Source organism: Octopus sinensis, linkage group LG6 (assembly GCF_006345805.1).
Source record: "Octopus sinensis linkage group LG6, ASM634580v1, whole genome shotgun sequence".
NCBI lineage: Eukaryota > Metazoa > Mollusca > Cephalopoda > Octopoda > Octopodidae > Octopus > Octopus sinensis.
The window spans coordinates 113,633,656-113,705,744 of NC_043002.1; the positions used below are offsets into that span (position 1 = coordinate 113,633,656).

At 37.9% G+C, this 72,089-nt stretch overlaps 1 protein-coding gene across 1 annotated transcript; it reads right to left on the bottom strand.

The window, feature by feature from the left end:
- Positions 1-768: 768 nt before the first annotated feature.
- Positions 769-60,436, bottom strand: LOC115212991 (kelch-like protein 9). The gene is made up of 5 exons (XM_029781858.2): positions 59,960-60,436; positions 30,916-32,029; positions 16,920-17,097; positions 7,396-7,610; positions 769-3,048 (listed from the first exon to the last, which is right to left on the bottom strand). Exons 2-5 carry the CDS (start codon positions 32,023-32,025, stop codon positions 2,773-2,775), a joined length of 1,779 nt encoding a protein of 592 aa, XP_029637718.1. The 5' UTR covers positions 32,026-32,029; positions 59,960-60,436; the 3' UTR covers positions 769-2,772.
- Between the last annotated feature and the right edge of the window lie 11,653 nt (positions 60,437-72,089).

Genomic DNA, 72,089 nt, shown 5'->3' on the forward strand with positions numbered 1-72,089 from the left:
CACTCCTGCAGCTATGAAATCCTTCCTCATTCTTCTTACTCTCCCAACCTTGACCCATCTGTCTTCCACCTCTTTCCAACCATGAAGTCTTTTTTGAAAGGGAAGCACTTTTTTGATGATGATGAACTTATTTCTGGGGTAAAGTATTGGCTCCAGTCGCAACCTACCAACTTCCACAGAGGAGGTCTTCACAGATGCATAAAGTGATGGGAGAAGTGTGTCACCATTTGTGGGGGCCTTGTAGAGAAGGACTAATAATTATGCCATGCTTCATTTATCCCAGCCATTGGGAAGTGGGTCAGGGTAAATCTTAATGAACACCCCTTGTAATTTATTGCAAATTGTAGAAAACACTGAAGCCTTTTTGTTTTAATTATTATCAACTGAAAATCAGAGGTAAGGGGGTGTCTCTGCTTCCTTTTATCTCTGAATCTTCTTCATCAATAATCTTTTTCACAAAACTTTGAAAAATACTTGTGTGTGTGTGTGTTCAATATTTTTGCTTTTATTGAGGTTTTTTGGGGGGTTTTTTGTTGCCTTTTTTATTTTTTGTAAAACTATTTTCATGGATTAATAACACATAGCGAATTGTATCCAGATATTGCAGTACTGAAATACAATAATTATATAATTTCATAATTACTTTTTTTTTTTTTATGAAATTAGAAATGCAACGCGGAAAATATGCGTAGCGTCAATGAATGTACAAGAATTCGTTTTCAGAAATATATTAAAAAAAATTAAAATGGAAAGAATAAACACTGCGACACATGCTTAATTGGCGTTTTGGGTTTATTAAAAATGTCAACGCAAAGTAATATAGAAAGGGGAACAAATCGAAAGAATATGAATAAGCATTGAAGGGAGATAACTATTAACTCAAGGAACTTTTTTTTTCTTTAATATAAAGGCGAGAAAATAATTTAAAATATAAGGGAAAAAATCAGAAAAAAATCAATTATAAAGATATGAACGTTTTTACGGAAACACATCTAAAAAAACAAAAAAAAACGTAAACACATACGTACGTTGTGCAACTTACAAAAATATAAACTTAGGCTAAGAGAATATAATAACTGAATCATTGAATTCATCTTGGATTTTCATTTCCATAAATAGTTTAAACATTTTTTTGTAATTCATACTAATTCATTTTCTTATGTGTAGTTTTGAACCAAAATTGTATTGAAGATATAAATTATATTCTCTACACAATAGAAATGTATAGTATATGAATGCTACAAGAAAAATATCATTTCACTGTCAGTGTATGAAACTGTAAATATATATATATATATATATATATATATATAATATATATATATATATATATGTGAGTGTGCGTATGTCATCATAAATATGTAAAAAGAAAACTAGTAACAAGTTTCAATACAGTCAGTATGGCAGGGTTGTTGTATATACAAATATTAACTCAATGTGATAAAAAAGAAAAAAGAGACACTCGACTCGTGTTGTTTCTAAAACTGAGCTGGTAATAATAATTTCTCACACAATAAAGGTGTCTCCCACTAATTTTAATTGCAGATGCTTTGCAATAAATAGCTCTGAATATAGATATTCTGGAATGAGATGAGTTCTATTATGTGGTAATAGTTTTAGAGACATTTCATCGGAGGTAATAATAACAAAAATAGATTGAAGAGGAAAAAACGCAAGAAACAAAGATAGAAAGATACAATTAGCAGCAATATCAGTAGAAAGAGAAAAATACCAATAATTGTAAAACCTTCTTCAATTAAAGGTTCTATATCAAAACAAACGTGTATATACACAGTCAGTTATACATACATATACATACTCTACCTCCTGTGATCGTAACTTTTTGTGCAGTGGGAAATATTAGAAAGAGATATAAAAAAAAAATGAGAATGAATTTGATGGTAGATTCTGAGCAATGTTAAGGAATTAACTGCAGCCAGTGACAGTAGCAAAATTTTATTAAGGTCCCTTGCATACTGTGCACAGAAGTCATTCATAAATTCAGATATTTACACACATACACAAGCTTACAGACATGCATACCTTTTCTCTTTTCTCTCTGTTTCAGACATCCTAAATGGTTGAATATAACAAGTAAACTAATTCCTCATTTCACAAACTGTTAAATAATTGTTTACTACAATTATTGCCGTTGTCACATTTGTGACTTACAATTTAACTAGTAATTTAAAAAATGTCTTCTCACTTCCCTTTATTTCTGTTACATAAGTAGAGAGAAGGATTAACTATCAGCATCCATAGAGAATGTCTACAAAAATACAACCTTATGTGCTTACAGCCACCACAACTCAAGCAATCCCATCAGAAGCCTTAGTTTCTTTCTTTCAACAACCAACAATACTGAACAACCTTTGGATTATCTTTTTTCTTTTTCTTTTTAGAAGAAAAGAAGAGAATGAATACAGGATCATCTGATATATAAATCAGTCCAATGTGGTCATTTGATAATGACCAATCAAGTGTGTTCTATTACCATAGTCATCAAATAACTACCAACAAAGTGCAGCTATTTTGATAATTATGAACATTCACTGAACATACTATGATAACCAGATAACTCTCAAATTAATATTGTTATCAGATAACTAAAAACATTCAGTATGATATAGCTATCCTCAAATGATTATCAAAGTTTGACTAGCAGGGTGTGGCCAGTAGATAACTCTCAAGATTTGATAAGTCAGGTATGATCATAATAATCAAAGCTTGATCCATGTAAGGTGAACAACAGAGTAGTGAAACGTAACGTTCTCAACTGACAAAAAAACTGGGATCAAGGATGATTGAGCAGCATTGATGATAATGAGTGAAAAGATCAGAGATAAGTTGAACGTGTTTCCAAGATTGGTCTGCTGGGTCAAAAACTGAAACCATATCAACATACTGATTGTTAGTAAATTTGTAGCCACCTATACAATAGATTTTATTGTGTCGAATAATAGGATATATACAGGACATTGGTGTCTGTTGAGTTTCATTGGTCAAGCGTGTCCACTGGTCAGTTACAGGATCATATTTCTCACAATCCTAAAAAAGAAAAAAAGAAAAAGGATTTTAAAGAAGTGGGATGCCAGTTTAATTCATCAAATATATTCATAACTCAGATCAAGATCAAATAAAATTTATGTTCAATACAAATAACACTTGTTCACATGGATATTGTTGGCTTTCAACTTCAAATATTAATATCAAATATTTTGACCAGCAATTTACAGCTGTTTTAGTCATTGTGTTCTCTGGTTAACTCTGCAAGAACAGAATTATGGCACAGTCGATGGTAAAAACAATCTACAATTCTTGCAGCCCAAATAATACAATACCTTCCATCATGCAGTGGTAGAGCAAGTGGCATACAAAGCAGAGATCAACCATTTTACTATTTCCTCTGTATATAATCATAAGTTCTTATGGCAGTCGTGTATTCAGGATGGTTGCTAACCAAGACTTTCGATTTCAGTTGTCAATGATACTGTAGCATTTCGATTTCCAGACCGGGCGTTCTGAGTGTTTATTGAGCGAAAACACCTAAAGCTCCACGAGGCTCCGGCAGGGGATGGTGGTGATCCCTGCTGTACTCTTTCACCACAACTCTCTCTCACTCTTACTTCCTGTTTCTGTTGTACCTGTATTTCAAGGGGCCGGCCTTGTCACTCTCTGTGTCACGCTGAATATCCCCGAGAACTACGTTAAAGATACACGTGTCTGTGGAGTGCTCAGCCACTTACACGTTAATTTCACGAGCAGGCTGTTCCGTTGATTCGGATCAACCGGAACACTCATCGTCGTAACCGACGGAGTGCTTCCAGATATTGTAGCTACTTTGGCTTGTAGTGTTGTGTATTGGTCTATATCAAATGAAATAAATAATGATTTCAGATGTAAGATGGTGGTGTTGTGTTTTGCTGGGTTTCCTGTAAGTCTGTGTGGGTTGAAGGAGAATAGAGGATTAGATTTTTCGCCTCATGGGCCTTTATGAGCTGACATCTTTACAAGTGTATGCTATGACAGATGAAGTGAAAAGAGTATAATCTTAAATGATTTGATCCAATAATAACTTGTTTTAATATTAATAATAATAATAATAATAATAAAAACATTGTGTACAGTGCTCAGGTGCACTACAACTCATCTAAAGTGTATGTATAATCAGGTGTAGTTTCGGCGGATTTAGGAAAGCATGAGGGCCTTAAAGGATGCAGTGTCATGGCAGTCAACAACTGACGCAGGCAGTTTGTTCCATGCTTCAGCAACTCTGAGCGTGAAAAAATGTTTCCGAAAGTCATGGGAGCTGTGTTGTTTTCTGACTTTGTAGGCATGTCCACGTGTGTTAGACACATGAAGATCAAAAAGGTGTTCAGTGTTGTTGTTGGTGAGGTGGTTGATAACTTTGTGGGTGTTTACCAAGTCCATCGCCAGACGCCGGAGCTTCAGTGAATCCATGCCCAGAAGCTAATACAGATAAATCTCTGACAAAGTCATCATATAACCAATGCAGCAATGGAAAAAGAAATAGATTATATTGTAATAGTAAAGTAAGTGTTGTAATATTTCAGTTGATGAAGACAATAATCTGATACTTAATTCCAAGCTAAATTAACTGAAACAGATAAACAAAGGTACAATGTTAAAAGACAAGAGGCAAACTTACAATAGGATTTTAACTGATAACATTGTATAACATTTTTTTTTTTTTGTCTGTCTTTGGTCAGTAAGTTGTTATTTCCTAATTGCTTCTATCTAGAAATCAAAGGAAATTACTACTATTCCCTTCAAACTTTGCTTTTGTCACCTGGACATCCATCTTTCGAAACTGACCTATTTTGCATTACATTACAGAAAGGTTCAGTGCTGAGATGCTGAAAGCTCAATATCACAGATTTGCTTGTCAGTGAGCATGTCCCTTGATAGCTGACAATATATGCATCTCTGATCATGAGCAGGAGTGGTTAGGGAGCATCATAGCCATGTGCAGAGAGGGAATCTTTGGGGTTTGAACAAATGTAACAAAAACAATGTTTGAAGGCAATATTAGCCATTTTTCATACTTTCTAGGAGTAAGTAAATAGGAAATGACAGCTGCTACCCAAGGACAAAAATTATGTTGCACATTGTAATCTTTATGTGAACAGTCCAGTCAGACACAGCACCTCTCAACCCAGACTATTTGTTTTTGTCCATTTTACTAATCTTTATATATAAAAGTGAGGTTGTGTGCTATCTGTCTCCTATGATTTAGATTCCTAACTACTCCCACATTTTGCGGTGCAGTGTAACCAAAAGCGGGTATCTTATAGTCGTGATTCATATCGAGCCCTTCTGGGTATTAGCGCGCGTCTACGATGAGTCTACGATTAAAAAAAAAAATTACCATCATTTTTTTTCCATTTTAATGCATTTTTGGCATATATAAGGGAAGTTACTCTCTAAAAATTTATTATTAAATCTCAGAACGTAAAAAGCTACACTAACACCCCCCCCCTTTGTGGTTAGCCATATTGAGATGGCTATTATACTTTACATCTCTAAAAATGCTTATATAGTTATTTCCCTTACAAACCCGAGCAACGCCAGGCGATACTGCTAGTTTGGATATATATTGAATGAGTTTAAGATATCAGATATTTTTAATGACTCTTTTTCCTGGCTGTAAAACATGCGTCCCAGTTCTGAGTCATTTCTTCATCACCATTGTTTTTATACCCAATTTTTCAATGCTAACAAGGGTTAGTTGAGACTTAGTAGGGCAGCATGCCATGCCTGCATTACAAGTAAGTTATTTTTATTCCACTCATTCTCACATACTGAAATGGACAAAACCAGCAAACTACAGGTGATATGATTTACAGGAGAAATAAGCATACTGTATTCTCCAGCATACAGGTTGGATTTTTCAGACCAAAATTTACAGACGAAAAAATAGATAGATTGACTTATACATCAAGTCAACTTTGTAGGACCAAAAATTCCATATGAAACTCAGAAGGATTCGGAAAGATAGTGATAATGTCCAAATGTTTACACTTACTATGTCGACTTGTATGCAGAGGGGCAGTGTGAAGGTACATCAAAATAGACATACACAATTCTATTTATTACAAGAAACTAAATATTCTTAGATTCTTGTTCTTGTCTCAGGATGAAAACCTTCCTCAAGGCTGTACTACTTCTAAACTAATTTTACATAATTGTTTCTGTGAAAATCAAAATCAAAATCAAACCAAATCAAATCAGATATCAGAAAGCAGAACCAAAATTGAAGTCGATCAACATCAATGGAAATTGCAGCTGTGATACCAGTGCCGGTGACAAGTAAGCGAACCATCCGATCGTGTCCGTTGCCAGCGCCGCCCCGACTGGCCTCCGTGCCGGTGGCATGTAAAAAGCACCATCCGTTCATGGCTGTTGCCAGCCTCGCCTGGCCCCCGTGCTGGTGGCACGTAAAAAGCACCATCCGATCGTGGCCGTTGCCAGCCTCGCCTGGCCCCCGTGCCGGTGGCACGTAAAAAGCACCATCCGTCCGTGGCCAGCTGCGGGTGGCACGTCAAAAGCACCCACTACACTCTCGGAGTGGTTGGCGTTAGGAAGGGCATCCAGCCGTAGAAACACTGCCAGATCAGACTGGGCCTGATGCAGCCTTCTGGCTTCACAGACCCCAGTTGAACCGTCCAACCCATGCTAGCATGGAAAGCGGACTTTGAGATTCTGATGATGTGATTGTTTATTTTTAGAATGACCAATAGTATAGGTGTGAGGGTTTAGATCTGACCAATAAAACAGGTAGAATATTTTGGTTGGATATGGCTAGTTTAAATGCTAAATGGTTAAAAGCCAAACACTGATTATTGTGTGATTCCTATATAATAGAGGGGCCACACTTTCATACAATTTGAACTCAAGCCTTTGCTTTCACAGTCCTACGATTCTGATATTCTATGAATATTATTGGAGATGTACTCGCATAGCAAGTGACCTGATCTGAGATCGTGTGCTGGAACGAAAACAATTGCAGCATGGAAGGTGTTTGTAAGCCATTTAAGAAACACACAAAAGCCGTTCAATTCACTTCAACATTTAAGTTCAATTTGTCAAAATATTTTCGTCGCTAAAATCCGTGATCTGTTACGGATTTTTGTCAGTGAACAGGTCACGGATTTTAGCGACGAAAATATTTTGACAAATTAAACTTAAATGTGAATTGAACGGCTTTTGTGTGTTTCTTAAATGGCTTACAAAAACCTTCCACGCTGCAAATGAATATTATTATTTATTCAATAACTAAAATGCAATATTGTGTGTCTTTAAGTGTTTTATAAACATACATAAATACTCTTCAACAAGTAAACACATAAGACAATAAAAAAGATGTTGACTTACTTTGATGTCTTGTATTAAGCCTTGTTGCATAGTACACCCTCCAACAGCATAGATATATCCATTGACAGACGCCATGGCATGGCAGGAACGCCTTTGTATCATGGACTCCCTTCTTTTCCAATCTTTCACAAGTGGATCGTAGCTGACAACATCATTTAACAAATCTGTCCCATCATGCCCGCCGGATATGTACAACTGATTGTTTAAAACACAACCTGTAAATAAAAACGTAATTTTATCAACACAGGACTTGATTGAATATACATATAACATAAAAGTGATACAAAAGCAGTTTTATTCTTAATTTTTTTTATCGATTTTCATAATGTGGATTAAATAATTCTGCAGTATAACACTTTTTACAAGACGATACTGTGTCCACAAATCCATTCAACCAGGATTCGTCATTCTTTTGTGGAATAAATTCCGTTCCACACGATTTCTCTTTGAAACATAGGTTAGCAAGAGTAATTCAAGGGGGATAACTCCAAATTAACCTATCGAAATGACCAAAAATTTTTTTCTCTAATTTTTAACATTCAGTTTTATTTTTTTTCATTCTTAAAAAGTTTTTCTCTTAAATTCGCAACAATTTGAATGGGGAGAAAATTTAATTGCAATTAAAGATTTCTCAGCCTCGAATAATTGCACTGTTTCATTTAAATAAAATCGCCAGTTTCAATAGTTCTTAAGTTTTGAAGACATAACCTACACAAAAGTACGTAGCTAAAATAATTTGTAAATCTGAACATAAAAGCTGTCTGTATTTACATTGTAGCAAGTCTTAAAAGGCGGCAATCTGACGTAATGGTCGTCTGCCCGAATATGCATAACTGGTGGTAAACCCATTGGTTAAAAGTACTGCCCAGATACGAATTCTAAACTTTCGTCAAAGAAATCTTTCACGAAATACGGTTCTTAGAATTCGGATATGAGCAGTTATAAAAACTCTGATTGTAGAATGTTACTAAACTCCACGACCATCTCTCCTTGAGATATTGGCTATTTTTTATGTCTTGTCTATCCAACAAGACTTATTTGAATTGTTGTGAACTCTAGTAGTTAGTAAGAAAGATTAGCTAGTGTGACTTTTAAGTCGTAATTCTCTACGACAAAGTAACTTTACTTTCAATTGTACTATAAATGCTAAATGTACATAAACTAGTGTAGTAATTATTTTCTCTTTCTTCATATTCTTCAACTTGTTAAAGAAATTTATTTCTGCAATTGTGAAATTGTGTATTTTTTTTATAGCGGTTAAAAGAACACGAATTTATTTATCTTCAACATATATGCACGCATAAAATGTCCGTTAGCTTTTCAGAGAATATATTTCTCGCTATGACGTTTATGTAGCTGGAATCAGGATTTATGTATAATGATAACACTTATAAGTAAGTTATAAGTAACGTGTCTATCAATATATATTCCTACTTCAAAAGTGAAATATATTTATTATTTAATTCCAAATGGGTGGAAGCACTCCGTCGTTACGACGACGAGGGTTCCGGTTGATCCGAATCAACGGAACAGCCTGCTCGTGAAATTAACGTGTAAGTGGCTGAGCACTCCACAGACACGTGTACCCTTACCGTAGTTCTCGGGGATATTCAGCGTGACACAGAGAGTGACAAGGCCGGCCCTTTGAAATACAGGTACAACAGAAACAGGAAGTAAGAGTGAGAGAAAGTTGTGGTGAAAGAGTACAGCAGGGATCACCACCATCCCCTGCCGGAGCCTCGTGGAGCTTTTAGGTGTTTTCGCTCAATAAACACTCACAACGCCCGGTCTGGGAATCGAAACCGCGATCCTATGACCGCGAGTCCGCTGCCCTAACCACTGGGCCATTGCGCCTCCACTTAATTCCAAATAGGAAACATATAAAAGTAGTGTTACACAAATGGTAACAAAACGCGGCTATAAAAACATTTTCTCGTCATTCAGCTTTGATTTTTGCACACCTAACAGCAGAAGCATTCCGGCATTGACCATCGTATCTTTTATTCAGACGTGAGTGAATCTAGAGTTATTATATGGTATTCTTCCTAAAGTTATTTAAAGCCTGTAGGAATAGTTTGGCTGCTATTTTTAGCCCATCTAGTAACTGCGTTGGAGCTCGTTTGTATTAATGCAACTGAATGTAGTGACATTGCCGATTGTAACAGTTTATCACAAGATGATATTTCTACAACGTATACACAGACACTTGTACACGGTCAGTCAATTTGCTAGAAAAAACGGCCAACTCCCTCTCTCGAAAATCACAGCCTTTAAAAGAAAAAAGCAAGTCACATTAGATAATGTAAACTTTGGTACATAAAACGACAGGTTGGTCACAGCTGGACACCTCTAATCACAGGTCTGCTTGACCAGAACTGATTTAGTGCTAAACAACTACAATAGTTTGAATTCCTTTCATGAATAAACAACTTGGGAAGTATATAATTACACTTGAGTTATTTCCCTTCTTAGGGATCTTTTCTTCAACACACACACACACATTATTTCTTTTATTTTCTATTTGTTTATACTGTGGCCATGCAGGACAGCACCTTCTAGGCTTACAAGCAAACGAATCTACACCAGTACTTATGTTTTTAAAACACACACACATACACAGAAGGCTTCTTTCAGTTTCTGGCTACCAAATCCACTCAGAAGGATTTGGTCGCCACCAGGCTACAGTAGAAGACATTTGCCCAAGGTGCCACACAATGGTTCTGACACCTGAACAATATGGTTGGGAAGCAAACTTCTAATCACACAGCCACCTGTGCACATCATCATTTAGCTTCCGTTTCCCAGGCTGGATGGGCTGTGTATAAATACATATATATAATACTAGCAGTATCGCCCGGCGTTGCTCGGGTTTGTAAGGGAAATAACTATATAAACATTTTTAGAGATGTAAAGTATAATAGCCATCTCAATATGGCTAACCACAAAGGGGGAGGAGGTGTTACTGTAGCTTTTTACGTTCTGAGATTTAATAATAAATTTTTAAAGAGTTACTTCCCTTATATAATAGCAAAAAAATGCATTAAAATGGGAAAAAATTATGGTAAATTTTTTTTTAAATCGTAGACTCATCGTAGACGCGCGCTAATACCCAGAAGGGCTTGATATGAATCACGACTATAAGATACCTGCTTTTGGTTAAACTACACCGCAAAATGTGGGAGTAGTTAGGAATCTAAATCGTAGGAGACAGACACTACACAACCTTTTATATATATAGATATATGTTATATCTTCTTTTTTTGTTAGGAAGTTAAATGTGATGACTGGTCAGAGAGTGACCTATAAAGCACTTAGAAGTATAAGTGCTCAAATGACTGTTTGACTCTGATAAGTCGCCTCTACGGCTCAGTGCTTTGTGACCAGGCCATTACATGTAACTTCTGAAATAAAGTATATTAATGCTCTAATGCTTTAGAATGTGCATCTTTTTCAGATATATGAACTTTAACTGGATGGCATGTTGCGTTCTTGAGTAAAACACTTCATTTCACATTGTTCCAGCCCCACTTCAATCAGGGTGGAGGATGTTGGCCTGCTCGCCTAGCCAGCCGGGTGTCGTCATTTGAAGGCTAAAACAATGCAGTGGTGTGTAACACCTGATAGCCTGTTCAGTCACAATATCACATGATAATTAAATACATTGTATCTTCATTTGATACATGAAATTGCTTCCTTTGTTTCAGTTAGACTTAGGGAATATCTATGGTTCTAGCACTGGTCTGTTTCACTTCTTTTGATAGGAGCACAAAACGAAAGAGACTGTGAGAAGAATTTTTGCTGCTAAAGTGATACTGAATGCTAAGAAAATGGAGAAATGTGTCAACAAAGTGATTAAACCAAGAAATGGTAATTATAAGGTTTGTCTGCTTATTGCATGCATAAATCCAATAAAGTTATCATCAACTCAATTCCACAATTAAGACTTCAGTTAAACAGAGGTTACAGGTGAAAACATTTACTCAAGGTATTATGCAATATGATTGAACATAGTCTCTCATGATTGTAAATTGTTCTTCTTAGTGGAGGCACATGGTCAAGTGGTTAGAGCAGCAGACTCACGGTCGAGAGATCACAGGTTCGAATCTCAGACTGGGCGATGCGTGTGTTTATGAGCGAAATACCTAAGCTCCATGCGGCTCCAGCAGAAGGTAGTGGCGAACTTCTGCTGACTCTTTTGCCACAACTTTCTCTCACTCTTTCCTCCTGCATCTTGCAGCTCATCTGCGATGGACCGGCGTCCCATCCAAGTGGGGAACCTATACACCAAGGAAACCGGCCCTTATGAGCCAGGCATAGCTCAAGAAGCAACAAACTGAAAAAGTGTTCTTCTTAACTATTCAGCCATGTCTACACAAACACACACATATATACAATTATGTGCATGTGAATGTGTATTCATGGAAGTATATGAAATTGTGTGTATTTGTATGGATGCATATATTTGAGCAAGAGACGGTATTTCACATTGTTCCAATCCAGGGCCATTCTGTATCACATCGAATCTCCCTGAGAACTACATTGATGATACACACACCTGTGGAGTGCCCATCCACTTGCAAGTTAATTTCATGGCCAGGTTGTTTCATTGATCAAATCAACAGGAACACTCATCATCATAACAGATAGAGTGCCAGGCGACACACACACACACGTGTGTGTGTGTCGCCTGGCACTCTTTATGTGTGTGTGCATGCACATGGAATCATGGGTTTAGCAGTCAAAAAAGTTAATGTCTACCAAGTTCACTCACAAAACTGGTTGGTCCGATTCTATAGAAGAAAGTTGTCCAAGGTATCATGCAATGGATGAGGTGTGTGTGGGTGTTCATTCATAGGCCTAAAAGCTGGTTTTGGGAATTTGGTGGAAACCTTTAAGATTATATCAATTATGTATTTACTTATAAATGTATTTATCAGGCTTTTTTTGTATGTATGTGTGTGTGTGTGTGTATGTTATATATATAAGGAAATTTCATAGTAGTTTGTATGTGTGTAAAGTTGTTTGGTTAAAAGTGAAATAATTATAGGATACATTTATCATTACGTATAAATGTAAAATGTATGTGCACTTACAAGGTGTAATTCTAGAATGAATACTGGATGTAATTCTATTGTAGTATCATTATATGTGAACAGACATATCATAATGGGTAAGACTAAGTCTGTAAAAACAATCCTTATAAGGATACCCTATAGAATTTAATTCCGTTTTTTAAGAACTAATTCATAATTCCAAATGAATGGATATAAATAGGAAAAAGTATTAATATATAAGCATGATTGTAAGCTTCATATCTCGCTTACACAAGAATGGAAAGTGTGAGTGTATGTTTAGATAAATATATGTATGAATATAGCACAACCCATACCAGCATGGAAAATGGATGTTAAATGATGATGATGATGATATATGCTAAAGTGGAATAAATGTATATGTATGTATATAGGCGAGATGGCAGAAACGTTAGCGCACCGGGCGAAATGCTTAGCGGTATTTCGCCTGTCGTTACGTTGTGAGTTCAAATTCCACCGAGGTCGACTCTGCCTTTCATCCTTTCGGGGTCGATAAATAAAGTACCAATTTTGCACTGGGATCGATGTAATCGACTTAATCCCTTTGTCTGTCCTTGTTTGTCCCCTCTATGTTTAGCTCCTTGTGGGTAGTAAAGAAATATATATGTATGTATATATATGTGTGTACAAGTAAATTTGTTAGTTTAATAGCCCCTCTCAATGAAAAGCAAGAGGGCAAAGACTTTGGTGGTGATACTATATATCTAAAATTGAATCTGCAAGGTGGTAGTTCGCTGAGTTAAGAAAGAGAACATACGTCATTGGTTTTCTTTGAAGTGGAACAGAAACAGACACAAGAGATAAGTAATTGTTAATGGCTTATATTTAGATGCCTTTCTTTCCTAAAATTCCAGATATTGCTGGCCTTGTGGCAAAATTTGAAATCAATATATATTTTAAACACCCACTTCAACACATATTCATATTTAATATATATTCTAGTTAAATCTTTTAACATAATGTTTTATCTTTTTAATATAAAAATAAATTATCCGGGCCAACCAATGCCTTGTGAGTGGATTTGGTAGACGGAAACTGAAAGAAGCCTGTCGTATATATGTATATATATGTACGTGTATGTGTGTTTTTGTGTGTCTGTGTTTGTCCCCCTAGCATTGCTTGACAACCGATGCTGGTGTGTTTACGTCCCCGTCACTTAGCGGTTCGGCAAATGAGACCGATAGAATAAGTACTGGGCTTACAAAGAATAAGTCCCGGGGTCGATTTGCTCGACTAAAGGCGGTGCTCCAGCATGGCTGCAATCAAATGACTGAAACAAGTAAAGAGTAAACATAAATCTGTAGTTAAAGATCAATTGAATATGCAGTTCTTTATTCTTTTGTTTTCTTTAATTTCCTTTAATTTAGTTTTGTTGTTTTTCTCATTTCCTTGTTCCTCTTTGTTGGAGGACTACTAAAAATAATATTTCAGTCTGAGCATAAAAGGTAGAGAGGCTAAAGATAATAACAGCAGTACTTTGACTCTGGTCACCCGATGATGTGCAGGTATAGCTACTGTTGAATCATAATAACACAATATTGCATACAGTATACATAACATTCAACAAGTAACAGCTGATGATGATGTGTTGAAACAATTGTAGTGACATATAATAAAGCCTGTTCGATCCATCTTCTTGTGCTAAATTTTTCTTTCCAAACACATACACATACTCTTTTACTTGTTCCAGTCATTTGACTGCGGCCATGCTGGAGCACCGCCTTTAATCGAGCAACTCGACCCCGGGACTTATTCTTTGTAAGCCCAGTACTTATTCTATCGGTCTCTTTTGCCAAACCGCTAAGTGACGGGGACGTAAACACACCAGCATCGGTTGTCAACCAATGCTAGGGGGACAAACACAGACACACACACGCATATACATATATACGATGGGCTTCTTTCAGTTTCCGTCTACCAAATCCACTCACAAGGCTTTGGTTAGCCCGAGGCTATAGTAGAAGACACTTGCCCAAGGTGCCATGCAGTGGGACTGAACCTGGAACCATGTGGTTGGTAAACAAGCTACTTACCACACAGCCACTCCTGCGCCATGTGTGTGTGTTGTACAAGAACATATATAATTCCACCATCAGGACATCAAAGAGATGGAGCATTTCCATCAAGAGAAATTCCACAACATCAAATGGCAAGACTACACAACCAACAATGTTATCCTAGAAAAAGTCAATACAGAGTCGACTATGACAAAATACTGGAAAAAGAAATATTTCCTCAGCATTTATTCTTCGGTGAATTGCCCACTGGAAAAGCCCACATGGATGTCCCTTCTACCATTACAAAAGCCAGGCTTTCACACAGTTACTGCCTAACAAATTCATTCACAAAACATTGGTAAGTCAGGCTTCAGTAGGAGACACTTTCCCATGATGGTACACAGTGGAGCGGAACCCTGAACCATCTGTTACAAAGTGAGCTTCATGATCCCTGCAACCATGCTTCTCTCTCTCTCTCTTTGTGCACAAGTGTTCCTCCATGACTTGATCCAGTTGGAACTCCTTTCAACTGCTTCTTAAGAGCTCTGGTTTTCTTTCTCCCAGAAATTGAGAACTGCTTTATGATCGCATAAGACTTGGCTAGCTTATTTTTCTGCAATTGCAACATATTTTCAATATTATTAGTTTTCTTGTGTTCCAATAAATGGAATCAATCATTATTTATTCAAGTGTATTTCTACTTTAACTCATCGTAACTGATTTAACTGATATAAATTTCAAGTTGCACGTATTTTTAAATAGCTCAGTTTTTAAAACAATTAACAATTATGATAATTCATTTTTTATTAAAAAGATAAAACATTATGTTAAAAGATTTAACTAGAATATATATTAAATATGAATATGTGTTGAAGTGGGTGTTTAAAATATATATTGATTTCAAATTTTGGCACAAGGCCAGCAATTTCTGGGGAGGGGATATATATCAATTACATCGAGCCCAGTGTTCAACTTATAGTTATTTTATTGACCCCTGAAAGGATGAAAGGCAATGTCGACCTTGATGGGATTTGAACTCAGAATGTGAAGACAGGTGAAAAGCATTTTGCTTGGCATGCTAATGGTTCAGTTAGCTCACCACCTTAGCAGTTTAAAATATATAGTAATAGTTTGTTTCTTGGTATCTTTTAATAAACAATGAATAAATCTATAATCTTTGACAATCATGCAAGCAAAAGTGCAACAACTACTACATCAGCAACACAGCATAACCACTCCCTGTCCAAATTAAGGAGCATCTCACTACCAATGCTTCCGTCTCCAAACACCTGACCAGATGTGGCAACACCACCAAGGAGATAGACACCTCCACACTAGCCTCGGAGAGGAACACCAGCAATTTACTTATAAAAGAGGTTCTACTGATCCACTACCTCAACCTAAAGATTAACAGTCAATTGGAGTCGAGCATCATGGCAACTGTGACAGCATCACGGCAACTGTGACCAACACCATCCAACAGATAAGGAATGGCCTACAACAAAAGTAGGAGATTTGTTTACACCAACACTCAGACAGCCAGCAACACTTGAGGGGGTAACTACTATTACTACTACTACTAATATAACACTGTCGTGGAGGCGCAATGGCCCAGTAGTTAGGGCAGCAGACTCGCGGTCATAGGATCGCAGTTTCGATTCCCAGACCGGGCGTTGTGAGTATTTATTGAGTGAAAACACCTAAAGCTCCACGAGGCTCCGGCAGGGGATGGTGGTGATCCCTGCTGTACTCTTTCACCACAACTTTCTCTAACTCTTACTTCCTGTTTCTGTTGTACCTGTATTTCAAAGGGCCGGCCCTGTCACTCTCTGTGTCACGCTGAATATCCCCGAGAACTACGTTAAGAGTACACGGGTTTGTGGAGTGCTCAGCCACTTACACGTTAATTTCACGAGCAGGCTGTTCCGTTGATTTGGATCAACCGGAACCCTCGTCGTCGTAACTGACGGAGTGCTTCCAAAAAAAAATAACACCGTCACATCACAGATGGCATGGCAATGGCCTACAACAACAGTTGGAAGTTTGTTTACACCAACGTTCAGAGTGTCGATTGCATCTGCGTTTGGAGAGTGACTACTGCTGCTACATAACGCTAGGGGATTTGAATGGGTTAACAGAATCTGCAAAACTGGTCATTTCCCAGACTGTTTTTCTTCTGCACCTGAAATATAAAGGTTTTATAAAACTTTCCACATTGTCAGAAGCTTTCTATTTTCTCTCATCTTCAATATTACAATGCTTCACGCAAACTACAGTGCTCTTAAAAATACATTTGTTCTTTACATGAAGTAAATCACTGAATTAGTATTTAACAGCTTGGCAGGTAAGAAGAGAAGGATTTCTCCAAATTTTAATTTTGATTTCTTTGAACTAATATTCAACATAGATTGTTAAGCAAAATGGATTGACTTACCTGCATGTTCATGAACAAGATAAGGCAAATCTTTGTCCTTTTCCCAAACATCTTGATCACAATTGTAGACCTCAACGCTTGGCAGTACTCCTGTCCAGTTTATTCCACCCACAGCATACAGCTGATTGTTTAATACTCCCAAATAGAAAAGACATCGGTATTCATTCATTGCTGCTACCTGAAATAAATAGAAACAAAATTTATTATCTAATACGGTGGTCAGCAAACTTGTGGGGAGGCAATGTTCCTGCTTTGTGAGGCAAGAAAATTAAAAAGTGAAATCATGATCGTACAAGACTTTTTAACATCACTTTTTGCAATGAAAGAATTACTACACAATGATGTAAAAATCAGTATGTGCCATGAATAACACAGCATACAGAAAAGAGTTAAACATTTCTTGTGGGTTGAATAGGACAGGGAGGCAACTGTGTGGATTCAGGGTAAATGTGATATCAACCAGTGTATTTGTTTTCCTTAGCTGGCAAGTATACAGTTTAGTTACTCTCTCCTTTCTTACAACTAATTAATACATAACAGTATGTAAGATGTTGTTAGTCTCTGTTGCTCCATTCATTTAGGAAGCCAAAAATATTAAATGCTTACAATATGTCACACAGGGAAACTTACATTTAACAGCACATACTATTTATTTTCTTTTAGAACCAACAAATATTTTTGTCTTGAACTGCTTCAGTCTCACACTGTTCACAACACAAAACACACATAAGGCAAGCAAGACACAAACAAAGATGAATGCAAAAGTAGAGATGACAACCTCAAACGGTTGATTTCAATGCTATGTAACCTATTATAAATGGCAAATTACAACAAATAGAAAACTGTGCAGCAAAAGCAATATTAATAGAAGCTTATGAATTATGAATTTCTGCCCTCATTTAAAGAATGATGAGCCAGTTTTTCAGATTGACATACTATAAATATAATGCAAAGTAGAGCAACTTGTTCTATCAACGAAATCTCTTTTAACTTTCCAACTCTTAAGTTGCAGTTGCTTTCTCTCCTTTCTCAGCATATTCCTACATGCGTTCTAATATTTCTTATCTTTCTATATACACTGTGTGGAGGCGCAATGGCCCAGTGGTTAGGGCAGCAGACTCGCGGTCATCGGATCGCGGTTTCAATTCCCAGACCGGGCGTTGTGAGTGTTTATTGAGCGAAAACACCTAAAAGCTCCACGAGGCTCCGGCAGGGATGGTGGTGATCCCTGCTCTACTCTTTCACCACAACTTTCTCTCACTCTTACTTCCTGTTTCTGTTGTACCTGTATTTCAAGGGGCCGGCCTTGTCACACTCTGTGTCATGCTGAATATCCCCGAGAACTACGTTAAGGGTGCACGTGTCTGTGGAGTGCTCAGCCACTTGCACGTTAATTTCACGAGCAGGCTGTTCCGTTGATTCGGATCAACCGGAACCCTCATCGTCGTAACCGACGGAGTGCTTCCATAGACACTGTGTGTTCAAATTTTGTACGATCTTCTCCTCACAACAACTTTATGTTAATGGAAATAAAGTAACATAAAAGTTGTGAAAGTCTCAAAGAGAGGAAATGGAGGGAGAAGGATTTCAAAGTATGAAAGGAAAAGAAGATAATTATTAAAACCTAAATAATAAAAAAATGTCTAATAGGATATATGCTAGGGGTGTAACCAGTCCACTTATGTGTGCCTTTTCTTCATTGGACACTAAACTCTGCTTGTGAAGACCAGTTGAGGCAAGTGAAATCGAAGTCAAAATCAAACTCGGTGATTGGCATCCGTTGCTAGTGGAGTGCTAAGAGTACCATATGAGTGAGATCGTTGCCAGAGCAACACGTTGACCTTTCTGCCGATGGCACGTTAAGCACACCATTCGAGCGTGATCGTTACCGCGTCGCCTTACTAGCACTTGTGCTGGTGGCAGGTGAAACATTCGAGCGAGGTCGTCGCAAGTGCCACTGGACTGGCTCCTGTGCAGGTGGCACGTAAAAAGCACCATTTGGGCGGGGCTGTTGCCAGTACCACCACCAAACTGGCCCTCATGCCGGTGGCACATAAAAGCACCCACTACACTCATGGAGTGGTTGGTATTAGGAAGGGCAACCAGCTGTAGAAACTCTGCCAGATCAGATTGAAGTCTGGTTCACCAGACCTCAGTCAAATCGTCCAGCCCCTGCTAGCATGGAAAGCGGACGTTAAATGATGATGATGATGATGATGGTGATGAGTTTAATATAAATAAAACAATGGCAAATCAAATCCTTTTTTTTTTTCATTGTCTTCAGAGTTAGATTCATATTATTATTGGTTTCTAATGAAATTAAAAATAATCCTTTCTACTATAGGTCAAGGCCTGAAAATTTGGGGGAGAGGGGCTAGTTAATTACATTGACCCCAGTGCTTCACTAGTACTTAATTTATCGACCCCCAAAAGGATGAAAGGCAAAGCTGACCTCAGTGGAATTTGAACTCAGAATGTAAAGGCTGAGGTAAAAATGGCACTAAGCATTTTGCCGAGTGAGTTGAATCTGCCAGCCTGCCGCCTTAATCACATTAAAAATAATATCAGAGTGGACAGATGGGACACCAGCTCATAATCTACAAATGACATGCGATTGTGTTGAATTATTATCAAACACAATTATCAGTGGCAGAAAAAAAAATTTCGACATTGTTTTTCAAAATAACTGATTTTCATGCAAACATTTTTCATATAAAACAGACTTAAGTTCTACTATTATCAGAAAGGAGTAATTAATTTTTTTCAGAAGAGTGCAAGTGTCCTAATTAATTAATTAACCCAAAGCTAGTTAGAGCAGAAATGAAGAAATGAAATATCTTAATACTCTCTTTTACTTGTTTCAGTCATTTGACTGCGGCCATGCTGGAGCACCGCCTTTAGTCGAGCAAATCGACCCCAGGACTTATTCTTTGTAAGCCCAGTACTTATTCTATCAGTCTCTTTTGCCGAACCGCTAAGTGATGGGGACGTAAACACACCAGCATCGGTTGTCAAGCAATGCTAGGGGGACAAACACAGACACATATACATATATATATATACATATATACGACAGGCTTCTTTCAGTTTCCGTCTACCAAATCCACTCACAAGGCATTGGTCGGCCCGGGGCTATAGCAGAAGACACTTGCCCAAGATGCCATGCAGTGGGACTGAACCTGGAACCATGTGATTGGTTAGCAAGCTACTTACCACACAGCCACTCCTGTGCCTAATACTTCAGGTTGATTAAAAATATCTGATCTGGGTTTCACATGTTTTTTTTTTATATTTTTACTTTATCTATGAATGTATCTGCTTGAGCTGATTAAATATCAGTTTACTGGGAATTACAAGCAGCTGTACTCACTCCACAGCTGAGACAACTAACTTTTGTTAACCCAATACACCTTTCAGTAAATTGTTAACCCAATACACCTTTCAGTTTTATTGAAAACAGTGAGAGAACTGTTTAAATGACAAATTATTTCAATAGCTTGCAATAGCTGAATTCAAGTGCTCACATGAATATGGTTTGGAGAAGAATTGATATTGCCCACCTGGTTTAACCTAGTTAAGAAACACCTTCAAAAACCAAGTAATTAATCACACATGCATACACTGTTTTGTTATGGTAACAAAGGAAGGATAGTTCAGTCTCAGCACGATCACAGTGTACTGGCTGTGACCAGCAAAAAAGCGTTTCATACTTGTATGCAATACAAAGCAATACAAATAGTAGGCAAAAGAGAAATGCCTGAAACAATTTGTGAGTATACCTGTGTGTGAGTTATATAAATTATAATAAAGGGTATTTTCTTTCTCTTTACCATATACGGGTTACAAATTCTGTTTGTTTGTGGAGACTTTTTTAATAGTAGGAGAAATAGTGATCAATTTGGCTGCTATTTCTAATATTTTCGGTATGTGGTTTTGAGCAACTTGTTGCAATTAACCCTTTATTATAATTAATATAATTCTTACCAAATATGGTCTTTTCCATACCGATAAATCTACTAGGTGAAATTTATTAATTTTATTAAATTAATTATATTTCACCCTTTTTTGTATATTGTGTGAGTTATAGAGATATACGCCAGCAAAAGATGGATTTCGACTGATGCACTTACGTGTACAAATGCACGTTCCCACGATCGCATTCTCACCTGGAATCGATTTTTGTAATTTTTTCAAGACTTATACACGCCCTTATACTGTCGGTTTCTACATATCAAATTTGAGTGCAATCAGATGGAAGATGCCCGAGATCCTAGAAGAGACACACACAGACAGACGGAATGGATTTTATATAATATATCATCATCATCATCATCATCGTTTAACGTCCGTTGTCCATGCTAGCATGGGTTGGACGGTTCGACCGGGGATCTGGGAAGCCAGAAGGCTGCACCAGGCTCCAGTCTTATCTGGCAGTGTTTCTACAGCTGGATGCCCTTCCTAACGCCAACCACTCCGTGAGTGTAGTGGGTGCATATATATATATATATATATATATATATACAGGGCCACGCATTGTCTCCCATGCCAGTGACATGTAAAAAGCACCATTCAAGCATGATCATTGCCAGCGTCACCTTACCGGCACATGTGCCAGTGACATGTGAAAAACAACATTCGAATGTGGTTGTTGTCAGTGCCGCTGGACTGGCTCCAGTGCAGGTAGCACGTAAAAAACACCTTCTGAGTGTAGTCGTTGCCAGAACCACCGGAATGGCCCTCAAGCCAGTGGCACATAAAAGCACCAACTACACTCTCAGAATGGTTGGCATTAGGAAGGGCATCCAGCTGTAGAAACATTGCCAGTTCAGATTGAGCCTGGTGCAGCCTTCTGGCTCACCAGTCCTCAGTCAAACCGTCAAACCCATGCCAGCATGGAAAGCGGATGTTAAACGACGATGATATATATACAAACACATACATATATATATATATACACACGTAGACAGGCAGACAGACAGACAGATATACAAACATGTACAAATATACATACTGAAAGTAATAGAAATGAAACTAATATGTATAGACACATAATGAAAGTAACTGAAACCATATAATAGTGACAGTATTAATAGAGATGTTATTGTTTCACTTTTGATACATAATACGGAAAGTGTAAGAGAAAAGAGATTGCTCCGGGCTCGCAGTAGGCAAGAAGTTGAAAATTTTTTTGGCTCTTGAGACTGCATGGTCCCTAAGTAAGGTATACGTTAAGTTTGAATGAAATCCATTGGGTAGTTCTCAAGTTTTAGTGATGCACACACACACACACACATATTCTCTGCTTTATATATATATACTAGCATTAAAGACCCGTCATTGCCGGGTCATAGTGCTAGTGCATGTATATCTCTTATTATAAAAGGCAGATTTTATCTGCCTCCCTTTGTAACTTATAGAAATCTACAATATAGGATTTCTTCAATTACAATTTACCTAGCATTTTTAAGAGTAGAATGCATCGGGTCATGCCAGGTCCAGTTTTTAAAATTTAAACTCCAATTAAGCAAAATTTACAGAAAACTCACATTCTGGTGTGTATGTCAAATGCTTTTCTTAATGTGGTTTACACCACACGCACACGCACACACACAGTGTGCAACGAATAAAATGAAAGTAAATAGCGACAGAGTGATTTGAGGAAGACTAAACTGAAAGTATTTAAACCACTACTCAAAAAATAAAAAAACACAGCAAACAGAAACAAATAAATACATAACGATTTACTCCTCACACAATTTCTTCAATTAGAGTTTACCTAAGATTTTTCAAAGTACTCCATTCGGTCATGCCATAATATATTTCTTTCAATTTCACCCCCAATTAAGACAAAATTCGAGAAAACTCAATATTTTAACATTTTACTCCGAAAGCATTGATGTACATGTGTGCGTGCATGAGTGTGTGTGTGTGTGTGTGTGTGTTTGATGGGTTGTGCGACACAGAAAGTGTGGTGTGTAAGTGAAGTGCTTTTGTTAGTGTGTGTAAAGAGACAGACAGAGTGAAAGACAGAAATAACTGAACTTTTTTTATTCACTTTTTGTAGTGAGTGACTGAGAGAGAAAAGAGAGAGAGAGGTTATGTATGTATATATGTATATATGGCTTCAGTGACACACACACACAAAAACACATACCTACGTACACCTAAAGCACGCACACACACACACACAAGCGGAGCGCGAACTTCAAAATTTTGGTAGTATTAATTTGCGAGCATACTTCTAAGCGCGCGTAATTGAAAGTTTTCACTATGATATCATCACGTGCGAAAAAATTCGAAGGGTTTTGAACAATTGAGATACACATGTCACGCCTGTATTGAAACCATTGCTAAGCTGCCGTAATTGCTTAATTAAGACTTTGTTTAAATTGAAAGGGGCAAATATGTGACGAGGTTGAAAAAAAATACCCCAGAAAAAAAAATGTACTGCTGGTATTTATATAATTCACTACTATTTTGCTACAATGTCATGAAAAAGAAAAAATTTAGGTATGTAAATCGAATTCGCCACCCCCTTTTCCCCGTTCGCGTTTGTGTAAAAAAAATTATTATTTAAGTTTTAAAAATTATTTACTTTGTTCAAAAAATATTAATATTAATTAATTTTCAAGAATTATTTAATTTTATTCTGTAAAATAGTAATTAATTCATTTATCTGTAAATCCGCGAGGTTGTTACTCAGGCACCTAGAATGGTAACCTTCAACTAACACTATCTCCTCCGAGACCCTGCGGCGCAAGTTGACCAAAATCGAGAGTATGGTAGAAGAAGGGTTGCTCTTCCTTCCGTAGAACATAAAATTCAAATCGGACCATGTTAACACCAAAAATTATTTACATCAAAAAGATGCTTTTTTCTATGAAAATTCCTATTTTTTACGATTTTTTCACTGCTGTGTCGCCACTTTTCGGTGTATTTCGACCAGAAAAATGTTCACAAAATTTTTACTTTTCAAAATTACAATTCCAGCGGGTCGAAACAAACCCGAGCAACGCCGGGCGATACTGCTAGTATGTGTATATTAGATACCTTTCATAGTCGCACCAAGACACTTTTCGAAGGTGCTTTCCTCCATGTGTTCAAATCTTCTTTTTTCTCTACATTGTATACTTTATAGACAATAGTCTTTTCTTTAATCTAATATTTTATTATCCATCTGGACTATTCCATTTCTGCATGCTAATTTTATTTTTAATTTATTCCCATTCACGTCAAACCACTTATTCAAATTCAAATCATTGATGCAATTTTATACCAATTGCTATTTTTACTTTTGTTATGTTACTTAGTTTGATATACTTTAGTTTGATTTTAATTATTACTTACTACATATAATTCAATTGTTATTATTATTTTTATTGTTAAAGTGAAAGTATCTGACATAAAATAGAGAAACGTTTTTGTTTCACTTTTAACACGTAATACTGAAATAGTGGAGAAGATATGATATTGCTATGGGCTCGCTCTAGGCAAGAAGTTGAACATTTTTTTTGCCCATGAAACTACATGGACCCTAAGTAAAGCATGTGTAAAATTTTAATGGAATTGGTAGTGTAGTTCTCTAGTTTTAGGGAATCGTAGTGGAGAAGATATGATATTGCTGTGGGCTCGCCCTAGGCAAAAAGTTCAAAATGACACTCCCCGGACCCTAAGTAAGGCATGTGTAAAATTTGAATGAAATTGGTTGTGTAGTTCTCAAGTTTTGGGGAAACACACAGACAGACAGACAGACACACATTCTCAGTTTTATATATATAAAGATATAGATAGGCACTTGATTTCCACTTTCATTGTAGAGGGGCCACAGCCTCTGTGTTTAAACATAGATTATTATATAAACATGTCTGTTAATTTAAGATTCCCTGGAACAGCATATATCATAAGTGGTTGAATTGATATGAGATTTCAGAAAGAAAAATAAAACAGACTAAAAAATATCTTGGTCCATAATTAGAAACAGCATTTCTGTAAAGGATGGTAGAGGCAAATGCTGTCTATGTTCAACTAAAGTATTATAAAGGAGGCGCAATGGCTCAGTGGTTAGGGCAGTGGACTTGCGGTCATAGGATCGCGGTTTCGATTCCCAGACCGGGCGTTGTGAGTGTTTATTGAGCGAAAACACCTAAAGCTCCATGAGGCTCCAGCAGGGATGGTGGTGATCCCTGCTGTACTCTTTCACCACAACTTTCTCTCACTCTTACTTCCTGTTTCTGTTGTACCTGTATTTCAAAGGGCCGGCCTTGTCACTCTCTGTGTCACGCTGAATATCCCCAAGAACTACGTTAAGGGTACACGTGTCTGTGGAGTGCTCAGCCACTTACACGTTAATTTCATGAGCAGGCTGTTCCGTTGATCGGATCAACTGGAACCCTCATCATCGTCACCGACGGAGTGCTTCCAATCCAAAAAAAGTATTATAAACTTTGAGGCATTAAAATCGTCCAATAAACAAATGTAATGAGTTATTACCTAAAGACCTATACAAGTATAATAGGTCTTTCAGTAAAATTCCAATAATATATCAAATTTTTTTAATGAAGATATTTTCATCTTCCATTTTGACTATTCACCCTTTTCCCTAATTAGTATTTAAGTACTAATCTTTATTGGACTTCATTAAATCTTATTTTCTTTCTTTTTTACTCAAATTGTTTTTTACTGTGAATTTTAAAACCTTTTAAACTTCATTTTATTTGTTATTGTAAATTTATTATTTTCTAATGCTACTTCAATAACTAAATCTATTAAATCTCAATTATTTAATTCCATTAATATTTTAATTCCTTTTTCATTTTGGATTTTATTTTTTTAATCATCTTTTTATATAAAAGTCAAGTTGTGTGTCTGTCTCCTGCGATTTAGATTCCTAACTACTCCCACATTTTGCGGTGCAGTTTAACCAAAACCGGGTATCTTATAGTCGTGATTCATATCGAGCCCTTCTGGGTATTAGCGCGCGTCTACGATGAGACTACAATTTAAAAAATAATTTACCATCATTTTTTTCCATTTTAATGCATTTTTTCGCTATTATATAAGGGAAGTAACTCTCTAAAAATGTCTACGATGAGTCAACGATTTAAAAAAAAATTTACCATCATTTTTTTCCATTTTAATGCATTTTTTTTGCTATTTTTTGGCTATAACTCTCTAAAAATGCTTATATAGTTATTTCCCTTACAAACCCGAGCAACGCCGGGTGATACTGCTAGTATATATATGAAATACTATTTTAACATTTTTTGGTTTGTTTTGTTTTTGTTACAAATTTCAGGTAAACTGATTTTAATAGGTTCTACAGAGGTACAATGTTCTCATTCCACTCTGTGTGTTTCATGACATTTTTTTCTTCAGTTGAATTATGTGAAGTACCTTTATTATATTGCTATTGAATTCAGAACCTCCTAGGTAACTGCACTGCACTAACCAATGTCTACTATGCTATGACCATGACCATAACAACAACAGCACGATTACCAACACCAGTAGTAATGGCACCAACACCATTGCCACCACCAGTGGCACCAACAGTGCTACTACCAACAACAGTGGTAGCAGCAACGCCAACACCAACAGACACAGCACCACCAATATCTGAGCACGAAGATACATTGGTTGCTCCAGTAAAACATTCAAGCAATGCCTTTGATGACCAATCTCCCAAAACCTTTTATATTGTATTCAATAGAGGTGGGAAAGAGAGAAAAACTATTCTGACAAAAGCTGTTGCCATTCTTTTAAACTTCTCTGAACTCAAACCACTACACCAAAGCTAGCTCTACACACATCAATAATTTCAATAGCAATATAATAAAATATAGCTACTAACTATAGTAAAGAGGTCAAGCAGTCTACAATGTTGGGCTCATTATTTCTCATATGGATTATTACTCCAGTGTACCTAGTGCCTGTCAACTCCTGCTTTGCTATAAGCTTGCAGTTTCATATATTCATTGTCGATGTATATAATAAAGTATAGCCGACATGCTTTGTTGCTCTCTTGAAAAGTAAGAACAGTTACTTGTGCAACTATTGGGTTTTGAACATTGAAGACTATATAGTATTTTCAGTTTTGTGTACATTTTCAAGACGTAAAAAGCCCATTCCCATTATTTTTTCCATATTCTGAATAAATTTGGAATGAAAAATGAATTATGTATGAAGAAAAAAGAGAAGAGAACAGAATTGGTGAACATCTACATCTTCATTAAATTCTTCAGTGGCTTTCATCATCAAATGCAAATGAAAGAAATTTTCTTTACTGAGTACTTGTCATGCACCTAGCTGTCTTACAAGAAAAATAACACCTGTGATCCCATAATCTAGCCTTAAAATTGTGTAAAAACCCTTTCGTTACCATATTTCGGTTGTAATACATTGCCTCTGTTTCTATTAAATTTGAAAATATTCTTTTACTTGTTTCAGTCATTTGACTGCGGCCATGCTGGAGCACCGCCTTTTTAGTCGAGCAAATCGACCCCGAGACTTATTCTCTGTAAGCCCAGTACTTATTCTATCAGTCTCTTTTGCTGAAACGCTAAGTGACGGGGACGTAAACACACCAGCATCGATTGTCAAGCAATGCTAGGGGGACAAACACGGACACACAAACACACACACACATACATATATATATATACATATATACGACAGGCTTCTTTCAGTTTCCGTCTACCAAATCCACTCACAAGGTATTGGTCGGCCCGGGGCTATAGCAGAAGACACTTGCAAGCTACTTACCACACAGCTACTCCTGCGCCTATTGAAGAAGTTATCAAAATAACTTTGACTTTATCAAGCTGGTGTTTGGAATATAAATATTTGACAGGCAATATTTGATGCACTGGAGTAATAATCTGTAGCATGTTTGTATTAGCTTTAGTTATATTACATGCATTTTGGGATCTCAGAGTAGGTTCAAGCAACATTGTCTGTTTACAGCTTTATCCAGTCTGTGATTGGCTGAATTAACTAGCTCCCTCGAACAGAGGTTGTCTGTTATGTCCGATTGTCACTTATAAAATGTGTCAGCTGCCGTGATTCAATTGAGTTCCTTTGAGTTCCTTGTCTTGCTTTTCGAAAGGACTTCCGCCATGCAGTTTTGTTCTATCACGTTAACGCTGGCCTCTCTCACACAAGAACCATTCTTCTTCCATGTGCGCAAGCAGTGTAGACCAAACTCAATGCCGTCGTCTCTCCTACTTTCTTGAAGCACTTCTATCGAGTCTTCTTCTATAGATACAAAGCACATCTAATGTCTTCACACATTCATTCATTTACTCCTAACACACCAGAGACATCTCTATTAAACACTACACATCTCTGTACGGAACACTCTGCAAGGCAATTCATGTGTAACCCACCGCTACAATAAAACCCTATAATCTTAAAGCGAGTTATTATATATCACCACACAAACACTGTTGGCAACGTCTGTCTGCGGCACACTGTCACCATCATCGTCATCTTCAACCAACCAACAACCATGGAGTCAACCCAACATGAGAACAACTTTTGTCAAACTAATAACCAACAGACTATGTTACGGTGGTGCTATCCACAAAACCACCACCCTGAAGACCTTCAGGAACCTACATATTAATACAGCAGACCTCTTTGCGAAAAATTCATATGAGAAATAATGAGCCTAACATCATAGACTGCTCAGCCTTCTTGCGAGAGTTACTCTTTTACTTGTTTCAGTCATTTGACTGCGGCCATGCTGGAGCACCGCCTTTAGTCGAGCAAATCGACCCCAGGACTTATTCTTTTGGAAGCCCAGTACTTATTCTATCGGTCTCTTTTGCCAAACCGGTAAATGACGGAGACATAAACACACCAGCATCGGTTGTCAAGCAATGCTAGGGGGACAAACACAGACACACAAACACACACATATATATATATATATATATATATATATATACATATATACGACAGGCTTCTTTCAGTTTCCATCTACCAAATCCACTCACAAGGCATTGGTCGGCCTGGGGCCATAGCAGAAGACACTTGCCCAAGATGCTACGCAGTGGGACTGAACCTGGAACCATGTGGTTGGTTAGCAAGCTACTTACCACACAGCCACTCAATTATTGATGTATGCAGAGCCAGTTTTGGTGTAGTGGTTTGAGTTCAGAGAAGTTTAAAGAAATGGCAACAGCTTTTGTCAGAATAGTTTTTATCTCTTTTTCCCTCTCTATTATCAAGCTGGTGTTTGGAACATAAATTAGCATAAAATTTTGATGGAAAGTTTTAATTTAGACCACTTTAAAACAAAAAGCTCACATCAGAGAACCAAGGGCAACCTTAGGCAGGTTAGTACCAAAATGGTTAACTAACTCAGCTATCTTCCCATCATTCTCCATTTCATCTATAACTTAATCTATTAAGTTAAAATTCCTCTAATTTCTTATCTATAAAGTTTCACCTGTACTAGATATTAAGATTAATAGATTCCAATACAACCTGCTCACTTAAGGACCAATGAGTAACTCATGCTTCCAGCATAGCAGTTTTCTTTTTTCAAGTCTTCCACTATTTCACAGACTGTCTTGTATATATGGATGGACGGACAGACAGACGGACGGAGGAATTTCAAATAACCATTTTGATAGGAACCTGAGTTTTGTAGTGTACCCTTTGATTCTGATGCAAAATGCTTGTTTTAAAGTGTCTATATTTAAATCAAAACTTTTCATCATAATTTTAAATAGAAGCTTTTGTAAAAATAAATTCAAAACATCAGCTTTTAATAACGAGGAAGTTATTTTACTAAATCCCTCTAAACTTTTGATTATTTTCCAAATTCAGATACAATGTATTTCAATATGAATTTGATCACAAAAGCACAAAATAATCCAATGTATCCACTGCAGTATTTTCATAAACAATATCTTTGTCTACATAAATATTCACTGATACTATTTGGAAACTAGTCCATCCAGTGTATTTTCACCTCCTCTCTGCTTGAGTTAGGGTTAGCAATGTAAGAGAAACAACTTTCTTTTACCTGACTACTAAGTAATTAAATTACTGACTACATATTTTGAATTTGGGTTACACAGGGTGTTATCATTTATGCCATCTACATCACGCCACATTCTAAGTACACCTGTGTATCTTCTAAGAAACACATTACTCTGCATGCTACAATATGCCTGAATAACAAACAGGTTCAATTATTTATAGTTGAAGGCTCTAACAGTAGAAAAGTTATCTATCGTTAAAAATAGTTGCTGCACTAAAAATATTCAAATACATACAATTCATTATCTTCATTTAGTGTCCATTTTCCATGCTGACATGGGTTAGATGGTTTGATTGGAACTAGTAAGCTAAAGAGTTGTACCAAATTCGAGTCTGGTTTGGCTTGGTTTCTACAGTTTGATGCCCTTCTTAACACCAACCACTCCAAGAGTGTCATGGGTATCTTTTACATGTTTAGCAACACAGGTGCTTTTTACATGTCACCAGCTCTGGCCATGACTATGATTTCCTTTGGCTTGACATGTCTTCTCAAGCACAGCAACTCACCAAAGATCTCAATCACTTGTCATTGCCTCCATGAGACTCAAAATTCAAAGATCATGCTTCACCACCTCACCCAGCGTCTTCTTGAGTCTACCTTTTCCATAGATTCCCTCCACAGTGAGAGATTGTACAATTATATGTACAAAGGGGTGCTGAAAAGTTTCTGGCTTTAAGTGTATCATGAAAAGCCTGATTAGAGGCCCAAACTTCCAAGTTCTTTTACAGGTCTTAGAAAAACTGAAGGACCACTGCAATAAGTGTGTGAATCTGAGAGGGGAATATGTTGAATAAAATCATAATTAATCTTCCTGCATTTTCTTTTATCCAATACAAGGAACTTTCCAGCACCCACTTGTACATATTTAGAGGGAAAAATCATACAAAACAATAAAATAAACAAAACATATAAAGCAACTATGAAGAAAATTAGAATATTTCTTACCTGCTGCCATTTTCTTCTGTATGGAATGTATCGATACACAGTTTTCTTGGCAAATTTACCAGTTATTGTATATCTGGACTGTCCACCAGCAACATAGACAATATTGTCCAAGGTACAAGTTCCACACTCAATGAGAGGTACTGGGGTAGGTTCAATGGATTCATGACATTGAAGAATACTTAAATGTTCAGAATTGGCAATGACCTTATCAATGCAGTCTAATGCCACATAGCTAACGGCTGTTGACACACAACATCCTCCTATTCCACCATAGCGGAACACAGAATCGATAGGCTTACGGAATTTGTGTGGTGAAGTGTCCTTTTTATCACGCAGATACCGATGAGGAGATTTTTGAAACTGCCTAATACGGTTCTTTAATGTTTCTGAAGCATTTTTTGCATAAGGTAGCTTTTGAATGCAGCAATCGAGTCGCTCGACATGCATCAATTCCAATGCTGGAGCAAAGATCAAGTCCACTGCTTTGTTTACATCTGATATGTTAGGTTCATTGAACACCAACCATTTAAAGACCAGCTCCATAATGTCTTTCTCTTCTGAAGCTTGTGGAAAGTTGTCATGCATGAAGATTTCATTAAGATAATCTGCAGGAAGCTTCTTCAGCATTTTTGCTTTCCATGACAGAGGTTTCATCACATAAAGTTGGCAGAGAACCTGGAGTATTGCTTTTTTCAGAATTACAAGATTGAACTTTTGGACAAGTTCGTAAGCTTTACCGAGCTTATCACAGTTTTCAATGGTAAGTTTTTTAGCCAGATCCAATTCGCACATCTGCATAGCATCACGCATGCATAAATAATCCAAAGTACTAAGAACACTCGATGAATTTTCAAAGGTAAGTACTGGGCCTGCATCTTTTGCCTTGTGTCCGACATAATCACGTATCCAACTGAGTTGTTCCAGCGACAAGTATTCAAACTTTACCTGCAAACTCTTGCTCTCAGACATATGGCTGCGCAGCATTGCTGCGATGTATTCAGAGTGACGAGCAAGGATGTCTGCATTGCAGCAAACAGACTTACCGTCGGCACTAGTCAGTGTGACTTCCATGGTTAGATAGTCTATGTTGACAGGATGAAAATTTAACATTATGCTGAAAAACAAAGAAAACGAAAATCAGTAACTGCTGCATCTTTAAATTTTGAGTGGGCATTTTTTTAATTATTGCACAAAAATTGATAACAATGGGGAATTTAAACACACACAAATAAAAAATTAATTAAGTTTTCATTGCATTCTACAATTTTCTTGTTCATATATATCATCGTTGTCATCATCATTGTTTAACAACAAAATATATGCCCAGGACAAGGGGGCAGCCATAGGCGTTAGTATCGCTGGTGATGTGGCCAACCTTTTCAAGGTATGGTGGGACAGAAGGCTTAAGGAACGCCTGACACAGAACTCCATACTCGTGAACATGTACTCTTGCTATGTTGATGATATCAACATAGTGGTAAAGGCATCCCCACAAGAGAGTACTGTTGAAATAGAAATAGAAACTAATACTATGGAGAGCATCCAGCAAATAGCTAACTCCATCCACCAGAGTATTAAGGTCACAATAGACTACCCTACTAAACACCCTAACCATAGACTACCAGTACTAGACATAGAACTCTGGTTGGAAACTGAGAATAATAAAACCCAAATCCTTCATTCGTACTATGCCAAACCTATGGCCGCCAAATACTTGATCCACCGGAACTCAGCCATCGCGGACAATGCCAAATTCAATATTTTGATGGCAGACCTCATCAGAATAATGCGAAATGTGTCCCACATGTGCGAGCCTACAGAGTTAAAGAGACACATACAACATTTCGTTCACCGCATGCAGTTCTCAGGTTACAGCCATAAAGAAAGGATCAGAGTATACAAAGGAGCCATAAAGAAATTTGATACTATCTTAAGTAATGATAGGAATGGGATTTTCCCACTTTATAGGAGCAAGTCATGGAACACCATGGAAAGGACAAAGAAGAAAATAGGGAAGGCCAACTCTTGGTATGATAACCACAAATACCAGAGTGTCATGTTCATCAACACCACCCCTAGAGGCGAACTGGCGTACCGCTTTAGAAGGACCCTAGACAAACTTAAGCTAAGGATTAAGGTTGTTGAAAGGCCAGGCAACCCCATCAAATCCCTAATTGGTAGAACCTACCCTTTTAGTAGAACCCCCTGTATGGATAGGAACTGTACTGTAAGTAGATTTAGCCCACAAACAAACTGTAAAGCCAGAAATGTAGTCTATAATATAAGATGTATAGAGGGACGATGCAGTAACAAGACGACGACACACGTAGGTGAAACAGCATGGAGCATAGGAGAGCGGGCAAATGAACATTGGAGAGAACTTAAGGAAGGAAAGAGCTCATCGGTTCTGTACCAACTCGCCGAGCAGGAACACGGGGGCTCACTCAACAACATAGAAGTTACAATCTTGTCCACACATAGAACAGATGCAACAATCAGACAAATTACGGAAGCTACACGCATAATAGAAGATAAACCTAGCCTGAATAGGAAACTGGAATGGAACACTAGCACACACCACAGCATATGACTGAAGAGGATCCCCATAAACTGGTAACAATATAAACAAAATTGAAAACATAATAAAATACACAGATAAATAAACAAATGGAAGTAAATAACTATATACATTTAAAAAAAAATATTTAACTAAATACAACCAAAAAAATAATAATAATAAGTAGGTATAAACACATGAACAAAATAAAAATAAACAAAAACAAATTACACGAATGTGTATAAACAGGAGATACAAATATTACAGGCACTCCCCCCCACACACACACTAACATAGACACACATAGAGGTATACACATGCGCAAATAAAGACACATACAATAGGAATACAAAATACAAAATGGCTGACCATTAGTAAGGAGAGACACACAAATAAGAAAGAAGAAAGCAAAGGACCACTGATGAGGTCACAGAAGTGTGATGAAAGAACTCTGGTCGAAATAAGATTAAGATTAATGTAAAAAATAAATAACGCTGAAGCAAAGTAACACCAAATATATAGTGCGTGTATTTATATTGGCTAAACTGGCAAAATGACCATTCCTAAATACAACATATATATATATATACTGTCATCGTCATTAAATGTTAAGGTCTACTTTTGGATCAGATAAAACTTGCTCAGGCAGAATTTTTCTACACTCAAATGCCCTTTCTGTTGCCAACCCTCACTAGTTTTCAAATATTTCTCCTTGTCCTTCAAACAACACTCAACTCAATTGTCAAACATGCTTTACTGATATTTTCTCCCAATTTTACATTTCTCTCTCTCTCTCTCTCTTCTCCCTCCCTCTCGCTCTTCTTTTCAAGTTTGTCATCTTTTTCACTCAGTCACTCTTCTTTCTCTTCCTCTCTTTCTCCCTCCCTTTCGCTCTTCTTTCTCTTTCTCTGTCCAGGCCTCATTTTCTTTCTGCCTTTTATCATCTTTCCGTCAACTCTGTACCATATTTAAAACAGTAACAGTAGTTTGATTTCCATTTCCAGTTTTTTTTTCTCCTGATAAAATGGAAAATCCATCATCCCATTTAAATTAATTAGTTACACATATTAATTATGCAATTATATAAATACTGATGTTTCACTACATCTCTTGTAAAAGCTGGAGAGAATAATGAAATGATGAATCATCTACCTTCTTAGTATTCTAAATATGTAGCACACAACTATCATTTTAGCTAATTCTTTATATACATACGAATTCATTCTACCAATATCTCTTGGATTGTAATATTCTAATAGTGTTTAATAATATGTTAATTTTTTCAGATGCTAAATAACATCACTCCTTCCCATGTTCGCGCCCACGTCCCTTTCCCAGTTTTCAGAGTTGGCACTATCAATGTAAGCACATTGAAAGGTAGGTCTAGCGAGATTGTTGAGATGCTTGAACGGAGGTATGTTGATGTATGTTGCATCCAAGAGGTTCCTCACAGGCAAGACACATAGGTATAATATCTTCTGGGAAGGTAACAGTAAAGGGGTAGGTGGTCAGAGCATACTTCTTGCAGAGAAATGAGTGGATAAATACATTATTTACATTATTTACAATTGCCGGATATTTGTCCTCATCTTGTTTGTTGTTAACACAACGTTTCAGCTGATATACCCTCTCAGGGTACTGCATCAGATTGACAGAAGGGATGCTAGGAGACAAGTATATCTAGCCAAGGGAGAAACAGAAAAGAAGTTTGTCTATGTTCAGTGACATGAGGACCAAAGTGTTTCAGATTGCAAGACTGTGTGTGAGAGAAAATTGTGATGTCATGGGAGAGAACTGTGTCCATATGCATGATGGTGCACTTGCATTTAATGATGCTGCAAAGAAAGAGGCTTGGAGACGCCAATATGAAAGACTGCTGAACGTAGAGAATGAATGGGAGGAGGAAAGTCTGCCAAATGTTGATCCAATTGAGGGACTGGCTACCAGAATCAAAGTTCCATGGTAAATAAAGCAATTAAAGATACGAAAACAGGAAAAGCCCTTCCCGGCCATCAGGAATCTCTGCAGAAATGCTTAAAATATCTGGTGGTGTGGGTTATGGTATAGTCACCCATATTGTAAATCAGGTGGTTCACAAAGGAGTTATACCCAATGACAGGTATAGCAGCACCATAGTCAACTGCTAGAAAGGTAAAGGTGATGCCTTAGATAGAAATAATTACAGAGGTGTCAAATTGCTGGATCAGGTGATGAAAGTTACAGATAGTCATAGCCCAACAAGTTAAGGAGAGAGTTAGCCTAGATGAGATGCAGTTTGGTTTTGTGCCAAGTAGAAGCACCACTGATGCTGTATTTCTGTGTGGCAGCTGCAGGAGAAATACATAGGCAAAGATAAACCTCTGTACTTGGTTTTTGTTCACTTGGAGAAAGTCTTTGACAGGGTCCCCTGATCCCTTACCTGATGGTCAATGAGGAAACTAGGAATAGACGAGTGGTTGGCGAGAGCTGTACAAGCTATGTACAGGGATACTACCAGTAAGGTGAGGGTTGGCAATGAGTACAGCAAAGAATTCAGAGTGGAAGTAGGGGTTCACCAAGGATTAGTGCTCAGCCGCCTCAGGCAATAAGAGAGGAATTCAAGAAAGGATGCCCCTGCAAGCTCCTCTATGCTGATGACTTTGCTCTTGCATCTGAATAACTATCTGAACTAGAGAAGAAGTTCCAGGTATGGAAGCAAGGTCTAGAATCAAAGGGCCTTAGAGTTAACCAAGCAAAAACTAGTCTTAGTAAGTAGGAAAGCAGACAAATCACAAATCCCTTCAGGTAGATGGCCCTGCTCAATCTGTAGAAAAGGTGTACGTAGAAACTCCATAAAACGCACCCAGTGTAAGCTTTGGATACATAAAAGTTGTAGCAATATCAGAAGAAGGTTAACAGGGAAACTAGCTTTTGTATGCAGAAGATGCAGAGGTACAATAAACATTAAAAATGGGCAGAGAATAGACTCTATCAACTGCCCAGAAGGCAAGCTAGAGGTAGTAGATAGCTTCTGTTATCTGGGTGACCAAATTAGTAGTGGAGATAGATGCTCTGAGAGTGTAGCTGTGAGAATAAGATTAGGATGAGCAAAGTTCAGAGAAGTCCTACTCCAGCTGGCAACAAAAATGGCTTCTCTCTCAGAGTGAAAGGCAGATTGCTTGATGCCTGTGTGAGAACAGCTATGCTACATGGCAGTGAAACATGGGCTGTGACAGCCAAGGACATGCATAGGCTTGAAAGAAATGAAACCAGAATGCTTTACTAGATGTGCAATGTCAGTGTGTATGTTCAACAGAGTGTAAGCATCTTGAGAGAAAAGTTAGGCATAAGAGGCATCAGATGTGGTGTGCAAGAGAGATGACTGTGCTGGTATGGTCATGTGATGTGTATGGACAAAGACAGCTGTGTAAAGAAGTGCCAATCTCTAACTGTGGAGGGAACCCAGGAAGACATGGATCAAGGTGGTGAAGCATGATCATTGAACTTTGAGCTTCATAAAGGTAATGACTAGTGACCAATACCTTTGGAAATGTGTTATGCTTGAGAAGATCTGTCAAGCCAAGTACACCCATGCTGGTGACATGTAAAGAACACCTTTCAAGCATTGGGCCCCATGGAGGTAAAGTGGCTAAGTTCTTTTCAAGTGTCGGGCCTCACGGAGGCAATGACCAAGACTTTTGGCATTATGTCATGTTTGTGAAGAAGAGCAAAATTGCAGTCGTGGCAAATACTGGCATCACGCAAATTGGCTCCTGTGCTGGTGACACATAAAAGCACCCTGGTGTCTCGCAAATGGCCTGTAAAAGCACCCATTACATTCTCGGACTGGACGATGTTAGGAAGAGCATCCAGCTGAAGAAAATCATGCAACCATCCAACCCATGCCAGCATGGACAATGGATGTTAAATGACAATGATGATGATGATGATGCTGAGCTCTTAACTACTGTGGATATACTTTATGTTTATTCATCAATTCAGTACATATATACCCACTCACATGTATATGAGTGGCTACTGAAAAGTTCATTGCTTTAAGGGTATTATGAAAGGCCTGGTTAGGGGCCCAACCTCCCGAGTTCATTTACAGGGCTTAGAAAAACTTAAGAACTGCGGCAATAACTGTGTGAATCTGAGAGGGGAATATGTTGAATAAAGTCATAATTAACTGATTCTCCTGTATTTTCTGTTATCCAAAGCCAGGAACTTTATGGCAGGCCTATATATATATACTAGCAGTATTGCCCGGCGTTGCTCGGGTTTGTAAGGGAAATAACTATATAAGCATTTTTAGAGAGTTACTTCCCTTATATAATAGCAAAAAAAATGCATTAAAAGTGGAAAAAAATGATGGTAAATTTTTTTTTAAATCGTAGACTCATCGTAGATGCGCACTAATAGCCAGAAGGGCTCGATATGAATCACGACTATAAGATACCCGCTTTTGGTTAAACTGCACCGCAAAATGTGGGAGTAGTTAGGAATCTAAATCGTAGGAGACAGACAGCACACAACCTCACTTTTATATATATAGATATATATAAATACCAAATTCATTTAACACAGTGTACTTAATTGACAGCTGCCTGGATTAAGTGTCGTCAGCAGCAAGTATTCACTAGCAACCAGACGCTTCAACAAATTTAGCCTCTGACAATATAGAAAAACAGGGGTCCTGCAAATAGCTGGTAGGCTGAGTAAAAATTTCATATTAAGTAAGATATAGAGAATGCTATTTTGAATTAATACAACTTCTGTCACTAGCTACTGATGATGCTCAAAGAAACATGAATCTAAATTTAACAATTCCATCGCTGCTGCTTGATACTTTTTGTCAGCTGGTGATAATACTTCTACATTTTTTAGCACCGTGTGTCTATACAAGATGCTTTCTCTAGATGAATATTGCAGTTTCCAGGCTTTCTATATCATACGAGGTGAGGTGAGGGCTGAAAAGTTCATGGCTTTACAGATATCACAAAAGGCTGGGTTGGAGGCCAAACCTTTGGAGTTCCTTTACAGGGCTTAGAATAACTTAAGAACAACTGCAATAAATGTGTGAATCTGAGAGGGGAATATGTTGAATAAAATCATAATTAACTGATCCTCCCAAAGCTAGGAACTTTTCAGTACTCCCTCACATATATGTTGGGTAAGATATACAAGCATGGCTGTGTGGTAAGAAGCTTACTTCCCAACCATATGGTTCTGGGTTCAGTCCCACAGCATGGCACCTTGAACAAGTGTATTCTACTATAGCCTTGGGCCAACCATAGCTTTGTAAAAGAAGCCCATCGTGTGTGTGTGTGTGTGTGTGTGTGTGCACATGTGTGGGTTTGTTGCCCACTACCACTTGACAACTGGTGTTGGTATGTTTACATCCCCATAACTTAGCTGTTCGGCAAAAGAGACCAACAGAATAAATACTAGGCTGAAAAAAAATAAGTGCTGGGGTTGATTCATTCAACTAAAAGATTCTTCAAAGTGGTGCCCCAGCATGGCCACAGTCTAATGACTGAAACGAGTAAAAGATAGAAGATAAAAAGATTTATATGTATAACTTTTAACTTTTTAACTTTTTTAACTTTTTTACTTGTTTCAGTCATTTGACTGCGGCCATGCTGGAGCACCGCCTTTAGTCAAGCAAATCGACCCCGGGACTTATTCTTTGTAAGCCCAGTACTTATTCTATCGGTCTCTTTTGCCGAACCGCAAGTATATAGATATATATATACTCTTTTACTCTTTTACTTGTTTCAGTCATTTGACTGCGGCCATGCTGGAGCACCGCTTTCAGTCAAGTAAATCAACCCCGGGACTTATTCTTTTGGAAGCCCAGTACTTATTCTATCGGTCTCTTTTGCCAAAACGCTAAGTAACGGGGACATAAACACACCAGCATCAGTTGTCAAGCGATGGTGGGGGGACAAACACAGATACACAAACACACACGCATATATATATATATACATATATACGACGGGCTTCTTTGAGTTTCCGTCTACCAAATCCACTCACAAGGCTTTGGTCGGCTTGAGGTTATAGTAGAAGACACTTGCCCAAGGTGCCACACAGTGGGACTGAACCCGGAACCATGTGGTTGGTAAACAAGCTACTTACCACACAGCCACTCCTGCGCCTATATATATATATATATATATTTACAATATATAAAATATATATATTATAAACACACACATGTTTCTTCCAGTTTCTTTCTATCAAATTCACTCCTAAAGCTATGATCATCTTAGGACTATAGTGAAGGCACTTGTCATGAAACTCAAGAATGGAACAAAGACAAAGAAAAGGCTGGACTTTAAGTCAGTGGTTCTCAACCATTTTTTTACCTATGGACCCCTTAGATTATTGCTTTAGTGTGGTGGACCCCGCTAGCCATTCAGTGTTTAAAAACTAGCTTTCAAAATTCCTTTTTTTTTATTTTTCACACATTAACTCGTGTAGGTTAAAATATGTTAAACGTTAGAGAAGAAATCTGGCTGTTTCTTGCAACACATACACTTAAAGCAAATTTTTTTCATGAACCCTTAATATATACTGCACCCCCAGAAATCTTCCAATCCCTCCAGGAGTCATCTGGATTACTGCTTTAAGCGCTTTAGAATTATGTCCCTTAGATTAATCCTTTAAGTCATTATCCTGCACGTCAGTATTTAGTTAACACCACAACCGTTTGTACATGTGATTGTAGTATGAAGTGCAGTAGAGTGAGGCAAGAGGGAGAGAGATGGGGGAGAGAGATACAGATGAAGAGGGGGGATGGAACTAAAGGCTAAAATTTATTACACTGGGTAATAAATCTGATGTCTTAAAAAGGTTTGAGGTGGCAGAAAAAAAAATCAGCCACATTGCCAAAACATTAAAGCTTGCAACTTCTATGATGAGAACAATATGTTGATAATATAAAGAAAATTAAGTGCTAAAAACTACAACATTAACTGCTTGGATTTTATTCTCTCATACATCTAATCTAATATAAAATGGGACGGCTCTCGAGTGTATAGATCGCGTATCAAACTCAACAATAATGTGACGATAAACACAATGGTTAATACAATTTTATATTTGTGAGATGAGGAATTTATATTATGCATAGTGGAGGCGCAATGGCCCAGTGGTTAGGGCAGTGGACTCGCGGTCGTAGGATCGCGGTTTCGATTCCCAGACCGGGCGTTGTGAGTGTTTATTGAGCGAAAACACCTAAAAGCTCCACGAGGCTCCGGCAGGGGGTGGTGGTGATCCCTGCTGTACTCTTTCACCACAACTTTCTCTCACTCTTACTTCCTGTTTCTGTTGTACCTGTATTTCAAAGGACCGGCCTTGTCACTCTGTGTCACGCTGAATATCCCCGAGAACTACGTTAAGGGTACACATGTCTGTGGAGTGCTCAGCCACTTACACGTTAATTTCACAAGCAGGCTGTTCCGTTGATCGGATCAACTGGAACCCTCGTCGGCGTAACCGACGGAGTGCTTCCATCCATATTATGCATACTGCTTATATTAGATGGGGTGGTACCCTCATCTTGATTGTTGAATTCACTACATTTCAGCTGTTGTACATGACACCTTCTTCAGGTGTCATGTGTTGAACTCAGTTGTATCAGAATTTCAAACCTAACCCTTTATTTGATCCACAGGGGTACACTGTTCTCATTCCACTCTGCATTTTGTGACAATTTTTGCTTCAGTTGAGTTTTTGTGAATTACTTTAGTGCCTTGCCTGTGATTGAACTCAGAACCCTGCATTAACCAACAACTTTATCTACTACACTATGTCAGTAGGCAGTGGCAGAGTGAATTTTAAGACTTATAAATCTAATGTCTACATAATCTATTGTAGCAGTCTGCTCTTTTCTTTCTTAATTATTGCTTCCCATATTGTATTCATCTCTACACTTGGCCTGCTTAGGAGGTCGTTATGTCTTAGCATATGAGTTGCTTCCTTAAGTTTTCTAATTTTACAGTGGTGTTCTCTATTATTTTGACTTCATCCGACAGTGGTTGGTGGTTTCCATTTTCCATACATGATTGGTTATACCTGACTTTTTATTATCCCCTTGAAACGTCAGGTATAGATTTGCTATGAAATATTATAGTGGTGATAAATACGAGAGTTACTGAGAGGATGAGGGACACTAATATATACGGGGTCGATACATTTGACTAAAACCTTTAAGATAAGTGCCTCAGCATGAGAAGAGCCCAAGGACTGGAACAAGTAAAAGACAAAAGAATATATTGGTAACAGAACCCTGATGTCTAAATATAGCAGGAAACCAGGAAAATCTAGAGGATGAAAGTTCACAGTGATTCAGTGTAGACAGGTATACTTTAGGATGTGGTAGAAGAGAATATGAGAGATCTTTGGTGTTGATTTGACCAAGATAGCAAAGGAAAAGCCATGGGATCACTGGTGAAAAACTCACAAGTGATGGATAGGAAGGTGCAGGCAGTACTTTACAGCTGTTTCTGGAACAGATGCCTATAACACTCTTAATATCATTCCTTGCCACTTATTTTCTACTGAATACACCTTTTCTTTGAACTCCTTCTCATATCTATTATTGTCAGTCTCCCACACCTTTGTTCATCATTAACTTTATCCATCTTTACATACCTCTGATAGTGAATCACACAACCCTATCCCACACACTTCACAGTCTCTCTTTTTCTCACCTGTGGTTTCATTACACTGCTGCTCTCCATCAGTCCTTTAATAATCACCACTTATCACCTCCTCGTCCTGCCTCTCTTCTATTTTCCTTCATCCTGTCTCCAAACTGAGATTCCCTTTGTGTTCACCATGCTTCCACTTTGTGTTCACCATTCACTACATTTACCTCATCTCCATTTCAAACCATCTGTCACTTTCCTTTCACACTCTCACGAACTTACCCATCCATCCTTCCTGATCTTCTGTCCCTATTCTCTCTAATACTCACCTTCTTGAACACCATTATATCTTTTTCCCTTTCCAGCTGAGGTAGCTGTGTATCTCCTCTACAGCAAGACACTTGTTCCTAACTCTCCATCATACTTTAGCTTCTCAATCAATAATGCACCACCACTCATTTGACAGGCCTTATCTTACAAGTTAGTTAGTGACTCCACTAGTGCCAATGCCATAAAAGAACTCACTCAGTTGGCTCTGTAAAGCAGTTCACATTTGGAAGAACATCCAGTTGTAGAAACCACACTAAAACAGACACTAAAGCTTGAAGCAGTCCTCTAGCTCCTTAGATCCTATTAAATTATCCAATACTAGTAGTATCGCCCGGCGTTGCTCGGGTTTGTAAGGGAAATAACTATATAAGCATTTTTAGAGATGTAAAGTATAATAGCCATCTCAATATGGCTAACCACAAGGTGGGGGGTGTTACTGTAGCTTTTTACGTTCTGAGATTTAATAATAAATTTTTGGAGAGTTACTTCCCTTATATATGCCAAAAATGCATTAAAAATGGGAAAAATTGATGGTAAATTTTTTTTTAAATCGTAGACTCATGCTAATACCCAGAAGGGCTCGATATGAATCACGACTATAAGATACCCGCTTTTGGTTAAACTGCACCGCAAAATGTGGGAGTAGTTAGGAATCTAAATCGTAGGAGACAGACAGCACACAATCTTACTTTTATATATAAAGATATACCCCCATCAAATACAGACAAATGATGATGAGGAGGAGGATACAGGTGTGTGTGGGCATCATCATCATTTTCAATGTGTGTATGTGTGTGTGTGTGATGCGTACTGATGTAGACAGCTGCATACAGAAGTGCAGATCACCTAAAGTGGATGGAACTTGTGGAAGAAGGAGACCCAGAAAGACATGGGATGGAGTATTGAACGCTGATCTCAAGACACGGGGCCTTATGAAGGAAATGGCCAAGGACCAAGATATCTTGTGCATTACTGTACTTAGGAAGATCTGTCTCCCACAGCAGAATTGGCATTGATGCTGGTACCACATAAAAAGCCCTGGTGCTGGTGCCATGTTAAAAGCGCTGGTACTGGTGACACATAAAAAACACCCAGTACACACTGTGGAGTGATTGATGTTGAGAAGGGCATCCAGCCATAGAAACCATGTTAGAACAGACAATGAAACCTGGTGAGGTCCCTGGCCTTACCAGCTTCAGTCAAACTGTCCAACCCATACCAGTATGGAAAACATTAAATACTGATGATGATGATAAATATAAAAAAAGGTAAAGACGCCCTTCAGTCATGAATGACCATGGGATTGCACCTACAAAGTTACTCTCCAAGGCACAAGTTCAGGCAAGGTTGTTTATGGAAGAGCAGCAATCATCCATGCATATCAGCCGGTCCTCTCCACAGTACTGATGTCATCCAAGGGAAAGGAAAAGGTGGATAACTTGGTACCAGGGACGCTGCAGTTCATTTCTACAGCTGAGTGAACTGAAGTGATGTGAAAGAAAGTGACTTGCTCAAGAACAGAAAACACCGCCCAGTCCAGGAATTGAACTCACTCATAATAGTGAGTCTGATGCTCTAACAACTGACCGAGGCACCTTCACACTGATATATATATATACACACACACACACATATATATACACACACACGCACATATATATATATATACACACAAACTATATATATATATATATATATATATATACATATATATAAGAATTTTTTGCATAATGAGATAAAAAGACCAAGGCTATGTAGTTCTTCCCTTCTTTCCTGAGCGTCCAATAATACTTTATCTGTTCCATGTCCTCACGTTGTTATGTTTTTTTGTTTTTTTGTGTTTTCTTGTTTGGATTAACTATATATATATACATATATATATGTAGATATATATATATATATATATATATATATATAAGAATTTTTTGCATAATGAGATAAGAAACCAAGGCTGTGTAGATATTAGAACATTTATAGATAGAAGGTCTTACAGATGTTTCCAGGGTATTTATTAATATCCCTTCATTGAATGAGAAGATGGTTAAGTTATAATTAATTTAGATGTGATACAAAATAGAGAGTGAGGTGGAGGAAAGAAAATAGATGTAAGATATGTAGAGATATTGAAGTTGTAGATCCATTTTTTTTAGGTAGAATGGTATATATGTAGTATTCCAATACCCTATGAGTAAAGTCCAACAGAGTTTAAAGTGGGTCCTTCCAATACCTTATGAGTGAGAGCCAGCAGTTTGGTCATTCTTGGTCATTCCAAGTACAGAATTTATACACAGTGTTGCAGAGGCAAAGGTTCACTTTAAGTAAAAACCTTTGACTCTACAACACTCTTACAATACACACTCATTCAAAGTTCTTCTTTCCTCACCATTCACTTCTACTCACCTTGTATCTTACGAGTCCACACACATAAACCTTCAGCACTATTTTTATCTCTTTTCCCACTCCATTCCAATCACCCACCCACTCTCCCTTTAAAAATGCAAGTAGCCATGTAGCCCCTCTATAGTAAGAAGCCTGTTCTGCTCTGGCCACTTCTCTCATGTCCCCACATAAAGTTGCCGCTCTCTGAATTCATAGTCTTACAAGCTACACAAAGACCTCACTAATGCTGAAGATACAAATGAAGCACTGAGTACAGTCTGTAAAGTAGTTGGTACTAGGAAGGATATCCAGCCATAGAAATGTAAATCTAAAATATTTAACACTTTAACATGCCAAAGTAGGGAGTGGAGCATGAAGCAGTCCTGGGACCTACTGCTCCCTGTCAAATCATCCAACCCATGCTAGTATGGAATATAGATGTTAAATCATGATGGTACCACACACACACACACACACACACACACACATACACACATACATGTGCATATAAATATATTGCATCATCAGGCTATCTAACCGAGAGCTTTGTTTGTTGACTGTGTTATGACTCATATATGTATGTATGTATGTATATATGTGAGTGTGTGTGTATGTATGTGAGTGTGTGTGTATGAAAGTATGTATTATGTATGTGAGTATGTGTGTGTGTATGTATGTATGTATGTATGTGAGTGTGTGTGTGTATATGTATGTATTATGTATGAATGTATGTATGTATGTATGTGAGTGTGTGTGTGTATGTATGTATGTATGTATGTATGTATGTATGTATGTATGTATGTATATATGTGAGTGTGTGTGTGTATGTATGTATGTATTATGTATGAATGTATGTATGTATGTATGTATGTATGTATTATGTGTGTATGTATGTATGTATGTATGTATGTATGTATGTATGCATGTATGTATATATATATATGTGAGTGTGTGTGTGTGTATGTATGTATGTATGTATGTGAGTGTGTGTGTATGTATGTATGTATGTATGTATGTATGTATGTATGTATGTATGTGTGTGTGTATGTATGTATGTATGTATGTATGTATGTGTGTATGTATGTATGTATGTATGTATGTATGTATGTATGTATGCATGTGTGTGTATGTATGTATGTATGTATGTATTATTATTCGAAGGCTCTCGGTGTGAAAGTATAGAAGCTCTTGTGTTAAAGCAAAGGCTCAGATGGAGTGGTCATCTGGTCAGGATAAAGGATTCAAGGATGCCAAAACAACCCTTTTATGGAGAGTTAGCTAAAGGAGAATGTCCCCAAATAAACCAAAAAAGAGGTATAAGGACTTGCTGAAGGCTTCCTTAAGAGATGCTTGCATCTCTCCTGACACATGGGAAGGCATAGCTATTGATTGTAGCAGGTGGAGAAGGATTGTGTTGAAGGGACAGCCACGTTTGAGAAAGCTCGAGTTGCACATGAGAAAGTAAGGAGGGATGTCAGGAAGGGCATCGCTGTTACACTTCCAGAAGGGAAGGGTCTTCCTTTGATTCTGACATGCAATGTCTGTACAAGACCCTGCCTCAGTAAAGCTGGACTCAAGAGTCATCTTCGTAGTCATAAAGCGAGACAGATGAGTGACAACCTGGCCACTGGTGGTGATGTAACACACCATGCTAATCATATCTGTCGGGCATGTGGAAGACTTAAATGACATGCAAAGCTACATGAAGCCCAGTTACAACTACAGCCGGCTATTACCGGTAAAGGTTTTAGTTGCCAATTTTGTACAAGACATTGTAGATGGTTAGCTGGGCTAAAAAGTCACATTCGATCACAGCACCAGTAACAGTTAAGCTTCGTGCAATGGCCATACTCGATAACGAGGGGGCAGCCATAATAATGTATTATGTATGTATGTGAGTGTGTGTGTGTGTATTTATGTATGTTATGTCCACCTAGCTTGACATCCTTCACTCTCTGGATCATCATGGAGATGAAAGGAGTCAAAATACATTCTACATTCTTTATGCGCAAAATCTTAAGTGTTAAGTTTTAGATTTAAATTTTAATTCACCTCTTTTACTCTTTTACTTGTTTCAGTCATTTTGACTGCGGCCATGCTGGAGCACCGACTTTGAGATGATAGGCAAAGTCTACCTCGGCGGAATTTTCTTAGAGTACAACAGGAGTGCCCCCCCCCCCTGCCGGAGGCTAGTAGAGCTTTTAGGTGTTTTCGCTCAATAAACAATCACAACGCTCGGTCTGGGAATCGAAACCGCGATCCTCCGACCGTGAGTCCGCTGCCCTAACCACTGGGCCATTGCGCCTCCAAAATACCATTAAGCATTTCACCCAGCACCCTAACATTTCTGCCAACTTGCTGCGTTCACCTGAAGAATTTTTTTTTTCATGATATAATTAATTTGTTCATCAATAAAAAAAACATGTCTGAAACAGCATTTGTATTTTTATGCATATAAATATATACACACATACAGATCATTATCATTTAATGTCTGTTTTCCATGCTAACATAGGACAAATGATTCAAGAAAAGCTAGTCCGCCAGGGGACTGTACCAACTTTCAATGTCTGTTCTGGGATACTTCAATGGCTGGATGTCCTTCCTAACACCAACCACTTTACAGAATGAACAAGGTGCTTTTTACATAGCACCAGCCCTAGTGAGCTCACCAAGTGACTCACAAGACAAGACCCCCTCCAAATGAAGTAGGGAGAAGTGTTGAGGGAGGTGGCTTTATGCAATGACTCTCCTCTTGTCTCCAGACCAATAAGCTTATCCTTTTCATAAATGGCATGTCAGTTTTTAAGAATTTTTAATTCTTAAGATTATCTCCCATTCTCAAGTATAACAGGGCTAACTTCCATTTGGTAATTAAAACTGCTAGAGGCAGAGGTAATTTCAACAAACTTATGTTGTACAATATTTAACATACATGCATCTGTTCATATATATATATATATATATATATATATATATTCAAATTCCCACTGCCCAACAATAAGTTTCATGAGCTTTGAAACTTTAAGTAGCACAGAATTTGAATCAAACTATTTTGATCCATATATATGATACACACATGTATATATATGCGTGTACCGTACACATAGAGAGAATATGTGTGTGTGTGTGCGCGCATGCGTGTATAAGCACAGGTGTCTGGTTAAGGAGCTTGCCTGCCAACCATGTTGTCTCAGGTTCAGTTCTACTGCATGGCACCTTGGGCAAGAGTATGCTACTATAGCCACAGGCTCACTAAAGCCTTGAGAGGATTTGGTAGATGGAATCTGAAAGAAGCCTGTTGTATACATACATACATACACACACACACACACATATATATATATATATTTATATAAATAACAGGTAATGTGATATCTTATAACATATAAGTGCATGTGTATGTATACATGTTTTCGTGTCTTCCTTTGCCTTGACATTATGGTTATAAACAAGCATCCCTGCCATAAAAGCAACGTTTGCTTCCAGTCGTCCATGAAAACACATGTCTGGCATCGTGAGACATTACCTTGCTTGGCAACAGAGAGCATGTGGCCATAGAGAATCTGCCTTAGCAAATTCTGTCTGACCAATGCAAGCATGAAAAACTGGACATGATGAGAAATATATATGTGCATGTGTGTGTGTATGTATGCATGTAGGTATGTATGTGTGCGTGTATATATACATATATATATATATATATATATATATATATATATATGTATCATCATCAATAGGCGCAGGAGTGGCTGTGTGGTAAGTAGCTTGCTAACCAACCACATGGTTCTAGGTTCAGTCCCACTGCATGGCATCTTGGGCAAGTGTCTTCTGCTATAGCCCCGGGCCGACCAATGCCTTGTGAGTGGATTTGGTAGACGAAAACTGAAAGAAGCTTGTCGTATATATATATATATATGTATGTGTGTATATGTTTGTGTGTCTGTGTTTGTCCCCCTAGCATTGCTTGACAACCGATGCTGGTGTGTTTGCGTCCCCGTCACTTAGCGGTTCGGCAAAAGAGACCAATAGAATAAGTACTGGGCTTACAAAGAATAAGTCCTGGGGTCGATTTGCTCGACTGAAGGCGGTGCTCCAGCATGGCTGCAGTCAAATGACTGAAACAAGTAAAAGAGTAAAGAGAGAGTATCATTTAACATCCATTTTCCATACTGGCATGGTTTGGATGGTTTGACAGGAGCTGTCTAGCTGTCCAGGCTCCAGTTATCTGATTTGGCAAGGTTTCTACAGCTGGATGGCCCTCCAAATGCCAACCACTTTACAGAGTGTGCTGGACATTTTGTATGCCCTACCAGCGCAGGTGCACTGTATATGGCACAGGTGCAAGTGCATTTTACATGGCACTAACACCTGCAAGACAAAGCCTCCTCTGCTGAGAAAGGGAGTGGGAGTACAGCCATAGAGGACATGCCTGTATGTATGGGTGGCCACAAATTCACTAAGCTTGACATATCTTCTCAAGTAGAGCCAATTGCTAGAAGTCTTTGCCCCTTATCATCTCATCTTTATATATAAAAGTGAAGTTGTGTGTCTGTCCCCTTCGATTTAGATTCCTAACTACTCCCACATTTTGCGGTGCAGTTTAACCAAATATCGAGCCCTTCTGGTTATTAGCGCACGTCTACAATGAGTCTATGATTTTAAAAAAAATTTACCATCATTTTTTTCCATTTTAATGCATTTTTTTCGCTATTATATAAGGGAAGTAACTCTCTAAAAATGTCTCCGATGAGTCAACGATTTAAAAAAAAATTTACCATAATTTTTTTTCCATTTTTGATGCATTTTTTTTCTATTTTTTGGCTATAACTCTAAAAATGCTTATATAGTTATTTCCCTTACAAACCCGAGCAACGCCGGGCGATACTGCTAGTATATATATATATATAGCACTTGTGCTGGTGGCATGTGAAATATTCGATCGAGGTTGTCGCCAGTGTCACTGGACTGGCTCCTGTGCAGGTGGCACATAAAAAGCACCATTTGGGCTTGACCGTTGCCAGTTCCACCAAACTGGCACGTAAAAGCACTCACTACACTCATGAGTGGTTGGCATTAGGAATGGCATCCAGCTGTAGAAACTCTGCCATATCAGATTGGAGTTTGGTTCGCCAGACCTCAGTCAAATCATCCAACCCATGCTAGCATGGAAAGCGGACGTTAAATGATGATGATGATATATATATATATGGTTCTCTTGAATCCTGGAAATTTTATACATATATATATATAAACCAAATCAAATCAGATATCAGAAAGCAGAACCAAAATCGAAGTCGATCAACATCAATGGAAATTGCAGCTGTGATACCAGTGCCGGTGACAAGTAAGTGAACCATCCGATCGTGGCCGTTGCCAGCGCCGTGCCGGTGGCATGTAAAAGGCCCCATCCGTTCGTGGCTGTTGCCAGCCTCGCCTGGTCCCGGTGGCACGTAAAAAGCACCATCCGTCTGTGGCCGTTTGCCAGCTCCGTCTGGCACCTGTGCGGGTGGCACGTAAAAAGCACCCACTACACTCATGGAGTGGTTGGCGTTAGGAAGGGCATCCAGCTGTAGAAACACTGCCAGATCTGACTGGCCTGGTGCAGCCTTCTGGCTTCACAGACCCCAGTTGAACCGTCCAACCCATGCTAGCATGGAAAGCAGACGCTAAATGATGATGATGATGCTGATATATATATACACACATATAGATAGATAGATAGATAGATAGATAGATTTGATTAACAAGAGAGATGGATGATACAAAAATGTTTATTAATTGCTAGAACTGTTTCAAGCCAATTAGCAGCGATCCCTCAAAGGTGGGATACTTTAATACTGTTGATGAAATGCTTAGGTTGTATATTTATAACATCAAAACTCCATCCAATTTAATATTCTTTTGTTGTATAGTGTATTCGTTTCTTTTTGTGTCTGTCTTTTATTACACTGGACAACAAAGATTTTGCTTCTGGGGTAAAAGCAATTGTTTTAGACTAAATCGTGGATGCTGATTCCGAATCTGCACTCAGAATTGTTCTAGCAAGTCAGGATTTTGAGTTATGCACATGCACAAGATTATAACTACACTTTCGGCTAGATGTAGACCGTATTATAAAATTTTTTAAATTGAAAGCGGTCTTAATTCAAAATTAAAGAAATAGCAGCAATAAAACAAACGATGACAAAGTTCATTATTTAGTTTAGCAATAGATGGCGCTGACGTAGTGTGTGCAAATCCCAAATACGTCAGTTTGTTCTTGGTAACTCTCAGTGTCGTTTGTGCTGCCGTCATGGGTGGCATGTGTATCGCTCGCTCTGCGTGATTACTGTTTTCACTGTGTAGGATCATGAATAGGAGAGACTGTGTGAATCCTCCGGCCAACTTTCATTATGTCTGTAGTGAATTTGTTCTGCATGACCAGCAGAACATTGCCACCAAATTAAAAACTACCTATAAATATTATTTCAGGTGTAAAGTTGGGGACCAGGCAAGAGGTGAGCACCTCATATATGCTGCACCATGCGTTACTTAGGGCTTACACAACAGCTGAATGGAAAATGGACGGGAATACCTTTTGCTGTACCAATGGTATGGCAAACCAATCATGTCTCTGATTGTTACTTTTGCATGATTAATATTGGTTTTTCAAAGAAAGCCAAAGCAAAAATTGTGTATGCAGATTGTAAGTTGAGTCTAAAACTGGTCCCACATGATTTTGAGAACCCTGACTCAGTTCCCCTCTTACATGATTCACTTGAAGACCTTGACACCTCGCATGATGAACCCCCTGATTCTCCTATCAACAAAGAGTATATAGCTGATTCTAAGAAAAATGAGCCACGCTTGTTTAATCAAGAAGATTTGAATGATTTAGTAAGAGACCTAGCATTGTTAAAGGAGAAGGCAGAAGTTTTGGCATCCAGACTACAGCTATGGTATCTCCTATAGCAAGGTACAAAAATTTCCATTTTCCGTTTTTACCATGAAGGCTCATCTGTCTATTTTAAGCAAGAAAATAATGCTTGTTTCTATACTGACATTACTGCACACATGCAAAAACTAGGACACGTGCATATGGCTAACGAATGGAGATTGTTTATAGACCCAAGAAAGGTTAGCCTCAAAGTTGTGTTGTTACATAATGATAATAAAAATCCTGCCATTCCTGTGGGTCATGTTGTCAGCATGGAAGAAACTTATGAATCGATAGAACTCATTCTGAAAGGAGTTAATTACTCAATTCCCAGAGTGGAATATTTGTGGTGATTTAAAGGTGATTTTCCTCCTCCTAGGACTACAGCTGGGATATACTAAGAATATGTGCTTCTTGTGTTTGGAACAGCCATGACAACAGCAATCATTACACTCTAAAAGACTGGCCTAACAGAGATGAGCACATAGTTGGTACAATGTGCAGCATATGCCACTAGTAGACCTGCAAAAGATCTTCTTTCTACCCTTTCACAAAAAGCTCGGTCTCATGAAAAACTTTGTAAAAGCAATGACACAATGGCTGTGGCTTCCAATACCTAAAAGTAAAATTTGGTGCAGAGAAAAGTGATACAAAACTGAAAGCAGTCATTTTCATTGATGAATTGATGTCTGATGGCAAATTCAGAGGTAAACTGGATCCAGTTGAGCTGACAGCACAGGATTCATTCATGTTAGTTGTACAAAACTTTCATGGAAATTATAGAGCTGAAAACTATGCTGATTTAATAAGCAACATGCTAACAGCACATGAAAGAATGGGATGCCGAATAAATCCCTTAAAATGCACTTCTTACATTCTCATCTTGATTTTTTTCCAACGAATCTTGATGTCATTAGTGATGAGCATGGCGAGAGGTTCCACCAGGACATATCTGTGATGGAAACAAGGTATCGAGTCTGGTTCGATCCACACATGATGGGTGACCAGCACGACGCATAAGCGCAAGAGCAAGTGTCTCAAACATTTCTGAGCTGAGCATATCAAAAATAAGGTGAGTATTCCCTTAACATAAATATACTATGTACCATTATATTAAAATACTATCTACCTTGAATATAAATATACTATATACAGTACTAATATACTATTATAATAATCATATACCTTGAACGTAACTATTCCTGATTCTAATATAGCATTAATATATAATTATGCGCATAACTCAAAATCCTGATGTGCTACAGCAATTCTGAGTTCAGATTCGGAATCAGCGTATTCGATTTAGTTTAGAACAGCACCATATGTCTGGGTAGCAGACAATAATTTTTCTTTTTTGTTGCCCAGTGGATCTTCTATAACAATGTAACTGTTACATTTGCTGCTTTTCTAAACACAAACCGAGAAGATATCTTGTGGAACAGTTGTTATTTTAATGAGATACATCTTGTAATCACCTGAAGAGACACATCTACACTGACAGATACTCCTAAACCAGTTGTTAAGTATCCCACCCGTGAGGGATAAATGCTAGACAGCTCAAAACAACTATAGTGATTAATAAACATTCTTGTATCTTCCATCTTCCATGTGAACATGCTTTACTGGTAAGCTATCAGGTGTGTACCATACAATTTATTAGCTAATAATATATTATATATAGAAATATTAAAATTACTAAGTCTCTCTAAAGGAGATTACAGCAGCGTTACTGGATATTAATAGTTATCGCCATACTAATATGGCAGTCTAAATATAAGACTAAAGCTTTAGTCTTATATTTAGACTGCCATATTAGTATGGCGATAACTATTAATATTATATATATATAATATATATATATATATATATATATATATATACATATATATATATACATATATATATATATATATATATATATAGTTAATCTAAACAAAAAAGCACAAAAAAACACGACGCGAGGACGTGGAACAAATATAGTATTATTGGACGCTCAGGAAAGAAGGAAAAAAGGAGGGTTTAATGTTTCGAGCGGAGCTCTTCATCGGAAACATGGGAGAAGGAAAGATCCAGAGAAGGGAAGACAGAGGAAAAAAAATCGCCAATGGTACACACGAGGTCACATTTTATATATATATATGAGTCGATCAAGTATCAACCAATACATTGAGTGTAGCTCCTTTTTTATCAAATTCTTCCCCTGAAGAAATACCCAATTTACTGATATTCGATATGAAAATTTAAATTAATTAATTGGGCATGGAAACAGCTGTAGGAGCGAGGAATTTGATAGTGTACAGAATTGACTATGTTCAAATAAATTGATGTCTATGCCTAAGTTTCTCCATTTCCTTTTTCTATTACATAAATTATATATATATATATATATATATATATATATATATGATAATTTTTTTTTTGTTTCAGTCATTGGACTGCAACTATGTTAGGGCACTACTTTGTACGATGTGCTATTAATTTAAATCCAGTACTTATACTATCAAACTGATTTTGCCAAACTGCTATGTTGCAGGTACATAAACAAACCAACACTGGTTATCAAACGGTGATGGGACAAACACAAAGACACACATCTACACACAATTTGACAGACAGAAACTGAAAGAAGCCTCTCATATGTACATAGAGGTTGTGTCTATTTGTCTTCACATCACACAATTATTAACAAGCATTACCATCATATGAGCAATGTCCTTAATGTTCAACCTTCTTTGAAAATATGTCCAGCCATGGGGAAATATTAGCTTGCTTGGAAACAGGTGACAGATAGTGACAAGAAGGGTACAAAATAAATAAATGTGCCCTTTTAAGGCCTAACCAGGCTCATGGGCCCAGTTTCCTGGTTTCTATGGCGTATGTGTTCCCCAGCTGCACGGGATGCCAGTCCATTGCAGCATTACTCATTTTTGCCAGCTGAGTGAACCAGAGCAATGTGAAATGAAGTGTTTTGCTCAAGAACACAACTCATCGCCCCGTCCAGGAATCGAAACCACAATCTTACGATCATCTTGCTGACACCCTAACCACTAAGCCACATGCCTCCATACAAGAAGGGCATGTGGCATAGTAAAATTTGCATGACCATGACCCATGCTAGAATAGAAAAGTGGACATGAAAAAGCGTGTGTGAATACAATGAGCTTCCCCACAGTTTCTGTCAGCCAAAATCACTCAGAAGATATTTAGTGCAATAGTAAAAGACACTTGCCCAAAATGCGAAGCAGACCCTGCTCAACACACAAATCTTTTTTTACTGGTTTCAGTCATTAGACTACAGCCATGCAGGGGCACCGCCTTGAAAACTTTTAGCCATATCAACCCCAGTACTTGATTTTATTTATTTTTTTAGCTTAGTACTTATTCTATCAATCTCTTTTTTCTGAACCGCTAAATTACAGGAACATAAACGCAACAACACTGGTTGTCAAGTGGTGGTGAGGTACATCTTTTCACACACACACACACACATATATATATATACTTTGGCTTTGGTCAGGCCGAGGGTATAGTTGAAGACACTTACCCAAGGTGCCATACAGTGGGACTGAACCAGGAACCATGTAGCCAGGAAGCAAACTTCATACCACACAGCCATGCCATATTATTGTTTCAAATTTTGGCACACAGGCAGCAATTTTAGTGGAAAAGGGATTAGTCAGTACCATCGACCCTAGTTCTTGACTGGTAGCATAACTTACCAATCCAGGGATGGGGGGAAGTGATAGACGAAATAAAGATGTGATGAGTCAGAGTAAAAACTGCAAAGCCTTTTTTTCCGATACCCTAATGACTCTATCACTTCGCCTATGATATTTATATATATGTATATATATGTGTATATATATGTGTTAGAGCATCGAGCTTACGATCGTGAGGTTGTGAGCTCGAATCCCGGACCGGGCTGCGTGTTGTGTTCTTGAGCAAGACACTTTATTTCACGTTGCTCCAGTTCACTCAGCTGTAGAAATGAGTTGCGATGTCACAGGTGCCAAGCTGTATTGGCCCTTGCCTTTCCCTTGGATAACACTGGTGGTATGGAGAGGAGAGGCTGGTATGCATGGGCGACTGCTGGTTTTCCATAAAACAACCTTGCCCAGTCTTGTGCCTCAGAGGGTAACTCTCTAGGTGCAAACCCATGGTCAGTGTCTGACCGAAGGGGGTCAAAAAAAAAATATATATGTGTATATATACGTGTGTATATATATATGTATATATGTATATATACATACACACACACACGTGAGTTGTCTAACACTTCATTGTAGCCCTTGTGCAAAACTGGTTGGTAAGATCAGCCATGATGGACATATAATACTGTACACTTTAGATTATATATATATATATATATATATATATATATATATTATTGGATAATAAAACGGTTTGCACCTGGTAGCTTACTGGGAAAGCATGGTCATTTCCACAGTGATCGTTATGTATATGGCAAGTGAAAGACGAAAGATAGTTAACTCACTTTGTGATCATGAGTGCACCAAACCTCACGTGTGCGTATTCTCATATTTTCACAGATGCTTGTATGAGCAAATGCACTCACACCATGCAGCTTGCCCAAGGGCACTTATACATCCATATTTGAAGGCGGTGAGCTGGCAGAAACGTTAGCACGCCGGGCGAAATGCGTAGCCGTATTTCGTTTGCCATTACGTTCTGAGTTCAAATTCCGCCGAGGTTGACTTTGCCTTTCATCCTTTCGGGGTCGATAAATTAAGTACCAGTTACGCACTGGGATCGATCTAATCGACTTAATCCGTTTGTCTGTCCTTGTTTGTCCCCTTGTGGGTAGTAAAGAAATACATATTTGTTCACGGTTATTTTCAATACTTTTTTCGCTGTATTGCATGTTCATTTCACTTTTTTTCCCCATCTGTGATTTTATTTTTATGTTCTATATAAATGGAGATATTTCCTCTGACTGGCTGGGTTTTTTTTTTTTCCTACAAAATGAGAAGTTACATTGCAGAACTGTTATTTTAACGAGTTGTATCTATTTATCACCTGATGAGACACACCTGCACTGCCAGATGCTCCTGAACCAGTTGTTGAGTGTCCCATCCATGAGGAATCAATGCTAGAGGTGTCGAAACATTTGTCATGATTAATAAATTCTCATATAATCTATCTTCCGTCTTTCATTTGCTATCATGATAGATCACTAGCCACTACACATTCTTTATTTTCTCTCCTTGCTTCTTTCTGTGGAAGAGCATAGGCTTGAAACATTAAAGACTTTTTCACTTCCCGAGCGTTAAACTAATACATCTGTTTGTTGTCTACACCACCTGTGTTCGTCTTTTGTTTTTTTGTAAATTCTCCCTACATATATATATATATATATATATCTGTAAATGTAATATGTGACAATTATTCGGTAGCCATGATAAAACTCCAATTTTCGGATGTCGGGGTGGAAATCCATGCTGCCATCTCTTCAGTTATCCGGCCATCGGAAAATATACTATGCAAAAAGGTCATTTTCATAGCATTTTTTCCGATGGCCAGATAACTGAAGAGATGGCAGCATGGATTTCCACCCCGACATCCGAAAATTGGAGTTTTATAATGGCTACTGAATAATTGTCACATATTACATTTACAGATAAATTCCTCTATTTACATAATATCGAGGTCTCTTTCATTCTTTTGTTATCTTACCATTTCTATCAATATATATATATATATATATATACATATATAGGCTCCAAAAGGGGTCTCAGGGAGTAGCGTCTCTGCCTTCCTGAGCTAGTTTTCCAGCACATTTCTTAAAAATCATGGTAGAGGCCTTGGTCTCAGGGACCACCCATGTCTAGAAATTGATGTTGGGGGTTAGCAAGGGCATGCTCTCCAGAGAAAATCCAGCTCCAAAAAAAAGCCTCATGATAGCAAGGGAGAATGGGCACCAGCCAACCCAAAGGTTGGGGTGGGCTGCACCTGCCTGCTTCAGTTGCTATGGCATTGAGGTAGATCCAGCCACCCCCGTTAACGCGGTCAAAACCCGAATTTAAAACACTGGATGATATTCTTTTGTTCTTCTACTTGTTTCAGTCATTTGACTGCGGCCATGCTGGAGCACCGCCTTTAGTCGAACAAATCGGCCCCAGGATTTATTCTTTGTAAGCCTAGTACTTATTCTATCAGTCTCTTTTGCCGAACTGCTAAGTTATGGGGACGTAAACACACCAATATCGGTTGTCAAGTGACAGTGGGGGGGGGGGCAAACACGGACACACAAATATATACATACATATACATATATACGACGGGCTTTTTTCAGTCTCCATCAACCAAATCTACTCACAAGGCTTTGATCGGCTCGAGGCTATAGCAGAAGGCACTTGCCCAAGCTGATAATATGTGTGTGTGTGTGTAATGCATATTTATATATAATGTATAAATTATTCATCGAGATATATATATATATATATATTATATATATATATATTATATATATATATATATATATATATATATATAATTCATATATCAATGGTGTATGCGAATGAAAACGAAACACCCATATATATATATGTATATATATATATATATACATATATATATTATATACATGGATCAAAGTATATGTATGTATGCATATCAACTCGATAAACGTTTTCTACGTGCTTTATTAATGCAAATTTCTAAGTACATTCTACTTTTGTGTTAATTTGTTTTTATTTTAATAATCAAAACAACCATTTACGTCATCCTGTGTATTTTATACGTGTACTGTAAAACGGGTATCTTCGCATACCTTAAATCGTTTCAACGGACTTTACACTATACGCTCACCAAGCATACATTTATATTATAATATATATATATATATATATATATATATGCGCGGCATATATACAAACAAAAATAAATATATTTATACAAAGAGAGTGGTGATTTGTTTACAGTAGTTCATGTAGGTCAATGCTTGTTAGAAGTCTGACGTAGGAGCCACTACAAAGACGTTTGATATGCCAGAAATAGCAACTAAATGTCTCTCATATACGCACACTCACACACACACATACACATGTACTACGTACATAAGTATGTGCATTTATACACACACACTACTTAAAAAAATATAATATACTGGAAAATGTAGTACTTCATTACACAACGATCGGGTGATCATGCTAGAATATCTTTGATGGTAGGCCTAATGAAGGAGAGTAGACCTGCGGTTAAATAACAAGCGCAATATTGTTTAAAATTCGCGAAGTAACAAACATACAGATCTTTGTATGTCGTTGGCAACAGGTAAACAATTGTAAGGTGGAAAGAATATCTCATTTAGGCAGGAATGGCTACAAAAGAGTTTTTGAAGCCATGATTTTTTTTTTTTTTTGCGTTGACCACATGGGTTCAGAATGTGTTCAAATATATCTGCATTATTATCTGTCTTCGAAAATTTATTCTAAATTTTGATATACCAATTTGTGTAAATGCAAGATTTGAACATATGTAGTGAAAAGCACAATACTTAAGCGTTAAAATATGTAACAATGGTCTTGCTTATGCGAATATCCACTCTAAGTGTATTTGCGTATGAAAGTCTAAAATAGGCAACAATTACGATGAATAACGAGATTTTTCATAAATCCAAAACACGAAATAAAAAAAAAGAAAAACCTGTGAATATGCACACAAACAGAATTCTGAATGTGTGTGGTGAAAATTAAAGCCAAAACGACACTTCCTCTTATGCAAAAGTAATTATGAACCAAATCTAAAACACTGAAAAAACTACTAAGTGACCTGGCTGGTTTTCAATTATTAAGGACTGCGTATTAAGTTCATCTGTAGATTCACATTATTGTCTTCATCTAGATATCTTTTTTTTTTTATTTATAGCAAGTGTATGTAATGTTACGCAATAGTTAAATCGCGAATCATAATTCACATTTCCCACTTACTTTGAACTTATATTTTATAAGGCATATTAATAAAATAGCTGATCCCATATGTGTACGAATGCAGCAGATCAGAAGAGTTCCCAGAAACTGAGCTAGATAGAATAATTACTGGTTTATTAATCTTGTATACTCCATCAAGTATAAGATGTATTCATAGCCTTCCATAATATATCAGAAGACCATCACCTCACAAAAACTAACACAGTGCAGTTAAAATCTCCCATCTGATTGCAATAAGCTCATTATATGAAAGAAAAAAAATACAACGACGTACCTTACAATAAGAGTTAATTCCGTTTAGATCCATAGACATCTTTCCTACGATGAAGGTTACTAGAGCCCTCACCGAGATAACAGGAAAGTATTAGTGGGGGAGGATCTGGAGAGAAGAGTGGGTGATGGAGTGGGGTCTAGGCGCACCTGTCCACTTAACAGCCGTTACGTTTACTATCAATGTGCGCTGGTGGAAGACCCAGGAGAAGCCATCAGTTTAAAGCTTGGAGGCGCGGTCATTCTCTATCATAAACTGAACGAAGTGAAACTGCTATATTTAGAAAACACGGAGGGGAACTGGCACTGATGCGTGGGAGAGAGAAAGAGTGGGTGAAGCAAAGAATAAGAAAAAGAATATTATCTTTTATCTTCTTCAGAAGATAAAGATATTATTAAACAAACAATACTGCCCAAAATATTAGGAAAGCTACACAAATACGTAAAGCTGTTATTTACTAATAAGAAGTATGTGGCAAGTGTATGTTCAATAAAAAATAAACTAAAAGGTTCTAACCTCGGCGATTTGTTATCTCTAATTTACTTGTCCTTTGACATTCTTATTATTTTATCTGTACAGCTTTTATTGCAGTAGCTTATATGTTGCAAGCAAGCTGTTGAGGTATAAGCATGTTTAATTCATGTAACCTGGAACACCTGGACAAGCGCATACATACATGGACACCGAACTCTATAAATTGACGCGCAACCTCATACATGCATGGCTTATAAATTCGTATACACATACAAAAACACACACACGCAATTTGGACAGTAGCACTCTATAAACTCGGTTATATATTTAGTTGTGCATAGATCCATATATGCACGCAGCTTACAAAATATTCGGCTGTCGCTCTATTTCGAGGATATTTTAGTTCGTTTATCTTATATATATATATTTTTTTTTTTATATATATATATAGGAGTACAGTTATATTTCATCTTTTGAATATTGAAACATCTGGGCAATGAAAGTATCTAGATGTGTTACAAAGATATGTGTTTAGTTTGTATATTTATAACATCAAAATTCGGTCTAGATTATAACGTCGAAATTCACAGACAAGAGGCCACCACCCTCTGTTCGTTTGGCAAAACATCAAAACGTGACTGACGAGTCACGAAATCGGTTCGGTCACGTGCTGGCAATTACTGATACATTTGCCAGGCGTATCTCGGTTCTTTTCATTTTGCTATAATCCAATTGCTCTCTCTTCTAATGAGAAGTATTGGATTGGTGAGGTCGCTGAAGAAAGTGATATATAATTACAAACTACTTTTCAATGTCATCATTTGTACTTTTGTTACGTGTATTGTCTAGAAATTCCTGATTACCTGCAGTTAGGCTTTTTTGCTCAACATTTTATTTTTTATTCGATTTAAACCTGTGCCCCCATCATAGCTGATATTATTCATTTTATTCAACATGTACTCTTAATTTTAGCTTTCGAATTATTACTACTTCAAGCCAATTATGGAGCTTCTTTCTGTGGTCCTGCTAGAAAAAGCAACTAAATTTCCTTCATGACACATCCCTATTATATTACAAAAAAGGGGATCATTTTGGATAATGTAGTCTTAGATATAGATTTATGTAAGATGGGATGGTCATGGCTGGAACATTTTTTGAGCAAAATGTCAGGTCGATTAGGACTAAAGGTTAAATTACTACCACTACTAATAACCACCACCGCTAATAATAATGATGATGATAATGATACTTAATGACGTCATATGACGGGTAACATTTGCCACCCGGGTAATGTCAAGAAATACTTATAATAGGACTTCTATCAAATTTCTTGGTGCTAATACCAAATGATGGAACGAATACTAATTTTCAAACAAAAATACTTATTAACTTCAAATTAAATAAAACAAATTTCTCATTTGTATATTTGTCTTAATTTTATCAACTTAGTAATTTGCAGTCCACTCAATCGGAAGCTTATCTCGGCAAAATTTCAGCAAGATGATATACTCTTTTTTACTCTTTTACCCTTTTACTTGTTTCAGTCATTTGACTGCGGCCATGCTGGAGCACCGCCTTTAGTCGAGCACATCGACCCCAGGACTTATTCTTTTGCCGAACCGCCAAATTACGGGGACGTAAATACACCAGCATCGGCCGTGAAGCAATGCCAGGGGGACAAACACAGACACACAAACACACACACACACATACATATATATATATACATACATATATACGACGAGCTTCTTTCAGTTTCCGTCTACCAAATCCACTCACAAGGCTTTGGTCGGCCCGAAGCTATAGTAGAAGACACTTGCCCAAGATGCCACGCAGTGGGACTGAACTCGGAACCATGTGGTTGGTAAACAAGCTACTTACCACACAGCCACTCCTACGCCTATTTTTTTTTAGTAAGTTATAAAACACTCATCTTGCACCTCCTGTGTTAACTCTCTCTCTCTCTCTCTCTCTCTCTCTCTCTCTCTTCCCTCTCTCTCTCTCTCTCTCACCCGTCGAAATGCCTACATTCAACAGTCTTGTAAGAGAACACTGCGAGTTGGCTTGGTGTATTCACACCTGTTTATTTGTCTACAGCGGGAAATCTTTTCCTTTTGAACGGCACTTTTCAACACAATTTCTGGTTAACTAAACACTTTAAAACTTCGTATACTGGTAGAATGTGTCAAAATAAAACATTTTTTTCTCTTGGCTTTCTTGAGAAAATTGTAATTTGTTTGTTTAACGTAGTTTAATTTTTCGAATTTTAACCAATACCTGTAGTGAGCTAAAATCATTTGCTGCGTCTAAAACTGAGACAACATCCTGTCACTAACCCTAACCCTAACCCTAAATTTTAGCCTTTCGTTTTTTCTTTCTTAATTGTTAAATTAATTGAATTGTTACGCGTGTGTCTAAAATTATTCGTTTTGTTTTGTTTTTTAGTTTTTGCTTTCGTTTTAGCCTTTCGTTATGTATACGTACGGAAAGCGTGTGTATAAAATTATAGAATTATTTTGTTTGTTAATTGTTTAAATTATTTTCCATTGCTTTCGTTTTAGCCTTTCGTTTTTTTTTTTTTTAATTGTTATCCTTAAATTAATTTAACAATTAAGAAAAAAAAACGAAAGGCTAAAATTTAGGGTTAGGGTGAGGGTGAGGGTTAGGATGTTTTCTGTTTTAGACGCAGAAAATGATTTTAGCTCAGTAGAGGCGATTGTAGAGGTAATATATATATATATATAATATATATATATATATATATATGTGTGTGTGTGAAATAGAAAGATGAATAATCTTGTAGCAGATTAATCAAAAGTTTAACCGATACCTTGGTAGCAAAAATCACAGCAGTAAACAGCACGGTTGGAGGTACAACCATATGGTGTTGCAACCGTGCGTTGGTGCGGATAATTGAAATTAAAATATTATTGGTGAATTGAAGAAATGGAGCTGAACGAAGATTGAACAGAAATCGTTTTATTTCATTCTACACGTGTTTCGAAAGGCACAATTTACCAAAATCCGATTGAATAATGGGACCATATTGTGTCTTTCTCTTCAGGAAGAAATAGGAAATCCGTTGGAAAAAACAAAAACAGAACAGAGGCGGAGCAAAACAAATCGAACTAGGCTCCTAAGAGCCCATGGCAAAACTGCCATATATATATATATATATATATATAAATATATATATATATATATATATATATATATATTATAATATAAATATATATATATAAAATATATATATATAAATATATATATATAAATAATATATATAAATATATATATATATAAATATATATATATATATATATAAATATATATATATAAATATATATATATAAATATATATATATAATATATATATATAAATATTATATATATAAATATATATATATAAATATATATATATAAATATATATATATAAATATATATATATATAATTATATATATATAAATATATATATATATATATATATATATAATATATATATATATAAGGTGGCGAGCTGGCGGGAACGTTAGCGGGCGAAATGCTTAGTGGTATTTAGTCTGTCTTTATGTTCTGAGTTCAAATTCCGCCGAGATCGACTTTGCCTTTCATTCTTTCGGGGTCGATAAATTAAGTACTAATTGTGTACTGACATCGATCTAATCGACTGGCCCCCTCCCCAAAAATTTTCGGGCCTTCTGCCTAGAGTAGAAAAGTATGTATATATATACATATCGAGATTTTATATCATTTGACACAAAACAAACTTTTCTCAATTAACATGGTTTCTTTTACTACTTCATTGTCAAGTAAAAATTGAGAATAATGTGATATATTTTATATAGATGTTGCTTTGAGTGATGTACTTCTCTTGGGTCCAGTTTTCTTCCATATATCAATACTGACATCCGTATTCAAATCATCTTCATTAAAATTATAAGCTGGCGATGTCGAATTATGTCAAAATATGACTGGCGATCTATGAAAATAAATCTTCAAAAATTTTAATTCAACGTGTAAATCCATTTCAATTTAAAATTGCTGTCCAAATCTTGTTTTATATTTAAAGCATTGTAATATTCACAATATAAACTAAATTCAGCATTCATTCTTTCCGATCCTAATTTCAAGGATCCAGGTGTTATTCTTTGTAACAATGTAATATGTAGCGCTAAGTGAAATACGTTATCCCTCTTTGAGAGATATCATACAAATAACGTCATGGCAGATAACAGCCATCCTTCGGCTGCTTAGGCTCCAGTTGTGTCCGCTGCTCTGATTGGTTGGGTTTGGTGCAGTTTTGACTCTTGCTTTATTTCGCGCTAATGTGTAAACCAACCAATCACAACCTTCTGATAAGGTCCCGTGACACAGTCTTCCCGTTTTTCTTCTGGAGCCTCTAGATTGTTACAAAACCCAGCGCTACATTGAATCGCTTTTCTTTGTTTCTAGTCCTTCTTAGGACTAACCTCTGACCACAGAGCGACTCAGCCAGTTCCAGCGACATAGCCAGTTCCAGCGACTCAGCCATGTTCCAGCGACTACACCACCACAGCATTTCAGGACCTCCACCATCGTCGACTTCACCTTAACTCCGTCTCCACGCAATTCGCCTAGGTTTAACTTTACGCTGTTTGTGAATACTCACCAAGGTTTACAGCTAACCTGCCTGCAAGATTTTGCTGTACCAAGTAACCCGGCACAGCATTGAAGCCACAACCGCTACACGACATGTGTTCAACCGGCATCTGCCTTGTGACCCCAACTTCATTGTTACAGAACCAGCTATTGCGTTCATTTCTACGAACTGTGTCTGGACACTCTTCCTATGCTCTGTATTGTTATGGACATACTTATAACGCATACACATACACACACACACACACACTTATGTCGCAGTCACGAACACACAGAAATCCTTTTCTCTCTAAACATTACGATTGTGTCGTCTTCTTATTCCCTTTGGCACTTATTTTGGCTTTATTGTAAGGCGACAGTGCGGTGTTTAAAGGAGACATTCGTCACCATCTCCTTTCGTTCGGTCGCCCTACAAATATGTAATATACTATAGTCGTGATAATTGATGTGTTGTATTATAAAAGACCATCGTCGTGTGGTTTAGCCAACACACGAACTTTTAACACATTTACCGTTGGACATGATTTACTGCGTTGGCTGTTTACAAAAGAAAGATGCTAATAGTATAGCTGCCAACTATGAGGAGAGAACTACGATGTGTCTCGTAGAAGACTAGCTGTGTTACATCGTGCGTAAGTGTCCGAAGTCGTTTCTTGCTCGATATAGTCTAGTCTTGGCGGTCTGCCTTCTGTGAATGCCCGAGATAGTCTGTCTCATAGACTATCTCGGGCACTCACAGAACTATCTCGAAATCGTTTGATCATAGTGATCTACCGATGTCTAGCCGGGTTAGGCACAAAACGGCTTTTATAGGAGAAAAGGGGGAAATTTTAGATCATCCGAGGAGCCATATCACACCACAGCTTCACGCTAATTGGTTGATTCATAGATCAATCACGTGAAACTGTGGTGGCTCACTCGTGATGCCTGGCTGAATTTCTTGCGGTTGAGGTTTGAATTCCTAGTTTGAGATCTGTGCTAAGATTTAATTAGTGATTCAGTACTTTATCCATGGAGACAGCTTTACAAACCCAGGAAGGGTTAACTAATAAGTATTATCGGGATATTTCTGAAAGGACTTTTTCTTTATCTGCAATATTTTAAAGACATTTTAGAAGTTAAATACCTGTTATGTCAAATCTGTTATCCCGTTTATTTGGTTGAACTAAAACTGCAATTTCTTAAACTCAAACGCATCGTCAAAGATTTTATATCGTTTACAATTTTATACAGAAAATCTAAATTTATGATGATGCGTTTGAGTCCAATGTAAGGATAAGCATATTAAAAGGTGTCTGTGGAAAAACTCACTTAAATAAAAGGGGTCCTTGGAGTGAAACGGTTGGGAACCACTAGACGAAGGAAAATGCATTAGCTACACAGCTGTATGTCTCAGAGCTCATCAATTTAGTTTTATTATTGAATATTTTCGTTGTTTAAATTCATCTGAAACCGAAGACATTGGTTTGAGATCGTATGCTATTTTTTTTTACGTCAACAAAAGCCAGCTTGACTAAAAACAAAATCCATCATAAGCTAAAGATATTTGTTAATTAACAGCCGTCCATTTTATGTTTACTTAAGTGAAGGTGTAATATAATCTAGATTTCATATAATCTAAAGATGATTCAATACAAGGTTGGATTTTGTTCTGTATAGCTCCAGGTCAGTGTATCTATTATCAAACTATTAGTTATCGCCATACTAATATGGCATTCTTATAAAAATAAGAAAAAAGCTGACCGCTTATTAGCTCCATGAGGCCATCGCCTTAAGTTAGTACGGCGATAACTAATATTTTCCGGGAACGCTGCCGTTGTTCTCTTTTAGAGAGACTTAGTAATTTTAATATTTCTATTATTATCAAACTGTTCTGGCCATAATTAATATTACATTTTTTTCTTTTCTTTTTTCCCATCAGAAGGTATGTAGAACTTTATTACACTGTGTTCTTCCTTTTCATTTTTTAGGACGATGGGATATGGTATTGAGGGTATTTGTTTGATATTTCTCACAGGTCGAATCATCGCAAGTAAATTTCTGTAGGCTTAAGCTTCCCTTTCAGTTTCGTAAATATGAATTACAAAAACCAAAATAATGTTCTTGCATGACTGATTGTTAAATCAGAATAGCTTTAAAGAAGTAAAGAAGATATTGCTCAAGACGAATATTAAGCAAACGTTCGACTTCCACCGTGTTCGTATGCATAATCTACAGTAAAAAATACCAAGTATTTTGTATCATAGGACAGAAAACTCATGAAATGGATCAATTATTACAGAACGTATTTTTCACGAATAGCAATACAAATCTTTTCAATTGTTTGACCACCTCACACTTATATGTACCATTATACCATCTCCACTCAAATTCTTTCAAGCAGGAGTGGCTGTGTGGTAAGTATCTTGCCTACCAAACACATGGTTCCGGGTTCAGTCCCACTGCGTGGCATCTTGGGCAAGTGTCTTCTGCTATAGCCTCGGACCGACCAATGCCTTGTGAGTGGATTTGGTAGACGGAAACTGAAAGAAGCCTGTCGTATATATGTATATATACATGTATGTGTGTGTATATGTTTGTCCCTCTAGCATTGCTTGACAACCGATGCTGGTGTGTTTACGTCCCTGTCACTTAGCGGTTCGGCAAAAGAGACCGATAGAATAAGTACTGGGCTTACAAAGAATAAGTCCCGGGGTCGATTTGCTCGACTAAAGGCGGTGCTCCAACATGGCCGCAGTCAAATGACTGAAACAAGTAAAGAATAACTAGTTTAAAATATTTTTTACAATCGTTTATCCACTCCGATTTTTTTCTTGATATGAGAGACCAAGAAGGTCAATGTGTTGTGTATATGCACGAATGTCAGCAGGATTGACAAAATTCTCACATTAGTTTAAATGTATTATTGGAATGGAAGGTTTATGACACCTGTGGAGTATCTCCTTCCCCCATTATAATTGTTTGGTAGTTTCAAGGAGCTGGAACCGGTCTCCGATTTATGACGTCCATGCGAAGTGAGGTGATGAGAATGGCTCCTTAGTACATCACACGGTCGATACAATAAATATAAATAGAACAATGCATATATGTGCTAGAGGGAAATAAGAGACATAATGGGTAGAGCTGTTTAAGAGAATATTTATCGATATGTTAACATGTGTTATTGTGTGTGCGTCATATATACAGAATAATAGACAGACCGTCATAAGAATAAGATGTATGCGCGTGTATGTAGGCATAGATGTATGCACGTCAAGAACATACAAGGATGGCACAAGAAGAGACAGTGAAAGAGTCTGTATCCATCGAAGGGAGGAGTAAATTCATAGACACAAGAATGATAAACACCAGTTCGTAGTCAATTGTACACGATAGTTGAAATATTGTATCAAGAAGTTGCGGCGATGATGCAGAGTCGGTTGCGGTACGTATCGTACGTGGAGTTGTGGCTGTGATGCTGTTGCTTGGGTCACTTGGAACAGGAGTTCTCGCAGGTTATATATTCGCTGTTGATCCTTGGTGAAGTTGTTCACGAACAGTGCAGTGTTGTAACCTGGGCGAGTAGGTAGAGAGATGTTGACGTTAGGACAAATGGAGGCGACGGAGATGAAGGTCACTGAACGCTGTTGGACGAAGTCGGTGAGTCTCCACGTGGCTGCTGTTGTGTTTCGCTGGAACTGGCAGTGTCTAGGTCTGAAACGAAAGAATTTCTTTATCTACCTATAAAGGTATACATAGAAGGGACACTACAAGAGACGAACACTTACATTCTTACAAATGGTTTGGGTTGCAATGAAATGGGGGAAAATCGAATAAAAGGATGAAATAAAATTATATACAACTAGCAGTATCGCCCGGCGTTGCTCGGGTTTGTAAGGGAAATAACTATATAAGCATTTTTAGAGAGTTATAGCCAAAAGATAGCAAAAAGAAACATTCAAAATGGAAAAAAAATGATGGTAATTTTTTTTTTAAATCGTTGACTCATCATAGACATTTTTAGAAAGTTACTTCCCTTATATAATAGCGAAAAAATGCATTAAAATGGAAAAAATGATGGTAAATTTTTTTTTAAATCGTTGACTCATCGTAGACATTTTTAGAGAGTTACTTCCCTTATATAATAGCCAAAAAAAATGCATTAAAATGGAAAAAAAAATTATGGTAAATTTTTTTTTTAAATCGTAGACTCATCGTAGACACGCGCTAATACCCAGAAGGGCTCGATATGAATCACGACTATAAGATACCCGGTTTTGGTTAAACTGCACCGCAAAATGTGGGAGTAGTTAGGAATCTAAATCGTAGGAGACAGACAGCACACAACTTCTCTTTTATATATAAAGATTAAACATTTATAAAATAATGTTCCGGGTTTTTTTTATTGTTAACACGCCGGTTTTTCACCTTTGGATTTTTCTTTCTTTTTTTTTCCCCCTTCTTTTCGCCTTGACCGGCCATGCTAGCACGTCCCCATTCATCCTCAGCTTCCTTACTACAAACATCCATCTTTTTCCGAACGTACTTTGCGACAGGCGCCTTTTCTCCAGACGGATCTTTCTTACCAACCCGTGTCCGGAGATGTAGGGACCTGTCCCAATCCCTTTCGCTCGTGCCGTTCATACCGTTTCTTTCAGTATGGCTACTACGCAGAAAAAAGATGCCTTATTTTCCTTGTTGGAGGAAGAAGGCGGTACGATCTTAGTCATGGACTCAGTCGAGAGCCGTACTCTCTCTGCATCCGACATCAGTTGTTCGACAGAGGTTATCAACTCCTCACAGTATACGAAGACGTGCGCGACAGTTTCACTGACGCGCCCGCACCTCGGGCATGTGGGGTAGGTGTCAAAACCGTGTCCAGACAACCTCTCTCAAACCGGTAAGGCCGATCAGTAGCACAACCAAACCAAGGATTTCTGGAAGTTATCCAGATACCTCGGTCCGAATATCCTTCCGAACAGGTTGGTCAGTTGCTCCTCATCGAAGCCCAGAGTCTTCCCCAGGACATCGTTGGACTTATGCTCTACCAACATTCTATGAAAATCCGCAGTGGCAACCTCGCTGTCGATATTGCTCGCCCGAGAGAACAGAGTGAATGCTTGTCTGCACTCCCTCTGCCATTCTCCCATCCTAGGTCTCCGCTTGATGCATGTACCTAAGTCCCTGGGGGACTTCAGGTGTGGAAAGAATTGCTTGGCAAGCGGCGACCACACTTGCTCACAATCCAGGTAGCACCAGAGATGTCTCAGCCTCAGCGCATACTTGCGTATCATCAACCAAGGCATCCCCAGTCCACCCTTTGACGGTTTTTGGCAGCAGATGGACGCCCCACAAGTGGCGTTTTCCCTTTCCATTAAAAGCGGGAAAGGATCCGTTCCAAATTGGTCAGCCGTAAACCGGGGCAAGGCACGATGGTTAGGCGGTAGATTATCACCGATGCTATAAACATCTGTGCAACCTTGGCCCTTCCTAGCAAAGATAACGTCCTCCCAGACCAGGTCTGGATTATGTCCGTCATCTTGCTCGCCACCTCGCTCCAGTTTTTCTCTACCCGGAGATCTGGTCCAAACCAGATTCCGAGCAATTTAGCAGGGCCCTCTGTCCAGCGTTCGACGACGCTGTTGGGAGGCATCTACTTGCCACGCCAGGTGCCGAGTTGCAAGCCGACTGATTTCTCCTGGTTAATTTTTGCCCCGGCCACCGCTTCATATCCTTTGATGGCGTTTTCTACACGAGGTAGCTGCCATTCATCAGACACGATGATGGTAACATCATTCGCATATGCCGTCGCACTTCTACCGTAACACAGATCACGCGGGTCTTCTTCCATAGTCCCCAACCTCGGCAGCAGTAGCACAAGAGCCAATACATATAGCAGCGAAGGGGTTCGAGAAGAACCCATTCACCTGGATGACAGATTCGATGTTGCAATACTTAGCTTCGATCCAGCCTCGGAATGTCGGGCCCGGTTCGACTGCCCGGAGGACCGCCGCCTGATACCGATGCTCGACCTTATCGAATGCCTTAGACTGGTCTAAATTCACCAGTGCCCGACCTTTGCCAGGAACTTTACCAACCCTCTCTGTGGTGTAACGAATGAGATGAAGGTTGTCATGTATCGTCCTTCCTGGGATGGTACATGTCTGTGCCTCTCCCACCAGGTCGCCCACGACAATCCTCACTCTCTTGGCTAGCCCCTTGGCCAAAATCTCTAACTCTGTGTTTAGCAGAGTTATGGGCCGAAAATTATTAATACTATTCCCCTTGCTTGGGTCTTTCCTGATCAGTGTCACCACTTCTCGGCTCACAGATTTGGGAATTTTCCCATTCTGCTGCCAATTCGCGTACACACTGGACAGTACGTTCCCGAACAAGTCTGGCATACTTTTATAAAATTCGTAAGGTAGACCATCCAATCCCGGCGACTTGTCCCCGGGGCACTTGGAAAGTACCTCTATAACCTCTTCGGCTATGAACGGCCCTTCACAGCGCTCAGCGTCACGCGCCGAAAGACGCAGGTCGCCGTCCGGGAAATGCCGGAGGACATCCCCATGGTCCAGCGCCCCGATCCTCCCAAACAAAGTGCTCGCGAAAGGCCTTTTACATCTCTTCTTGTCCTTGGATCTCCTGTCAATGTTTGTCTACCACAAACCTTATCGTAGCGTCCACGCCACGTCAGGTTTCTTCCGAGCGAGCCCACCCACGCGATTCAGTGTGCACTGAGCCGCGTGGGTGGGCTCGCATCCTTCGTGTTTGGAATTGAGGCGTCGGTTTATGGCCGATCTCACCGCCAATACTTGGGGTGCAGAGCCCATCCTCAGCGCCTCTTCTAATGCCTTAACTAATTCCCTTTCTCCTCTAGTCTGCTCTAGACTTAATTGCTCGCTAAATCTAATCGACTCAAGTCGAATGGCTCTTTTGAGGGCGCTCCACCACCGGTTGTTAATCACAGAGCCGGTTAGTACCCTCATTACTAACACCTTAATCTGGCTACGGTAAGTTTCGCAATCCAATAGGGACTT

What these genes read in the sequence shown, in the direction of transcription:
- LOC115212991 (XM_029781858.2), bottom strand. Translation starts at nt 32,025, where the DNA reads ATGTTAAATTTTCATCCTGTCAACATAGACTATCTAACCATGGAAGTC. An exon ending in ACAGAAGAAAATGGCAGCAG is followed by an intron (nt 17,098 to 30,915) that starts GTAAGAAATATT and finishes TATTTATTTCAG; the next exon opens with GTAGCAGCAATGAATGAATA. An exon ending in GCTTAATACAAGACATCAAA is followed by an intron (nt 3,049 to 7,395) that starts GTAAGTCAACAT and finishes TTTCTTTTTTAG; the next exon opens with GATTGTGAGAAATATGATCC.